This window comes from Oncorhynchus clarkii, chromosome 26 (assembly GCF_045791955.1).
Source record: "Oncorhynchus clarkii lewisi isolate Uvic-CL-2024 chromosome 26, UVic_Ocla_1.0, whole genome shotgun sequence".
Taxonomy (NCBI): Eukaryota; Metazoa; Chordata; class Actinopteri; order Salmoniformes; family Salmonidae; genus Oncorhynchus; species Oncorhynchus clarkii.
This window is the reverse complement of record NC_092172.1, coordinates 12556763-12617710: the sequence shown is the minus strand read 5'-3', so window position 1 is coordinate 12617710 and position 60948 is coordinate 12556763. Positions and strand designations below refer to the sequence as shown.

General features: G+C 41.2%; 3 protein-coding genes and 1 non-coding gene across 5 annotated transcripts; 3 read left to right on the top strand and 1 right to left on the bottom strand.

Moving 5' to 3' along the window:
- The first annotated feature begins 4137 nt into the window (after nt 1–4137).
- On the top strand, nt 4138–7029 carry LOC139384923 (cytosolic iron-sulfur assembly component 2B-like). Its single transcript, XM_071129831.1, has 5 exons — nt 4138–4368; nt 4527–4606; nt 4742–4867; nt 5002–5047; nt 6767–7029. The coding sequence occupies exons 1-5, from the start codon at nt 4242–4244 to the stop codon at nt 6871–6873; spliced, it is 486 nt and encodes a 161-aa protein (XP_070985932.1). The 5' UTR covers nt 4138–4241; the 3' UTR covers nt 6874–7029.
- A 1427-nt stretch (nt 7030–8456) lies between these two features.
- trnaf-gaa (transfer RNA phenylalanine (anticodon GAA)) lies at nt 8457–8529 on the top strand. The gene has a single exon. It is a non-coding gene; the product is annotated as a tRNA-Phe (tRNA).
- A 3746-nt stretch (nt 8530–12275) lies between these two features.
- On the top strand, nt 12276–14813 carry LOC139384801 (LTO1 maturation factor of ABCE1). 2 transcript variants are annotated; one of them, XM_071129684.1, is made up of 5 exons: nt 12276–12446; nt 12559–12664; nt 13512–13582; nt 13702–13819; nt 14047–14813. In XM_071129684.1, the coding sequence occupies exons 1-5, from the start codon at nt 12394–12396 to the stop codon at nt 14122–14124; spliced, it is 426 nt and encodes a 141-aa protein (XP_070985785.1). In that variant the 5' UTR covers nt 12276–12393; the 3' UTR covers nt 14125–14813. The 2 variants fall into 2 exon arrangements, with proteins under 2 accessions (XP_070985785.1, XP_070985786.1); XM_071129685.1 differs by having other exon boundaries at nt 12298–12446; nt 14075–14813.
- Nucleotides 14814–18335: 3522 nt separating this feature from the next.
- LOC139384931 (G1/S-specific cyclin-D1-like) lies at nt 18336–25539 on the bottom strand. Its single transcript, XM_071129841.1, has 5 exons — nt 25046–25539; nt 23448–23663; nt 22908–23067; nt 21727–21875; nt 18336–21584 (listed from the first exon to the last, which is right to left on the bottom strand). The coding sequence occupies exons 1-5, from the start codon at nt 25241–25243 to the stop codon at nt 21429–21431; spliced, it is 879 nt and encodes a 292-aa protein (XP_070985942.1). The 5' UTR covers nt 25244–25539; the 3' UTR covers nt 18336–21428.
- Nucleotides 25540–60948: the final 35409 nt, after the last annotated feature.

Here is a 60948-nt window from a genome sequence, read left to right as displayed (position 1 = left end):
TGCATAACCTCCACAATCTGATTAGGTTATGGAATCATGTTTCTAAATAGCCAGCCATCCTTATCTTTCCCGGATTAACCAGCCCCAAGCTTTACAGCATGTTCAGATTTGTCTAGAGCAACAGCCAGGGCTGGGGATAGACAAGACCTGTCTTGTGTTGTGCCTGGGTTTTTGTTTTCCTGGAATGTCTGGTGATGGGACCTCCCGTCTTCAGGAGAGCTACATTAAGCTTCCCGGCATGAGGGTGTCTGTGACTCTACCCCTCCTCTCCACACTCTTAAGTATTGAGATGAAATGGCACCCCTGCAACACTACACCCAGACAGGACCCATGCTGTCTCAATTGCAGGGCTCCAGGCTCACGGGGGTTTCAGCAAATTGTGTGGGGCCCAAGGCACTCTCAACCAGTTCTAAAAGCTGTTGTGATGTCACTGTGGAGTGTCATGCAGAAACTGTTGAAAGTCTCATTACCTTCTGAAAGGGTGGGGTCATTGGGATGAAAAAAATCCCTCACACATGCTACCTGACTCCACATTCCAGGGCTAAAAGGATTTTATGCTGGTAGTAGGTGCTAAAATATATCCATACCCTGTCTGTCTGTGTTTCCTTCCTTGTGCTTCATCACCTGTAGAGAGTGGCGCACCGATGCTCACTCACCTTTTTGACAGTCTCATGACTCCTCTCTTTCTTTGCGTAAGGTGAAAAGTTACTTGTGCATAGTATTGCCTGGGTAAGCAAAGACTAGGGCAAGGATAGCATGCTGATAAGTGTCCCTGGAGGAATGGCTAGCAGCCCAGCACTTAGCCTGGAGCAAGCTAACCACACCCAAGACTCCTGCCTGTCTTTACCTTAATTGTTATTGTTGACACCGAATGTGGGTCGTTCAGCTAACTGCCCCACTGAACTATCCCTCTGACTGTGCTGATGAATGAGTAACTTAAAAAAAAAAAAAAACGAGGGTGAGGACTAGCTTAAAAATATCAGTTGGCACACTGTATTTTTACTTTACAAGCTTTGATACTGAAATACATGCACAGTCACAGTTCTTGTAGTTCAAGTGAACATTTTTTGTTGGATTAGGATACACTCTGATCATTTATAGGGGTTGAATAAAGTTCAACAAGATACCGCTGCCTCCTTACAGCCAAGCTGGGCGCATGCAAATGGGATAAGGAAGGTGTGCTATCAGGCTCCATCTAAACAGGTATTTCAGGTTGAGACAGGCTTTAGGGTACAATGGAGGCTCATTGTGTACTGGAGTGAGCAAACCAGGTATTTTTTCAACAGCTGTTGACAAGATAGACAGAGAGAAGGATTGTTTGCATAAAGGAAGTCCTTAGTGATATATTACCAAGGTTTTTCAGTAGTGGTTTTCAATGTTATTGTTTGCGTTGGTGACACTCAACAAATGGGTTTGGGGTATTTCAATAGTGTGTTCCCAGTATTTCTAAGAGCTAATGTCTTTCAGCTATTTAGATTATTTGGCACAGTAAAGGGAATCACCCAAGACAGTCATTTATGTCATGTATCACTCCAAATCTGGACATAACAACATTGACTTTGTCAGCTGCTATTGATACTATAAACATACACTACCGTTCAAATAGTGAAGACATCAGAGACATCAGAACTATGAAATAACACATATGTAATCATGTAGTAACCAAAAAAGTGTTAAACAAATCAAAATCGATTTTATATTTGAGATTCTTCAAATAGCCACCCTTTGCCTTGATGACAGCTTTGCACACTCTTTGCATTCTCTCAACCAGCTTCACCTGGAATGCTTTTCCAACAGTCTTAGAGGAGTTCCCACATATGTTGAGCACTTGTTGGCTACTTTTCCTTCACTCTGCGGTCCAACTCATCCCATTTCCTTCACTCTGCTGTCCAACTCATCCCAAACCATCTCAATTTGGTTGAGGTCGGGATTGTGGAGGCCAGGTCATCTGATGCAGCACTCCATCACTCTCCTTCTTGGTCAAATAGCCCTTACACAGCCTGGAGGTGTGTTGGATCATTGTCCTGTTGAAAAACAAATGATAGTCCCACTAAGCCCAAACCAGATGGGATGGCATATCGATGCAGAATGCTGTGGTAGCCATGCTGAAGAATCTTAAATCAAATCTAAAATCTATTTTGATTTGTTTTACACTTTTTTGGTTCTACATGATTCCATATGTGTTATTTCATAGTTTTGATGTCTTAACTATTATTCTACAATGTAGAAAATAGTAAAAAAATAAAGAAAAACCCTTGAATGACTAGGTGTTCTAAAACTTTTGACCGGTAGTGTACATAGTGAAAGTACAGTTTAAACTGGACTTTAAACCGTTCCAACAGACACAAGGTTTGCAAAGCGTCGGAAACTTTCCGATACATTTCCTGGAATTGTTCTGGAAATTTTCCATGGGAAGTTAAACCCTGGAATTTGGGGAATTTTGCTTAAATTCATCAAAAAAGTTAGCTTATAACAAACAGTGAGCCTTTTTTGTGGGATACACAGAAGGCAATTCTAGGTCTTGTGGCATATTTTGGTTAAACTATCCATAATTCAATGGAATTGCAACCCTCTGCATGTACAGTGCACTCTTCCATCACATCTACAGCGGCTTCTCAAGCTCTCGCACACTAATGGAATGCTATTGAGCCCACACTACTACACTGTCTGAGCCAAGGACTACATGCTTTCTGGTAAGTTTTGATTACAATACTGGGTTGGGTGAATATATTTGAAATGACATACATTATCTTTTGTTAACTAGTAAATAGTAGCCTAGGAGTCTTTCCAAGAAATGGCCATGTCACAGTCTGGATTATGTATTTTGGGAGAGAGTGGTAAGCAGCCTGAAACTCCTAAAACCTATAGCAGTAGCCATTGCGCGGATTGAGGGAGACAATGCCATCCTGTCTGATGTTCAGACTCTGCTTGCAGATGTAAGAAGAGAAATCCGTACTGCCCTGCCCACTTCACTGTTGCTCCAAGCAGAGGAAACTGCAGTTCTGAAATATATCAAAAAGCATGAAGACTTCTCCCTGAAGCCCATACATGCCACAGCGTACATGTTGGACCCCAAGTATGCTGGCAAGAGCATCCTGTCTGGTGCAGAGATCAACAAGGGCTATGGAGTCATCACTACCGTGTCTCGCCACCTTGGCCTGGATGAGGGAAAGGTTCTTGGCAGTCTGGCGAAGTACACTTCCAAGCCATGGCTTTGAGATGGAGATGCAATATGGCAGCCGTGCCAACATCAGCCACCTGGTGTAAGGGCCTTTGTGGATCTGAGGCTATTTCCCCCGTTGCCTCCATCATCCTCCAAATCCCACCAACATCAGCTGCCTCAAAGCGCAATTGGTCCTTGTTTGGGAACGCAGACACCAAAGCACGCAACAGGCTGACCAATACAAGGGTTGAAAAATTGGTGACTCTCCCATTTGAAGAGTCAACTCATTTAAATAAAGTTCAATTTGTAACTAAATTGTTTTTTTTTATTTCTATTGGAAGGATTTAATCATTTGCAATTATGTCTACTTATAAGGTAAAAGGTTTATGTTTCTGTCTCCATATGATATTGTATGCAAAAATGCAAAAAACATCTACATTTAAATGGTATTAATATTAATTTCTGTATATTTCCGTTAATTCCCATATATTCCCGTTAATTCCAACGGGAAGTTTCCACCTCTGGATATTCCCCAAAATGTGCAACCCTCACAGACACAGGTGATTAATTGTACAATTATGGATTAGGCTTGACTTTGAAATGGTGCATTGCAGATGTATTCTGAGTCATCAGATCTTACTTATACTGCTACTAAAGATATTAGCTAGAGCTTATCATTTGAGTCTGGTAAAATGCTGTTTTGCCTTGGATTCACAATTCACATGTGTAAGAGGGCTAAATGAATTGCTTTTTTATTTATTAAACATTTTTGCATAAACAATATTTTGTACATGGATCATTATTTTCATGCTTCTGTGTAGCATTGCCATTATATATTAACATTGTAGTTCAATTGTATATTAACATTGTAGTTCAGTCACATTTCAGAATTTAAGATGAGTATGCTGCCACCTGTCGGATATATCTGGAAATCCAACATGACACTAAATCGCTGGGCTGCGCCTGCGTACATTTTGACGTCTACAGTTTCCGGAAGTGGATTGTTCAGCCCGTGGTTCAGAGTAAAAAAACGATAGCACAAACAAATATACGTATTTCTTTAATTTCAACATCACAAATGTCAGCGGGGGCCCGTTTAGAGAACGCGAATCCCTTGATTTTTCAACGAACAGGCGAGAGACTTCAGACCGCAAATGACGAGGACGAAGATGTTGCTGATCCCATCGACGACAGAGAAATATTTGATATCCTTTCTGTGTAGCTAGTTTAAGGATACGTTAGGGATACATCTCTTGAGCTTTCAATGTCATACTAATTAACTTTGCATATTATGCTTAATTATTTAATAAGAAAGCTAATTTCTCAACATTGTGTTATCAGATTTCACCTTAACCCGTGCTACATCTCATCAGATCCATTAATGATCCTGAACACCCACTGTCCCTCGAGGAGTTGAATGTCGTGGAACAAGTGCGAGTACGCGTGAGTTAAACTTCTTTCACAACTTTTTCCCCAGTTAGATGTTCGACACAGACACACTTGTGTAGCTACTAAGGATAGCAGATAGTCCATACTGTGTTAGCCTAATAAAACCATCAACTTTATTTTTCTTTATAGGTAGATGACCAAGAGAACACAGTGGGTGTGGAGTTCACCCCCACTATACCCCACTGCAGCATGGCAACTCTCATAGGCCTGTCCATCAAAGTCAAACTGCTGCGGTCCCTGCCAGAAAGGTTTAAGGTGGGTGAAATAAATGAAGTCTGCTTCCTGGTGAGCTGTGAGAGGAAAACAAGCTTTAATATGATTTAATTGTCTGGACATTTAAGATTAACATGGTGGGTCATGTCCATCTATGCCTAATCATATCTCTGCAGATTGATGTGCACATCACTCCTGGGACGCATGCCTCAGAAGATGCAGGTAAAGTGACATGCCTCTGAAGTAACTCAACATTGAGGCTGAGACCAACAATCACACCTTCAAGATGACTGTTGTAGACTGCCCTTTTTGAGAAGCCCTTAACATCAATTCCACAGTAACAGTGATACTGAGACTATGAATTTTCACTTTAAAATGTATGTTAAACAAAATCCAATGACTACAAAGTTAAGCTAATCATGCAACTCTATGCACAAAGACTACTTTTAACAATTTCCACAAATGTTTAGAAAAACACATTTACTAGAACAACAGTGCAGAAGCAAATTATGTTAACAGAATGACAGTTTGTGCTTTTTTGCTGTCATTCTTTTACGGAAGTAAATGTGTTTTTGTGGAAATTGTTCAAAGTAGTCCTTGTATGTAGAGTTGTATGGGTTGTTTAACTTTTCAATTATTGGGTTTTGTTTTACATACACTACCGTTCAAAAGTTTGGGGTGACTTAGAAATGTCCTGTTTTTTTGTCCTTTTAAATAACATTAAAATAATCAGAAATACAGTAGATATTGTTAATGTTGTAAATTACTATTGTGGCGGCAAAGGACTGATTATTATTATAGATTTTTTTTTTTTGCCCATTTCTCCCCAATTTCGTGGTATCCAATTGGTAGTTAGTCTTGTCTCATCGCTGCAACTCCCGTACGGACTCTGGAGAGGTGAAGGTCTAGAGCTCTGTGTCCTCTGAAACACAACCCCGCCGCACTGCTTCTTGACACAGTGCCCACTTAACCCGGAAACCAGCCCCACCAATGTGTCGGAGGAAACACTGTACTGCTGGCGACCGACGCTGGGCCAATTGTGCGCCGCCCCATGGGTCTCCCGGTCGTGGCCGGCTGCAACAGAGCCTGGACTCAAACCCAGAATCTCTAGTGGCACAGCTAAGCCCTACAATGCAGTGCCTTAGACCAATCGGGAGGGCTAAAAATTGCAGTTTTTTTTTAATGGAATATCTATGTAGGCGTACAGAGGCCCATTATCAGCAACCATCACTCCTGTTTTCCAATGGCACGTTGTGTTAACTAATCCAAGTTTATCATTTTAAAAGGCTAATTGTAAAGTGGGAGATTTGTACAGGGTACATTTTTGCACCGCCATTCCATACCCTGTGAACGGTGCTTAATTGGAGCCAATTTCCTCCTACAACAGGACAATGACCCAAAGCACAGCTCCAAACTGCAATAACTATTTAGTGAAGAAGCAGTCAGCTGGTATTATGTCTATAATGGAGTGGTCAGCACAGTCACAGGATCTCAACCCTATTGAGCTGTTGTGGGAGCAGCTTGACCGTATGGTATGTAAGAAGTGCCCATCAAGCCAATCCAACTTGTGGGACGTGCTTCAGGAAGCATGGGGTGAAATCTCTTCAGATTACCTCAACAAATTAACAACAAGAATGCCAAAGGTCTGCAAGGCTGTAATTGCTGCAAATGGAGGATTCTTTGACGAAAGCAAAGTTTGAAGGACACAATTATTTCAATTAAAAATCATTATTTATAACCATGTCAACGTCTTGACTATATTTCCTATTCATTTTGCAACTCATTTCATGTATGTTTTCATAGAAAACAAGGGCATTGCTAAGTGACCCCAAACTTTTGAACGGTAGTGTATATCTTAAAGTGAAGTATCTGAGTGTCAGCATCATCCAGTTACCGTGGAATTGCCCCTAACTAAACCCTTTGTTTTTGCTCTTGTTCCAGTCAACAAACAGCTGGCAGACAAAGAGAGAGTGGCCGCTGCACTCGAGAACTCCCAGCTTCTGGAGGTGGTCAACCAGTGTCTGATATCCAATGCAAGGACAGGCTGATCCCTCCTGATGGATCAATTGAAAATTCTCCTTAGTCCAGGACTAGGCTTAATGTTTCTCTCCTTACATGCTAACTGGACTGGTTGTTCAGATTATGTTGAGTAAATGGCAAATGTATCACGTATGCTGCCATTAGATTAAAATAATACAACAGAATTCCAATGTATTTCTGCTATAGGCAGAAATAACTATACTGTGTGTTTTGTATGTCTTCACTATATTCCTGACATCTTCAGTTTAACAGTATTATAGAGAAGCATTGTATCCTTTATTATACAAGTAAAGCAATAAAATACAGGGTTATATCTTATGTCATTGAAAATATACCTAAATATTCATGGCATTTGGGAAGAGAACAAAGAAAGTGCATACGTTTCTTATAAATGAAGCAATCTCAACGTACACAATGACATGAAAGACTGGGGACATTGAATAAGAAAGGCCTTGGTTTATAACACACGTCTTGGGGATAAATTATATATAGTATAATACTTGTGCCATTGGATTTCCGTCAGATGCCTTGTTTCATATTTGTCTAAAATAAAATAGTATACAATCTGTGAAATAGCATTTGATTTGTTTTTTTTTTCTCACTTATTTTTAATGTGGTTGTAAATAAATTAAATGACTTGATCAACAAAAACATTTTAGACAGAAAATTAATGATAGTTTAATGATATTAATTTTGTCATTAGATTTGTCTAAATTTATTTTACTATGGCAGTGGAAGAAGTATTATTTTCGAATTCTCTTCAGGGAGCTCCTAAGAGCTTCATTGCGTACATACGTAATAAGCTGGACTCACAGGATCAAATGCTACCTTTCCTCCTGGCCATATAGATAGCAGAGTGGCGCAGCGGAAGCGTGCTGGGCCCATAACCCAGAGGTCGATGGATCGAAACCATCCTCTGCTATGTTTTTTACATGTCGGTATTTCAGCAGGAAAAAAAAAAACACGACTTAAAAATATAATGTAAAACATTATACAGTTATTATACAGTTATGATTAGACAAAATAAAACGAGAGCTTTGTCTACAAAGAATGTATTAAAATGTTTATAAGCAATACTATAAGTTATTACATAAACTGTGACTAATAGATGGTTGTGTTAGACCACATTAATATTGCGTCATGCAGAAGGGTAAGTGCAAATTTGATGTGCTCACTACCACACTCTCATGGACAATGGATAAAATAATAGGTAATTTTACCTGAGCAGTTCTAGAACTTCCATTACACATTGAGAGCCTGTGTCTGTTAGCAAGAAGACTCCAGATCAACTGAGGCTCCTTTTTGTACCCATAGTCAGTAAAAGGTTAGCCTAATTTTAATAAAAATTCTAACTAAAAGTATGGGTGAGTTTGTCAGAGCACCAGCCGGTGGAAGCATTGTCTTTCTGGCAGTTTGAAAAGAACGTGTGAGTGATTATTCCACCCATGTGGGGGCATTTATATCACTCCCTATTAGAGAAAGATAAGTAGAACATATTGATTGTCCTGAAGCCAGATGAATATACCGGACAGCCAACCACAGACCTTAGAAAAGTATGACTAATTCTTATGGGACTAGTTTTCGGAGTGTAGCCGAAATAGCTCAGTTGGGAGAGCGTTAGACTGAAGATCTAAATGTCCCTGGTTCGATCCCGGGTTTCGGCAGGCGATATTTTTGAGACTGTTCTAATTTAGACCAGAAAACGGAGAGTTTACACATTGAGAACCTGTTTAGTATATGTTACGTTTCATATTGTATGTATTATTTGTTGATGTCTATCATCCCTTTCGTATGATATGTTACGAATTTCCTAAATGTAACGAATTAGCAAAATGTACAATATGTTAAGATTTCGCAAAACGTATGATGTTACTAATTCAAATTAGTCTTGTACAAATGACTTAATTTGTTTTTTCTTTCATGATGGTTTTTCCCAAATAGTAAACAAACATGCCCCATTCCGCAGGTTCAGGGTTAAAGGGCGGGATAATCCATGGTTTTCTTCTGAGCTGTCTTGTATTATTCACAACTGTAATCTAGCCTACGAAACAAGTGTTATTTTCTTCTCAGGAAGGCCAAGTCTGAATATTTTATGTCTGTTACTACTGATAACCTGAATGACCCTAGAAAGTTCTGGAAGGCTATTAAGTCTATGTCTGGTAACAGTAATGAATTACCGTCATGTGTTTTGAAGGACTCTGTTGCTATATATGACAAAACTGAAATGCTGAATTGTTTCAATGAGCACTTTGTTTCATCTGGTAGGCTGTTTGATTCAGTGTCCTCTGTCTCTGTACAACCCTGTGTGGATGATCCAGTGAGAGCTGGTCAAACTTTTAGCTTTTTGCCATTCTCAATGCAGGTGGTACATAAAGCCCTGAAATCCTTAGATCAGAGAAAGCCTGCAGGTCCTGATCTTTTGGATCCCTGCATTTTAAATCTGGCAGCTGATTTCATAGCTGAACCACTTACATCTCTGTTCAATCTAACCCTGGAATGTAATGAAATTCCAAAGATCTGGAAATCAGCATTTGTCCTACCACTTTTAAAAGGGGGGGATCCAAATGTTTTAAATAATTATAGGCCAATCTCAAAGCTGTCACCCCTGTTGAAAATACTTGAAACCCTTGTAAGTGAACAGCTAACATAGTTTTTATTTACTCACTCTATTTAATCAATGTACCAATCGGGCTTCAGGAAGAAGCATAGCACAATTACAGCAGCCATGAAGGTTTTAAATGATATCAGCCATTGACAAAAAACAGCACTGTGTCTCACTTTTTATTGATCTCTCTAAGGCTTTTGATACAGTTGATCATGCTATACTAAAGGCAGAGATTGTCGAGTGTAGGTCTTTCGGAGCATGCAGTTGCATGGTTTGCTAAGTATCTGTCTGACAGAACTCAGTGTACTCAATTTGATGGGCTCATGTCTGTTAAATTGTCAGTCTGTAATGGTTTGCCCCAAGGCTCTGTACTTGGTCCTCTCTTATTCACTATTTATATAAATAATTTATACAAATGTCCAAAATGCGCAACTTCATTTTTATGCTGATGATACTGTTATTTACTGTTGTGCCTCGTCTCTTACAAAAGCTTTCCAGAAATGCTTTTTATACTGTTCAACATACCTTGTGTCAATTGAAGCTTATCAGTACGATTATAACCCTTTTCCCATAGCCAATCTTGGGAACAACAAAATCCTAGGTGACTGGTTGGCCATGCCACGACCAAGGATTTATAAGAGAATTAGGCCTTAAGTTATCGAAGTCAAAACATTGATCGTAATGTATTATGTTTTGTTTAAATATGTATATTCCATTTTATTTATAGCCCTGTGTAATTTGAGGTCTTGAAAAATTAAAGTGAATTATAGGCTACTGGATTAAATAATAGCCATTCACTCGTCATTATGACCTTTCTAAGTATTAAAAGTATAAATAATTTCAAATTCCTTATATTAAGCAAGCCAGATGGCACAATTGTTTTTATTTTTTTTATTGGTGGATAGCACACACCAACACTCAGACATAATTTACAAATGAAGAATTTGTGTTTAATGAGTCTGTGAGATCAGAGGCAGTAGGGATGACCAGGGATGTTCTCTTGATAAGTGTGTGAATTGGACCATTTTCCTGTCCTGCTAAGCATTCAAAATGTAACGAGTACTTTTGGGTGTCAGGGAAAGTGAATGGAGTAAAAAGTACATCATTTTCTTTAGGAATGTAGTGAAGTAAAAGTTGACAAAAATATAAATAGTAAAGTACAGATACCCCAAAACACTACTTAAGTAATCCTTTAAAGTATTTTAACTTAGTACTTTACACCACTGCTTGCACTGGGGAGGGTACTGAGTGGTGAAGAAAAAGGGAAGCAAAAGAAGTAAATCTATGTTGGAAAATAGGAAACCACTAGACTCGTTTTTGGTCGGAGTCAGGGTTTCGGATCATTGCTACTTGGGAAATCCATTTAACGTTTCCAGGAAAATCTGGAATGTGTTGGAAGAAAGTGTGGAGTCGGGGAGAGTCACAAGAAGTGGTCTCATTTAGATGTTTTGTGTGTCTGTGGAGCAGAAGAAACGTGTGTTAAGACTCAAAAAGATATCGGAATGGAATGTTTCCTGCATGGATTTTCGTAGCAGGGAGCCTTTCAAGGGGGTTATTTCTGTGGTGGTGCAAACTAAAGGCAGAGGATATAACTGAATACATTGATGGAGTGGTTTGTGCAAGTCGATTGACTTGTATGGTGGACGGAGAAAATAAGTTAACTTCATCCATGCTACTGAGTCTCTCCCTTCTCATACAAAATTAAGTTTCATGAGATACCCTGTAAGAGCTTTTGTGCACAAGACCCTTCTGTGTCATACATGTAAAAATATTTGGTCATGTGTCAAGTGCATGCAGAAGGGAAGAATATTGTATGCTAGATGAAGGAAAATGCTGCACCTGTCGATGTGTACATGCACCTGAATTCTTGGAGTGCCCTGTTGAAGGAGAATTGAGTTTATTTTATTTTTTACAGGGACAGTGCACATTAATCAACGTTTCAGTAGCAGTCCCTGGGCAAGTTATTAAAAACAATTACAATATAGACAATCATTGAGCAGTGAGCACACGCAGAGCAACATAAGACAAGCAAGACAAAGCAACAGGACAAAATTCATAAAAGCAATAAAGTGTTTCCACACCTCACAAGCTACAGACAACATGGAAAGCGGCAATGCACAGCTAGGGATTATGTTCACAAATATGATTGACCTTTAGCCATGTCTTCATGCATTTTGTGAAAGTGTGATATGTGGTGCAGTGTATTCCAGACATGGGAAGCTATCACAGAGAAAAGCAGATTTACTAAAGGTGCTTTTCCTTAAGGGAACTATACAGTCATGGAGTGTCCAGCGTTTCACCTATCTGGAGGCGGTGAGAAAATGGGAAGGAACGAGTGGCGTGGAAGAAGCAATGGTAGTAGAGCCACCAATACCAGTGAAGTTTTTTTCATCAACTGAGAGATCGTGAAATGCTGCATGTTAAAAAGGTGGACTTTGTATTATTTATTGCAATGGCCATGAACTGTACAGCACAAGCGGAGAAGAAAATGGTAATCATTGTGAATGCCGCTGAACGTTCCTGTCGGCGAACGTAGCCCTATCACAGGCCCCTGAGCCTGTGTATGGAGGTATTTTGTAGTGGACTGTGATTGAAGAAGTATGATGGTTTTGTTTTTTAGATATTTTGTGTGATATCGTTTTACCCCTTTTCCGGAATATATTTTGTTCGTTTTTTATTTAATACCCCGTCCAGCTGGTAACGGTAATGCACCATTAACATTGGATGCCAACCGCCGTTATACCTAATCGAAGGAGAACAAACTCCAACACAGTAGATGGCAGTGATGCGCGAACTAACTGTTGGGCTTTCCAAAGCAATGCTGTAGCCACAAACTGATGTTTGCGGAAGCGAGAGCTGTTGGCTAGGCTATATAGCCAAGTAATATTTGTAATAGGCGATACTCTTTTAATAATCTTCGAAAATGGCCCACAAAAGTGAAGATTTATTTGACTGTATTCTCATGGCGGACGACAGGTAGGCTAAATACTGCCTTGCTCTAGCTTATTTAGCATGACGCTTGTTTGTTTATAGTTAGCTAGAGTTGTAGTAATGTTCCGTGATTACCGTATGAGTTATATGATTTCAGGTTCCATGTAGAGGGCTACCGTGAGGGGTTCGGTGAAGGCACGCGACAAGGAATGATTGATGGTCGGAAACATGGGGCATCACATGGTGCCAAGCTTTCAATGGAGGCAAGTTGAGCATCACTTATCCAGGGTCATGTCTAAATTGACGTCAAAAGTTGATATTTTTTGTTGTTGCATTTGAGCAAAACCTAATGATTTTCCTAACCTTAACCGAATTATCCTAACATGCTACGTTAATTATCCTAACCTACTGCGTAAGTTCTAACATACTACAAAAAGTAAATTCTGACAAGCTGTAAACCATCTAGTGAAAACTAGCTATTAAGAGGATAGTTTACGCAAATTTCAAAATAACATATTAGTTTCCTTAACCTGTAGTAAGCAGTCTGTTGGTTTAGTTTCGAGGTTAACGTTACTGTTTCCACGTGCTAACGTTTTAGCATTTGTCACAAATCCCATTCGTCATGTGACTGAGTTATTTTTCGCACATCATGTTCCAATCATCCAAAAGTATCTAAAAATGGATTGTGAAGCTCAACAAAATCATTTAAGATGATTTGAACTTGTTGCGCAAAAATGTGGAAGACATGGAGAAGGTTCGGGACAAGTTTAGACAGATTGCTATCTCACTCAAACCACAAGTCAATTGTGTGAATAAGGTCTTAGAAACAAACAAATGTGCCTTAGACCACTGCACCACTCGGGAAGCTGACTAGGCACTTTTTAATAGCTAGTCAAAACCCCCAGGGCAGGCATGGAAAGCCAGTGTTGTTACAGCAGCTGATTTGTTACTCAGCTAAAGTCATACATGGTTTTGTTACACGCACATTACATGTATAGGCTTACTGGTTTGTGAAAACAGCTTCATTAAATAAGTGTGATTTTGGGTTTTACAACTAATTTCTCCCCAACTACAGATAACTTTCTAAACTCCACTCACCTATTTTTATAGGTTTCCTTCTATTATGGATTTGGAATCACTTGGAAATGCCTTCTTCAAAACAACACAGATGTGAAAGCCAGGTTTGACCTCTCATCTGCAATAATAAAATGCCTATAGCTCATCTACTCATCGGTCACTTGTTCCTGTTGACTTTCATGCAAATAATATGATCTTCAGTTTGTCTATTTTTATGTTTCAGAAAAAGGCTGAAAGTTTTGGAATCTCTACTTGGGTTGATTCAGAAGTTCCCCCATGAAGAACCTCAATATGAACATCTCCAGGAAGACATGGAGAAGGTTCGGGCCAAGTTTAGACAGGTATCTCACTCAAACCACAAGTCAATTGTGTGAATAAGCTCTTGGAAACAAACATGGTTCACTCAAATGTTTTTCATTGTAAAGGTTCATGACCTTTAGATTATCCATGACCTAAACTGGCCACTGATTAGCAGTGTTTTTCATGCTCTTATTTTGACGTCTAAACTAATGTCTACTGAAAAACTAGGTACTGGTCTTTAGCTCCTCTTAATTTCTTTCACCTTTAGGTCTGCTCTCTGTTAAATGTGCCAACAGACTTCAGTGATTATGTGAAGTCTGGAGGTTCTGGAGGAATATCCTTCTGAAGGGAACTGGCAACTCTAAAGCCCACGGCTTGAGGATCTGAAGGGGGTTCCTTGAATGCAACCTTTCCTGTGAAGCATTGTGGCTTTGAAGACAAGATAGGAGAACAGTTGAGGAGGAGGAACCTGCAGGTGGGCCTGCCCTTATGTAAACAGGAGGTCCTGAATTGGTCTGTAGTGTAGTTAACTGACTTTTAATGGTGGAGCATAAAGTATGCTATCAGTTGGTATTATGAAGAATTGGTGTTTTCGAATGACAAAGGTTAGGATATCAATTGGTGGGGCATCAGTCTAGTTTTGAAATATGGAGTGCTACTGAGAACACAAAGTGAACAGGAAGTGCTACATAGGCCTAACTGGTGTTCTATAGTCCTTGATGTTTACTGCTTTGTCTGGGTGGTAAGAGAGAGCTGAGTTGCATCATATTATTTTGTAATTCTAATGATTCTAGATAAATGAGTGATTTTCTTTTTTAAAAATCTACACTTTGAAGAAGAAAAAAAAGGTTCCAAATGGAACCAATAAGGAGTCTATCGCTTGCTTTATATATATGCCCCTAAATGTTCTATACAGAACCCCAATGAACACTTTTTCTAATAGTGTAGGTCAATTTTGAGTGACCTGGTTGAGAATGAGTGATTGCTTAAACTACTGGTTGATGTGAAATAATAATAAAAAGCTATTTATTTCAAGTACTTGTGAAGTATGTATGTATGTTAGCATATTCCAATACATTTGTTTCCTTTTCTATTCACACTTGCTAAAACATAAATGGTCACAAGGAGATGCATCATTTCAGTGGTTGAAATGATCAAGTAGTAGGAGGTCATATGGATAGCCATAAACTTCAACATCCCCACCTTGTGGTCAATGAAAAATATCACACCCATGTTTTAGTGAGCTCCTCAGGCTGAGATAATGTGGAAGAGTAAGGAGATGGATCTCCTCCGTCAGCTATGGTGTATTAGTTTACAGGCATGAATTAAACTCAACATTATATGAAATAAGTGATCAAAACCACAATTCTTTACTATGCAATACAAACTGAGGTGGTATGTGTTTCTAAGTCACTTTTTTGTTTGTAAAAATGACTTTATATACAGTATGACAGGAGGGTGGATTCACCTGCCAGAGGCACAAAGCAATCACTGTCTGTTGGTTTTGTTTAACCAACTCCATCCCCATGAAATTCCACCACTGGGCCTTTCAGCCTCATTTCACTGGTGGTCAGCAGTCAGTTAATGTTCAGCCCCTTCTCCTGAGTCATGTGTGGGATTGGCCTCTATCTGTAACAATGGTATCAAGGGGCACCAGCGATGGCAGGGGCTGCGGAGCGCTTGTTTTTGTTCGTGGTCCCCCCTTTCTATTCGCTGTACGGATAAATTCAGATAGACAAAACCAGATGGGGAGGTGGGGGCCAGTGGCAGCTGGTTGATGCACTGTGCAGCAGCAGGTGAACACTGCCCCGAGGCACCTTCTGAGCGGGACAGATAAATCCCAAATGAGCTGGAGGGAAGAAGGAACTGCCAGTGCACTGCTCATCTTTGTGCGGTCTGACCTGATTCGTAGTTACTTGTGTGTGTTTGAGTCCAATGCAAAAAGAACAGAGGGAGAGAGGGGGTATGCCAGTGAATGAAAGTTGTAGCTGCACTGTTTCTTTGATTCCTTGTGTTGGGCAAGCAGAGTGGATGGGGCCAAGGAAAGGGAGGAGGCAGAGAGGGATATGGGGGCACTGGAGGGTTTAGAGAATGTTCTGGAATTTCTGGAGCAGGTGGCGAGTGGTGACATGAAAAGAAGACGTGACAAATGCAACCGCCAGGCACTTCGAGGGGAAAAAGCCCCAAACTAAATTGTGGCATAGTGTTCCCCTGCCTTGGTGCCTCATATGCACCCCCCCCATTCCAGTCCTGGAGGCAGATGGCTATCTGAGCTCAGTTTTAACAGCTGTCTAGCCCATTATGCAGTATGTCTGAAGAATGCCAGTATATATTTTCATGCTTTTGTTTTTTGAACATTCAGTTACAATTAATCTTGGCACCCAGAATCAGCTACTCAGTTTAATATTTTAATGTTGATAGGTATCACGGTGGAAGTCAGGTGATTTCATAACTTTTTAAAATACCTTGATGCATGATGTCACAAGCTGCTCTGCATCACAGCTACAGACATGGGTAAAAAATGTTGAAAGGATACCACATTGAGGTAGCATGTCCTGACGAGTCCATCCCTGTACCCTTTGATGGCACTTGGGGAGCAATGTTGATCCTTCCTCTGAAACCGCAAGTGCTAAGATGTCAGAGGTTGAGGACACCGTATTAATGCGAACCTCAGATGCCCACAGGTTTATGTGAAATACTCAAGAGTTCCTTCACAAATGCCCAGGGCCTTAGACCAGTAGGTACCATTTTTTTCTTTACTCTGGCCCATCTGAAAGCCTTTGACATTTTATTGTGACCTACAGTACCCAACAATCAGTTGCTTTTACACTTAAGTAAAAATACCCCCAGAAAACTACTTAAGTAGTTTTCTGGGGGTATCTTTACTATTTATATTTTTGTTAACTAACTTTTATTTCACTACATTCCTAATGATAATAATGCACTTTTTACTCCATACATTTTCCCTGACACCCAAAAGTCCTCATTACATTTTGATAGGAAAATGGTCCAATTCACACACTTATCAAGATAACATTCCTAGTCTTCCCTACTGCCTGTGGTCTGGCAGACTCACTGAACACAAATGCGTCGCTTGCAAATGATGTCCGAGTGTTGGAGTGTGGCCCTGGCTATCCGTCAATCACTTGTATTTATATAAGGTGGGGTCATCAATGAGACCAGGGTCTCATTTGCAAGGGAGCCCAGTGAACATGTGAAAAGTGTTATTGAAATGTACTATTTTTAAATTGTATATAACTGCCTTAATGTTGCTGGACCCCAGGAAAAGTAGCAGCTAATGGGGATCCTTAATAAATACAAAACATGAACATACAATTAATAATATCAATACAATAAATATTATAAGATTAATCAAAACAATCACAACTCTCACATATCACCTCCCTTAAACTCAATCTAAGCTGTCCAGTGGAGACAAGCAAGTCTAATTTCAAGGTGGCCTGATGGGTACCTGCGGGACCTCCAGAACAAGCCAGTCCAGAGAGCGGGTCTGAAAATTGCTGGATCTCCAGTTAATACGTGAGCTGAGGTTGTTGCGGAGTGTCTGAAGAACAATTTTATATACAAAAAGTAGCCAGTGCTGGACCCTTCTTGTAGTCAGGGACTCCCAGCCTTATGTAGTGATGTGTACGAACATTTCCCCAGTGATAAAATGCAGCGCTGATAATTGGCAAAAGAGCTGATCTGATTGGTCAGATATGGATGTAAAAAGTTTACAATATAATCAACAACAGGTTAAAACTAGGGCTAGTGTTAAGGCTAGGGTTAATAAATCATTAGTAAAACAGTTATAACCCAGGGTTAGATTAGGCATTTTAGGATAGTTGTTTTGGTGCTTGTTAATTAAATAGTGAGCATTATGGCTGCAGTTGTATTAATCCTTTAGTTTACAAATGCTATAAAATGCATTTTGTGGCATGATGTTCAGAGAGAGAGAGAGATGTCTATGTGCCAGCAGGGATTTGGTGCCGCATTGTCTTATGTGCTGAAACCCTTTATCCACTGTTTGTCCAGCTCACGATTGCAGGGCTGTGGGAAAGGATTAGGATTTCACACCTTTTTCTTTACAGAAAACCCTGATCAAAGGAATTTCTTGCATAATAAATCAATGAGTGCTGTCACACACTCATGCTTTGACCAATAGCATGGGTAATCATTAGTCCCACAAAGCATTTCAACTTTAGATTTTGGAAAATGTCCTTAATATCATTATGTATGTCAATGTTGCTTTTTTGGAAAACGATTCAGTCACTGTAATCTGTAACTTCCTATTCAAAATGGATGATTACTGATCATAACTGATGTGTGGTTATGTATGGAATACAATAACTATGTTTTAGAAAGAAATATGTATCATGTGACATTTTAAAAGACATGAACATTTTTTGTTTTCCCATCGAGACAAAACAAGATGTATTTAATCCACTTAATTCTGGTTTAGTTTGATGTTAATCATGTTTATAGAATGAATCTGCAAGTAAACAGTTGTGCATTTCAGACCAGCGACTGTTTCACAAAACAGACATAAAGCAGACATTTCAGAATCTTTGCTTTATTTTCTTGGACCCCAGATGACCTTTGACCCATTGCAATGAACACAGATCCTGAAACAACAGTTCAGTAAGAGGGGCGACCTACCCGACTATCATTAACAATAGAAGCAATGGTAAAAAGCTGACCATTTTAGCTTTTGGGGGGGGCACTGTAACACATTCTGTTTGGACAAAGATTTTTTATTTTTTATTACTAACAGCTTTTTTAATGACATAAATATGTAATGTCATCTCACAGGGGCATCAACATGTTATTTTTTTTCTCCATTTGAGGTAACGAGTATTTCTTACACTAGACAGAAAAACAATAATTCCATCCTGGGTCCTGTGTTAGCGAGTAGAAATTTGAGCAGCAACATCATTTGTCAAATACTAGGCCTACCTCACATCTACAACCAGAACATATAGCAGCATCATGTCTATGGCTAAGTGAACCACTGTTGGCTCTCACACTCATTAACTCTGAAGGATGTCTGGGTCAAATGGAAGTGTGCCAACAATATCAGTAGCCCATTATTTTGGCTTCAATGTACCAGTAGCGGTTCAGTTAAGAAAAAAAAACTGCTGTGTTACAAGATTTAAATCTATTTACCATTTATTGTGCAGTTGACATAAATATGCTATGCTTCTTGCGAGGACAAGATATCTAGAATAGCATGAACTGAACTGTGTGGAATAACGGCATGATGATTTGAAAGTAATTCTATGGCTTGGTATTTAACAAACTCAAATAAACTCATTACGGACTTGAACTCGAGCAAATGTTTTATAAATATAAAATAGGAGGGCCTTCAGGAGCCTAAAGGGGATAAAGACTCTTTCAATGAGACAGCTTAACACTCAAAAGAGTTATACAATCCAGATTACTTGCTCACATCAGGACCCATTTGGGTAAGGATCAATGCATTACCATTAGCAGTTTAAACAGGACTGTCAGCCACTGAACAAACTAGTATTAAAAAATTTAAAAATAGATTAAAGATAAGTCTTGACTGTAATATGAGGTATTGTTGATAAAAAACATGTCTATTGTCTCATTTTTACTGTTTTTGGAATAGCACTGAAATCAAAGTAAAAACTGATGACAACTACAAAAACAAAGATGTCAATTTTCTCATAGAAAATTAGACCTATTACATTGCAGTATATCGACATTTATATGTATATTAAAAAAAATAGCAGCAAACAATAGGAGAAAAAGCAGTTTTTTTCTTGTTGTTTTTCATTTTGTTGTACACTTTGCTGGGAATTCTTCCATAGCAGCTCAAAAGGAGTGTGCTCTTCCGTTATCCTGTTTTCTCATCTTTTTCTCAATGTACAGTCAAACACCTTAATTCAGCAAGCCAACAAAAACTTGCCGTCACCCTTTTTGCCTCCATTTTTCCCCCACTCCCACTTTTCAACGTTACCCATCCCTCTTATCTTAGGCAAGCAAACAAAAACATAGCCTAAGTCTTCAGGTTTGTGCAAAATCATCTCTAAACCAAAACAATTTTTTTGTATTTTTATCCCCTCAACTACACATATTCTAAACAGCATTTTAACTATGGTGTTTTCTTTCAGTTTTGCATTGAGAAAACACTGTCATACATGATTTGTAGGGCAGGCATGTGTTAAGCACTATGGTAAATAGTTGTGTACAAAATGTTACGTAGAGACAGACTTTGGCATCCTGTTTCTACTCTGTACTGGCTCCAATAGGAAAATCTGCAATAATAAACAACCTAAATCTTTGTTTTAGCTTTCAAGTTTGATACTTTAGTGTTTCAAATGCTCTTGATGCCGTTCAAGCGATGGGATACAGGATGCTGAAACATGCCACACCCAATGCTCGTCTCACTCTAGACCCCTCCTGTAAGAACTGTGGCATAACAATCTCCAAAATAATACCCGTCTACATCAAGGGCACACAGGATCGCTGCTGGGCTGCGTTGACTTGTACCCAAAATTGTAACACACATAACACCATAGTTAAAAAGAGACCTGCTCCACTCCATTCCATTTTTTTTTCAATGTGATTTTTTATGAGTCAGAAAAAAACTGACTAAAAGTGCTTTTAAAAAATGGAATGGTATTAGAAAGATATAACCACAAAAAATTCAACTGTGGATTGCATGGTAAAGGTTTGCAATTAATGCTAGGTTTTAGTTTATCATGTCATAGCTGTTGAAATATGTACATTTGTGGCAATAAGTCAAATCAACAGCCAAACAATGCTGGTTCATTCAATTTACTCCTAATTGAATATAAAGTAAGTGTCCTTATATTGAATGAACTTATTTGCCAAACTTCAGCACCAGCAATCCACAATCATCTAAACAATAAAAACAGAGCAATATATACTAAAAGTATACTGTTGAGTTATACAACCCAGTTAAAAAGAGAAGAGGCCAAAACTAGGGGCTCAGAATTTCTTTAGAAGTCTAGACAATATAATAAAGTGACTAAACGCATAAGCAAGCAGGGATACACAGATGCCTAGATGCAAAAAAAAAAAAGAAAACGGGAACTTTGATGGCAAGCAAAATGCCTATTAGAGAACAAAAATGCCCCTTCTCTTTAATAAATGAATTTATACTTCAAATAAAAACCTAGACAAAGACAGACTAAAAATACCTACTTGTTATTTTGAATGTTTTAAGTAAGCATGTAAAGTCAGTCTATGGTATTTAAAAATCCTAGTTCAACATTGGGTGGTAACAATGTATATTTCTGTGGCTTAATCTTGCACATAAACTATAATGTTTTTGTTTCATCAATATAGTTGTGTATCTTCCTATCATCCTTGTCTAGGTCTTGAGCTGGACAGGATGGGAGAGTGAGAGGGAATATGACTGGTGGTCTCAGAAAAGTGAGGTGTTCAGTCCTTTCTTGACAGCCCTGGCTGAGGGCGGCCACACGTCACTGGGAGGCCATACAGGCCGGGGCACCGTAACAGGTGTGGCACAAAAGCATTTGCCAGAGGGTGTTCAGAGGGTGACGACTCAAGGGTGCGCTGGTGTCCTCTTTTCCCAGATGGCCTCTTAGTAAGGCCAGAGCCTCAAAGATATTTCCCAAAAAATGCTGAGGATGCCACTCAAATGTTAATGTCCCTCACATCTGTAGGGGTGCAGGACAGGTCCACATCCTCATCTACCATTTTTGTTTCTGTGGAGACATTATGTTGCTGTGCCTGTCTCAGACTAGACTCAAGCAGAGACTCAATCTGTTCCTGACACGACCTCAGGCAGTCCTGTGAGGAGAGAGAGATACTGTCAGCATAAGGAAGCAAAATATCCGAAAGACAATAGTAGCGAAAGGGTTTGTGACAAATAGTCAATGCAAGCATGTGTGTGGTGCAATGTAAAGGCCTGGGGGAGCTGTGTTTGACGTACCGGGTCACTCCTGATGACTTGGGACAGAAAGTTGGTTAGGTTCTGGGATGACAGTGCACCGTCTTTGCTCTTTAGGTACAGCCCCTGGACCGCTGCTGCCACACTGCCCGCTGCGATCATAGAGGGAGGGTTGGCGATGAATTTGACATCTACGGTGAAGGCAAAAGAAAGAGACGGTAAGTACCTATGTCATAAAGCAAAACATCTGAAACAGATCATTGACTAAATAGTACACCTGAGCTTTCAATAAGATTAATGTGGAGGTTATGTGAGGGTGGCCATTCTAGGCTGTGGCATAATGATGTAGGGGACAATGGATATCCTGTTGCTCCTTTCCACTCACAATATCCTGAATGTGCCTTATTTCATGACCAGCCACTGACAGGACACCGGTGCGCATGCACACACTTCCAAAAACAATAAATCTAACTCATGAACAAAATAGAACAGGTACAAAAGTACTTCCAGCACACGCATTCAATGGGTACACCACGTACAACTTTTTCCAAGAAGGAAATACCACTCTCCTTCCTACCCATTTCCCTCATATAAATTATAGTTTTAATCCCCACTGAGCTCATCTCCTCTAAAGAGGTTAGCATCCCATTTCCTACTCAAGTGCATGAAAGGTGACCATGAATCTAGAGTGGACAGTGTCCATCCCCCATCCGTCTCCCTATGCATGCAGTAGATATATTTTCACAAATAAATGCATCGACAGCACAGCCGGTTTCATTTCCACAATAGCCCTAAAACATACCCCAGTAACAACAGATTCAAAATCTATTGAGCAAACCCTGACTTTGGGGAGAAACAACAAAGCGATGTGAGAAGCAAACCCATAATCACATAAAACTGATCTGGTGAAAAAGAGATCACCGACTCCATTCCAGTATCTCCTCTACTTATCCACACTACACAGTGACTGAGACACACCCCCCCCCCCCCCCCATAAAACATGTTAGGCCTCGTACACTCAAACATTCCTGCACCAGAGCCCATACCCCCAACCATTTACATTGACCATTGGCCACCTGGGTCCTTCAAGGAGGAAGAGTTATCCTGACAAGTGGGAAAAGAATGCAGACAAAATCTAACACATATATTAGCCATTGGTCCCTGAAAAATTGGTTATGGAACAGTGACAGGAAACAGGTGGTTCGGTTCATATGTGGTCCTACCTGTTGCACAGAGAGCCACGAATGTCTGGGCATGCTTGCGCAGAATCTGCTTTGTGTTCTGATGGACTGGTAGCTTGGAGAGGAAATGGTCTATGAAATCGTGCGGTGTTACTGATGCTAGATCCCATTTCAACTTGTTTAGAGTCAGTAGTTCCATTTGCTACAAAAAAAAGACAGATGTGCGCAATGAGACAATCGAACTTCACAAGTGGCTTCACATAATTTGTTCTATGTTATCCACTAGAGGGAGATATCGCACTCCTCATGTCATTGCGCTACACTGGCCTAACCGCTTTAGGCTACCTTTTGAAATGTATAAGAAACCAAACGTTCTTTGATGCAAACTTTCTTTCAAATTAACAACAAAAATGATGCAATAATGATTTAGATCCAGTCAAAGAGAAACTAAGACAAGTAGTATGCTATCTATAGGCCTATATTATGGAAATGCTCATTACAATTGTCTGGCCGGTATTCAATGGATTATAACTACAGCCATATACAGTGTGTCTATTTAGAAGATTGACATTGCTAATTTACCAATAGATCGCTGGGCCGGATGGAGTTGTCGGTGTAAATGCACAACTTCTCTGCAGTTAAAGGGACCGTTTCCTTCATCTTTGAGGCCAAAAACATGCAAGTAGCTCCCAGGAGTTGTAATCTGGTTTTATTTGTGAGCTCCACAGACAAAAATCTATCCAAGTAGTTCATAGCCAGGGGAAAAACCTCCTCCTCGCATTTCTGTTCCTCGCAGACCTAGAAGTGAAAACAGCAATTTAGCCTATAGCCTCAAATTACAATAGCCTATAATATAGGCCTATAAGTGCATTCAGGTCGATTGTATATACCAATAAATAGGCCTGTCCATAAGTGAAAACGAAATACTGTAATGACAACAACACATTTATTGAATTATCCTTCTATTCCTTAAGGCTGTCCTTAAAACAATAGCTATGGCTTAATTATAGGCTTCAGGTGGCGCAAAGTAGGCTATAGTCTGCCAATGCAATGAACATAAAATCATGTATTTCGAAAAGCTGAAAGTTGCTTAGGCCTAATTAAAACGGAAATTTAAATAGTTGAGAATTTCGTCTGTTTTCAGTCGCTTCTTGGAAAGACACAAAGGTGGCGTCAATGCAACTTTCCCCTCAAATTTCTAGTTCGTCATCTTTTCAAAAAAGAATAAAAAATATGTAAAAATTGTCCCTGTTTGTCAAATTAGCATGTAAATGATCCTTATGGTATACCTTATCGGATAGTTTCATGAAATGTCGAATTTTCATAGTAAACCTATGAAAACAATTGAATTTACAAGTCAACGCTCTTTCTCGTGGAGCGTGCGACATTTAGATCTTGTGCTGACTCTCAATTTCTGAAATTAATAATAAATGTATGTCGACATAAGACTCAATCTCTAACTACATGTAAATGTTGATTCATCGATATAGTATCATAGCCGACCATCTAAAATGCATTCTTATTGACATTTTTTGTGAAAACGATCATGTCTCCAGAGCGACCTTCATAAACTGCAGCAACAGCAGCCTGATCAGTAACCGAAACAAAACTTTACGGTTTTATATAATCATTTTTCGCTATCCATGCGACAGGATTACACATGCATACCCAAGATATACTTTTCGACTTGCTGATTCAGTTACTGTCATAGCTGACATTATTAAATATTTGTAATTATATTAAAAACCTACGCATACGACAACAAAGATGGCGCATAATACTGGCAAGAGTAAGACTGCATACGTGTACATTGCTATTAATTTGGGGGGGGAAATTACATCTAAATACAAAATTACATTAAATAAGTCTCCGACAAAAGAAAATAATCGAGCAGCTACATTGCGAGTGTTGTAATTACTGAACACACACGATACCTGTGAAATAGCCTAATAGGCTACAACCGTGTTCCAAATCTATTTTAGCCTACTTGGACAACCGTACACAAATGAAACATTAGCCTACTATATGTCAGTAAGTTCACATAATATGAATGATCATGCTTGGAAAGAATAAACGTACGATGCATAAAACGATCAATTCAATACATTGCGTCCAAAGGGCATGGTTAGTGTCTGGACAAACTTTTCAGCAATACATTTAGACATCATAAATATACACACCTCTAACATCCATGTAGCCACAATTTTCCTCATTTTAGGTATTATTTCTTTCTGGACACACTTGAAGTAATTCGGAGACGGAAGGTAATTTTCCTCTGCTTTGAGCATTGTCTGTAGAACTCGGTCATTTAGTAAGTTGGCGTCTTGGTAAGCTCTTCTGATGGTTTCCACTTCACAGCACAGCAGCTGGTGTTCCATATCTTTTGCGGTAGTAGCTTGCGTTTTCTGAGCTGAATAAATAATCAAAAGAGGTGCTTCTTGTTAGGAGTGAGTGAGGCTCCGTGGATGCTGCTTGCTGTTCCTACAATGTAGCCCTCTGAGAGCTCCAACTCTTCACGCTTCTAGACAAAACTCTCCTTCAGAGGGCTATGCGATGACGTTAACTGTTGTTAAGGGCTGGATCAAAGCAATAGCGAGTCTGAGAGAGCCGACCTAAGGAGTCTATAGCGAGAGGAGGATGACTCTAAAGAACTACCCCTCTAAAGTTCCAAGTCCTTCCAATCGCTGCTGAACCACTCCTATAGGTATGGAAATGGGAGGTCCCAGTATTCTGGGTGGCGTAGCCTATACAGCCGAAGGGAGTCAGGAGGGGGTGAAGAGAACGGACGCTGAGTGGTGGGGGTTTGAGGGCGGAGGGATGTAAAGGCTAGTGTCGGTATAGGGAAGTTGGTTATGCAGAGATGAATGTGAAATGGTTCCATTTTGATAGGGGGCGGTATAGACACATTCATGAAACTTTCCTGTTAGAAAAAGCCATCTCAGAGAATCCGGCTTCTCTTCTCGTCACCAAGTCGAACATGAGGTGAGCACATGGGCAAGCTTCTACCACACAAAGACATTTAACAGTGGGACATGTATTTTTTAAAAGTCACTTTAACATAATCATTATACAGCAATTCATATACTTGTTCAGATTGCAGGCATATTCAATAGACCTATGCATCACAAAACCTGTAAAAAGCTACTATCAGAGCCATTGAGTAAGGGAGGCTATTTAATATTTCAAGAGTAAAATACGACGTGCAACGACGTTTACGTTAAAACCTAACCTAAAAATAATAGCATTATAAACATCTCTAATTTAGACAAAGTAGCTTGTTAACAACATTGATTTTAGGTTTGAGTTTAATTTTATGTCATTAAACATGGTACAACAAAAGTGCACTAGCTCACTTTACAATACATTCAAGGGGCTTTATAGGCATGGGAAACATATGTTTACATTGCCAAAGCAAGTGAAGTAGATAAACAAAAGTGAAATAAACAATAAAAATGTACAGTAAACATTACACTCTCACACAAGTTCTCTCTCTCTCTCTCTGACTAGGGAGGAGACCGAAATGAGTCTTAACCAATAGGAATTGCTGTTACCAGGCAGAAGACGATCAAGCACTTATGGGAGTGTTGAAATGTTGTATTCAAATTAAAGTTATCGATAATCATGTGATTGGTTAAAATATCATTGGCTGTAGGCCAAATAAAAAAATGTTGAAGTTCTGTTATATAACATTAGAACAATAACAAAACAAGTTTGAACAGAATGCTATGTTCTTTTACCTTTAGAACAGTTGCAAGTCATGGGAGTGGAATATCAATATTATTGTTGTGTGAAAGAGGATCTAAATAAGGGATCAATTCTGTGAATAGTCGAAATCAGATTTATCACACTTTTTCTAAGAGTCGCAATAACGTTTAATCTCAGACGTTTCAATAGGAATATGAGTTTTTTGCATTCTTAACATTCCTCTCAACAGGTTATTGAATAGCTACTGTAAAACTACCAAAATAAGTTTTCTTTTTGTCAAGACTTGCTATTGTTGACGAATGTGGGTGACTCTTTCATCTACACTCTTTCACATTTACAAGTTTATTAACAAAACTTATTTTCAATTTTTTTTTTTTTTTTTTCGATTTTTATCATTAACCCATATGGCCTATAAGGAAGGCCTACTGTCCTTATCACCCAAGTTGCACATTATTGCACTATTTTCAACTTTTTTCATACTCTGAACATTATGCAAACCATGTGCCAAAAATCCCTACATATTTTGACCAGGGGCTTCAGCTAAATGTAGGGTATGGCAAAGTTACAGTGGGGGATTTCCTACCACAGCCATCTTCCACCTCTGCACTGTTTTGAGAGAAAGGTCATGCTGTTTGGCTGACAAAGTCACAAAATAATGAGCAGGCATGGATAGGGCCAGAAGCCCTGCTTTGTTATGATTTCTGAATGGTCAGCTAGCTAGCAACAATGACAAGAAGCTGCCATGTGGGGAATGGTAGATGGCTCATTTCAGCTAGTTGTATCTTGTTCTTGATACCTCTACCCAATTGTCATACTTGAGTAAATGTAAAGATACTGTAATAGAAAAGTAAAAGTCACCCAGTAAAATTCTACTTGAGTAAAAATATAAAGTATTTGGTTTTAAATATACCAAAAGTAAAAGTATAAATAATTTAGAATTCCTTATATTAAGCAAACCAGATGGCATCATTTGCTTGTTTTTTAAATGTACTGATAGCCAGGGGCACACTCCAACACTCAGCCATTGCATGGGGTGGCAGCTAGCCTAGTGGTTAGAGCATTGGGCCAGTAACCGAAAGGTTACATTCCTGCTCAGGCTTCTTCAGTACTATGATGGTGGATATTGCTCATCCACCTGCCACTAACTCTAGCAGGCTTGTAACTGCACATGCATGTCGCAAATGGCTAGTCAAACGTCAAACTCTTAATTGAGACAATGCTGAAACTAAATCCACGGACGACTCAGTGCCACAGTTTCATTTGTGCCAAAATTTGTTTGCAAATTCAACATGAGATGATATAAAATAGGCTTTTAGAATGGCCTTTCATTTTATTGTTAATGCCAACTTCGGTGTGCTTTGTTGTGCTTATCAATGCACAACCACCAGCACATTGAGTCATACTGTGTGTGACATTACAAGTTTTTAACACCAGAAAAACATTTTAATTAATAAAATATTGAATGAGTTAGCCGTGAGTTAGCCTGCTCCGGAGCAAGTTAGTTCTGAAGGATTCATAGCCATAGAAATGTACCTTGGCTAAAAGGTGAGCCACTCGTATGACCGGTTATCCCGAGTTGAACTCAGAGTTGACCAAAGTTAGCTCGCTTACTCCTTAACTGCTTCGTAGGATACCCCTCTGGTATAGTTTTGCAGTGTTTTGAATCATTTCATGTCAATGCTAATATGGCAAAAAATTGCGAGCTAGCTAACCAACAACTGTAAAGATGCATTTGAGGGACAGAAAGTGCTCATTGTGCAAATGTATTGATGATTTCAATAAACATTTGGAGACTAAATATAGACTGAACAAAAATATAAATGCAGCATGCAACAATTTCAAAGATTTTACTGAGTTACAGTTTATATGAGGAAATCAGTCAATTTAAATAAATTCATAAAATCTATGGATTTCACATGACTGGGAATACAGATATGCATCTGTTGGTCACAGATAACTTTAAAAAAGGTAGGGACGTGGATCAGAAAATCAGTCAGTATCTGGTGTGACTATCATTTGCCTCAAGCCATGCGACACATCTCCTTCGAATAGAGTTGATCAGGCTGTTGATTGTGGAATGTTGTCCCACTCTTCTTCAATGTCTGTGCAAAGTGGCTGAATATTGGCGGGAACTGGAACACGCTGTCGTACACATTGACCCAGAGCATCTCAAACATGCTCAATGGGTGACAAGTCTGGTCAGTATGCAGACCATGGAAGAACTGGGAGATTTTCAGCTTCCAGGAACTGTTTACAGATCCTTGCGACATGGGGCAGTGCATTATCTTGCTGAAACATGAGGTGATGAATGGCACGACAATGGGCCTCAGGATCTCATCATGGTATCATTGTGCATTGAAATTGCCATCGATAAAATGCTATTGTGTTTGTTGTCCTTAGCTTATGCCTGCCCATACTATAACCCCACCACGACCATGGGGCACTCTGTTCACAACGTTGACAGCAAACCCCTCGCCCACACAACGCCATACACGTTGTCTGCCATCTGCCTGGTACAGTTGAAACTGGGATTATTCCATGAAGAGCACACTTCTCCAGCGTGCCAGTCGCCATCGAAAGTGAGCATTTGCCCACGGAAGTCGGTTAGGTCAAGGCCCTGACCAGAACTGCAGTCAGGTCAAGGCCCTGGTGAGAACGACAAGCATGCAGATGAGCTTCCCTGAAACGGTTTCTGACAGTTTGTGCAGAAATTATTTGTTTGTGCAAACTCACAGTTTCATCCGCTGGGTGGTTGGTTTCAGACGATCCCGCAGGTGAAGACATCGGCTGTGGAGATCCTGGGCTAGTGTGCTTACACGTGGTCTGCGGTTGAGAGGCCGGTTGGACGTACTGCCAAATTCTCTAAAATGACATTGGAATACCTATTGACTCAATACATTTCAGCTTTTTGTTTGTTATTTAAAAAAAATTCTACAAACAAAATTCCACGTTTGACATTGTGTGTAGATCAGTAACACGACATATCAATTTAATCCATTATAAATTCAGGCTGTGACACAATAAAATGTGGAAAAAGTAAAGGGGTGTGAATACATTTTACTACCACATAAATACACAGGTATTTGAGACACTTATTGTACAATGGGACCCATCGCTGGCAAGTTTTGGATTCATGAATGATGACGACATCCATAGGCAACTCTAGTTAATTCCTTCTGCAGCTGCAGCACACACTACCACTCCTTCCGTTCTCTGTTAGCGTGATCTCACACTGGTTGACATGCATACTTCATTTTCACATGTCAGAGCTTTGTGGTAGATTATGGCATGGCCCTTCTGTTGGTTTAATGCTTCACGAGCACTAGGAATTCACTCCTTTCTCATTCTATGTGATAGCAAAGCTACAATTATGTGCCTCTCCCCTTCTGAAAGAAAGCAATGCCATTTTTATAGCCGTAGAAGTGAGATGATCTGTAGTCTGTTGAAGGAGTTCTGCTTTATTAGTAACATGGGTGGTATTATCTACTGTATATAGCAGGTACTGTATGTTGTATTGTGTTTATGTTAATATATGAAGGATATGTGTGTTTTAAAGAATACATGCTCACTGTCTGAGTGGACCTCAGTTATTTATCAGAGAGGGAGAGAGAGAGAGAACACAGAGCGATTCTCTAGGAATTAGAATGCTGCTCTATAGTTGAGGGTGGCCTGGCTGTGTGTCCCGAGGCCCTGCTGCTGTTGCAACTCCCTCCCACAGGTGTGCAGTAAATCAGCTGTAGGCTGGGTGACGAGTGCTGGTGTCTTGCCTCCAACCTGCGTTGCTGCATATCCCAAAACAAATAGCTACCTAATGAGAGGATTACAGGTTGTCAATCACTTAACACAACGTCCACCTGACCACCTCCCACCATCTCCCAGCCACTGCCTCCTCCCACTTCTCTTTGTCTTTGAGGATTTCTCCATGTTGATACTCGTCAACCCCCCACACTGTCTCCACTCCGCCATGGACTCAGATGCATTGAGTTCACTTTCTTTCCTAAGCGGGTGTCGCCCTATGCTAATACAGGGTCATCCCTTCAAACGTCCTTGACCTATAGAGGTTAACCACCCAAGGGCGGGGCAACATTTTCAGTATAGCCTATGGATTGTGAAATGCGCTTCGGTAAACTTCTGCAAAAGTTTGCTGGTCATAAAGTTTCAGTTTTAGTAATGTGGGTTAAAGTGTAGCTGTGTGTGTCTATTGTACATTACCGAGCGAGATTCCTGGCCAGTTGATAATTGCACACATATTGAGCTGTGAAAATGGAAGACTTTACACTAATAGGCAACTGTTAGTTAAAGGCTCTGTTGTGTGAATTAGTGTAGAGGGTTTATTTCCATTGATGGATCAACTCTCTGTGCCTTACTATTTAGTGAGTAATAGTTTAGTATGGGGACCTGGTACTACAGAGTTCAGAACCAGCTGGTCCATGGAAGTCCAGGCCTCTCCTTCATTAGAGGGGCTGGTCCTATGTTGCGACGTCTCTGAAAGTATAAATCGTGGCCCTTGGAAACAGACCACCTCAGGGACACTCTGATGCCACAATAAATCACAGACCTATAATGGAAAACCAACTACACAAGGAGTGCTAAAGTACTGTGTAACAGGTATCAAAGATTAATGGGCAGCATTCTCAGTCTTTGGGCTATGGTAGTGCCCGACCCCCACGACCCCTGCTGTAAATCAAAAGAACAGCTCTGAAGTCTGCACTTCACAAAAACAAAACCTGAATGGGGAATCTGAATATCTTCCACATTGGAGCTAGGAACACAAGCATTTCGCTACACCCGCAATAACATCTGCCAAATATGTGTAATATGCGACCAATAACATTTGATTTGATTTGTACATTCATCTCTCTTTCTTTCTCACTCTCCACTCTCCACTCTCAACTCTCCACTGTTTTTCACTAACACACAATGTATTAACATACATGGCCCCTCAATTATTGAAATAACATTTATTCAACACAAATTACATCATCACTTTTGCATGCAATTAGACAATGAGACTCACAAGATTGATCTTCATCTTGAGGGGCCCAACACTCCCCCACACCACTGTCTCTGTGATCCATCTCCACCACTCCCAAAGACACTCTCTCCTCAAAGCCACCTTTTATTTGGCTTATGGTGATCAAGATGAATTTGGTGCCAAATGAAGTCAAAAGAATTCCCAACTCACTGCCAGTGGAGGCCAAACCCTAAGCAGGCCCCAGAGATTAATGGAGATGTGGCAGATTGCTCTCTCTCTCTCTCTCTCTCTCTCTCTCTCTCTCTCTCTCTCTCTCTGTCTGTCTGTCTGTCTGTCTGTCTGTCTGTCTGTCTCTCTCTGTCTGTCTGTCTCTCTCTGTCTGTCTGTCTGTCTGTCTGTCTCTCTCTGTCTGTCTGTCTCTCTCTGTCTGTCTGTCTCTCTCTGTCTCTCTGTCTCTCTCTGTCTGTCTGTCTCTCTCTCGCTGTCTCTCTGTCTCTCTCTCTGTCTCTCTGTCTCTCTCTCTCTCTCTCTCTCTCTCTCTGTCTCTCTCTGTCTCTCCCTCTCTCTCTCTCTCTCTGTCTCTCTCTGTCTCTCTGTGCTTGTTTGTGTCCATGTCTGTAAGGAGGCCTATAGCCCTTGTCAGGTCAGATGTTTCCCATCCATATCTCTACAACTCAAAGACAAAAAAATAGTAAAACTCAAATGTTTGGTTTGACATCAAACCAATAATAGTAAATAGATTACTGATGGGACTACCATACGAAGAATTACAGTTCTGCAAAGTGCTGTTTCTCAGAAGTTTGGTTGCTTGAATGGTTCAATGAGTTTTGAGATGCTCTGACTCCGTACATCAGACTGAGAAAGACAAGAATCTCTGTTCTCGACCAGGGGCTCTGGCAAAAAGGCCACAGGGAACACATTTGATAGTCAGTCGGTCCATTCATACAGAGCATGGTTGACACCAGAAGTATCTCCGGGTTCAAGGGTCAGAGGAAGCCTGCGTGCCTGACATTTATGTTGGCCATCTCATGTGGTCAACTCGTGCTGATTTAAAACTATAATGTACACTGTAAAGGGGTTGTATTGAATTTGACAGTAACTTACAGGCAGCTCATTGGCAAGTAAGTTACTGTATTTCATATTTCAGTATGCCTACTGTAATCTAAATACAGTATCAATGCATGTACTGTGTAATGACACACAGTACACTAGTGGAGAATTGACTCGATTATACTGAAAAAAAATGCTACTGTAATCGTGATGAATGTGTGAATAAATGGATGAATGACATTCATTGTGGGGAGGTAGGGTTTGTATTTCACAGGATTTTACTGTAATTACATGGGATTGGTGAAGCAGGTTGGCTGCTAGGTAATGTGTTTACACATACAGCACATCAATGAATATTTGGTGTTTTATATCACTTGCACTTCTAGAATAGCCTGACGACTCACACTAAATTCTTCCGCTCCTCTGTCGTTCGCTATATACTTTAGTCTGAGACTGCAATCATTTAAGTAATTTGTGGTGAGAAGGGGCACGAGGGGCATTGTACAAAACAAAGTCATCAGCGATTGAATAGTCTCTAACCAGAGTATCAAAGTAAATGACTGATTTCCAAACTGCTGCTTTACCCACGTGAGTTCTGGCTCTGGCCCAACCCATCGGTTTCTGGGTCAATCAGATGGCCCCAATGTGTTCACATTTTGTGAAGGGTCCAGGAGATACTCAGCTCCAGACTCATTTCGGAGAGAAGAAAGCAACGTCTTTGGTCATGGCGTGGCGTTTGGCCAGAACAAGGAGTCTGGGTAGCCAGGCAACTTCTAGAGGCCTTAACAAAGACTTCTAAATTGGCAGCGACTCCAGGGCAAAACAGACCAAAAGCACATGGCAAAATGCTAAACCATTAAAGGAGCACGACACTACCTGATTTGTTGTCATTTTAGATTTGGTTCATTAAGAAATGCTAACGGCCATGACATGATTGAATTCAAAGGTGAGTTGGTTTCTGGGTGTGGTTAAATCTGGGTGTGTCTTGTGTGTGTGTGTGTGTGTGTGTTTGCAGGTGGGAGGAGTTACCCAAATTATTTAGCCATATAGCTTCAGCCAGCTGGTGTTTTACCATGGCAAAATTGATTTGCCTTTGGATATCCTATCTCTGGGGATAGTTAGGGACCGTCAATAAATTACACCATGTAAATTGGGCAATGTTTTCATGTTGCACATTTTTTAGTTGTCTCATTAAATGCTTTCAATATTTGTAGATTCATTTCTACAATGTGTAGTTGGTTTGAGGTTTTTTAAATATTGTCCCATGTACATTGTGTAATTTACTGATGGTCCCTAACTAACCCCATAGGGATATCGAATGTGAAACCAAATTGACCATCGGCATTATGCAGCAACGCTCCAAATTGAAGATTACTTGAGTGCTCCCAGCTGTGGGGATGTGGGCAGGATTAAAATAAACCCAACCCATGGAAAACGTTTATGGTATCCTTCATTCCTAGACATACTATTTTTTACCTATCATCTCACAAATCTCCGCTTTGGACGAGACTGACTTTATGACAAAAATTATTCTATTGGCACTTTGTAGTCAATTTTGATTGACTCATATCAATATCGCATAGGCTAATTTGATTTTTTTTTTTTTAATTTAGGGGCAGTTGCGCTTTAATGGTTTAAGACTTGCTGCCACTCAAATCTGTCCCCTATACATTTTAAATTGATGGGGCACTACTACCCCATACCAACTAACTCCTATAGCTCTCTCACTAACGGATGTAGCAAATTTAGCCTCTTACAAGGCACACCTCAAAATATGTTAATGAGCCAGAAACAACAATACCATGTAACCACTAATGGTCAAAAGGTTTTTACCACTCCAAAAATATGGTACGGTCCTGTTTTCTGTGGGATAGAATTATAGTACCATTCGAAATACAGCAACTCTTTCCCTGCCAACAAAATATGTTTCACAGTATTTTACTGTTGATAATACCCAGCATTACCATCTTTAAATGACAGTTTTCCGTTACAGTGTGTTGCGTAAGTGGTGAAATGGATAGTGTGTTGTGATAGAAGTGTGTGTGTGATTTTGAACTGCAAAACTAGAAATATGCCTTTAAATATCTACCTTGATCATCTCACTCAGGATTTAGCAGATTGCATTTTTTATGATCTTGTCTCATATTGTTGGAACTTGCCTTTAAATTAAGGGTCTGGAGTGGGTATGTCGCTCATTCAAGTTCTTGTTAAGTGAGTCATGAAATTGGCCTCAAACTCAAAAAAACAGTTAGTGACATTTTGATGAAAAATGCCACTACTGTCAGTACAGCTTTGTGTCATATCTGTCAATTTAACAAACAATAGTGTCCTCCCACATTATGGGTGTAACGGTGCAAAAACACTATCATTAGATGATTTACTCACACTTTTCAGTGAATCTTCAGTTACTGAAAGCACATTTGGCATTCTTAAATTGTAATGACTGCATACACCAATGAATGAAATTTGAGTGATTGTGTCAGCTGATTTAAATTGAATAACTTTATATTTATGTTTATCTGTCACAACAACCGTCTGTTGCTTTACAAATCACGGAATATAATTTGTCTCTGACAACTCTACCTAAATTGTTTTGACTTGTTTTATGTAAGATGACTATCATTATTGAAATGTAATAGGAAAATGTCATAAAATTTGACAAGTTTCTGTTGATAACTGACTACTGATTAATGTCCTGAAATAACTTTAAAGGGGCAACCAGCAATTCGTACAGACATTTTTTTAGACTTTAAAATGTTTGATTCTCTAGGAATATAACTTAGAAATGCCTCATGAGATGAATTCAACTGTCGTACTCCATAACCCAAAATATCAACTTTTACTCCATTGTTTGAAAAACGTATAGCCTCAAAACATGGTTAAAACTATAATGGTGATATCAGGGATGGTCAGTCCTTGCATCCATAGCCCTGTCTATGAATTTAAGAATGGTTACATTTCTCCAGCCCCATCCCTCAGCTGTTTACCAAAACAGTGACCAGTTGTTACATAAAACATCTTCCATTCAGGCTGCAAAGACGTCTGTTTCCTCCTTAACTCAATTTAATGGCCCGCCGGACTAAAAAAAACAGGGAAACTATGCATACTGTCTTAATAAAACACAGTCACCACCGTGCTAGAGTGACAAATGCTACTTCCTGATGTTGCGCACCACGTTCAGCCAGAGGTAGAAAACAGACTGGTGTAACCTGATTGGCTCAACATGGTGTGCAACATCAAAATGGTGGTGTACAAACATCAAGACAGTACAACATTTTCTCTGTTTTTTTTCTTCTTCAGGCCAGCTGATCATTAAATCAAAATTATGGAGGAAACTGACACCTTTGCAGCCTAAATAGAAGATGTTTTATATAAGAACCGGTTGCTGGGGGACACCAGTGTATTACCAGCTGTGCCACTTAAAGATGCAACATTTCCTGGTTGCTAAAATTGTAATAGTTCGCCTAATTTCAGTTTATGTGCCAAATCAACAAGCAGTCACTGTGTAGAGAATCATTGTACCATCTAAATATATTTATAAAAATACTGTATTTTCAGATGTTTGAAGCAGCTGTACGAAAGTAAAAGATGCTAAATCGAAACTCAAGAACAAGAAGCATAGAAATAGATTTTGATAGAACTAGCTTCTTAGACTTGCCTTCAATGAGAATGACAGGTGTGTAATACACGGCAAAAAAGTTAGATATTGTAGCTTTAATGCAGGGCGTCAATAGCAATGACAAATCTGGTGGAAGCAGGGCTACGATTTCCCTAATAATCCTGTTTACATGGACACGTCTGAAATCAAGCTACCTGATGGGACTTTGATAAATGAAGAAAATCGCAGATCAAAATAAACATTCTACCATCGACCACATGAAGTTAGTTTGAGTTCGGACATATAAAGTTTGTTTGAGTTCGGACATATAAAGTTTGTATGTGAAAACTATTTCTAAGATGCATACTTTAAAAAAAATTCCGAACTCACTTCACTCGCACAAAAGAGGGAGTCTTGGTCTGCTGGTGCTAGCATGTGCACAGCTTAAATACACCGCTGCAACTCCCATTAAGCTATTTACAAGTTCCAATAAATCAAAATATTGCTCAGAAAAACAGCTGTTTTAACCAGCGTATGCTTACTTCTTAATGACCTTACGCCGATTAAGATAAGTACAGTAAGGTGTTTACATGACTAATGCCATACTCAGCCTACTGCCATAGTCAGTTTAATATTGTTACTATGCATGCAAATGCACTACTTGATAGGTATATTGACAGTTGGTTTGAATATTGAGGATGGGGGAGGCATTCTCTCCAGCTTTGATGTCCTGATTCCTCTTCATATCCTGGATATGTGCTCCAAAAAGGGAGAAGGCCTTGCAATAAGAGACACATAGTCTGTGAGACTTAACCCATCCGCAACCCCAAAAAAGCGTAACGAAAAAAGAGAGAAAAGATTTCCCACTGAAAGAAGCCCCTTTCTCAACTCTAGGCAGCTCCACAATGCCCCCTGAAAAGATGGATTGAGTGATTGTCCTGTTTAGTGATCCGCAAACTGGGAGAGGTGGGGGTCCAGTCTGGAGGGCACGCCTGCACCGTGCCTGACCTGACACCACTGGCTTGGGTGGGTGGTTGGGGGCCATGTCCGGCCAAGGGCAGCAATGAGAGGAAAGTTCCCCTGAACAATGGAGGCCCTTGGGAGAGAGAAGGACCTTGTCCCTGCTATGTGGGGGCCTACAGAGCCTTGGAACATTGGGGACTCCAGACAAGGAATGGGATGAGCATAATGAAGGAAAAACTTCTACTTATATGGCCCATATCTGCTATGGAAGAAAGTTGGAGCCTGTGCTATGATTTTGGGGCACAAAGGATTGCAAAAGTTAATGGGCCCCCAAAGTCATTCACGTGCGTGCATGTACGTGCACACATATACATACTGTGCACATCACACAGTCATAGTTTTTGGTTTGGACAGAGATAAACACATCCAACAATCTGTAGTCAGTTGGTTGCTCTTTTGACAATTATGTGTCAATAAGCCCCCATCCTGACAGCCATTCGTAAAGTCCATGGTGCTGATGGCAGGATTGTCTTCTGAAGCTTCTGGTGGCTTAAGGAGGATCCCAGATCCTTTCTGTCTGATGGTCTCAGAGCTGTAAGACTGATGCTCATTTGCTTCTGAATAACTCTCCTTTCTTCCCCATTCTCCTATCTTGTTATAGACAAAGCAATGCATACTGGGGGTGGGGTGGGTAGGGTGTGTGTGTTTGTGTTTGTGTGTGTAGATGGGAGGATGGGGGGGGGTGAATCTTGCTTGACTCATGAAACACATAATCATGAACACCTTTAAATATATGTGTGCCATTTATCCTTAAACAAATACTTACAATATCTCTATCTAAGAACACCATTTACGTCCCTCAAAAGTAATTTGCATAGACCTTGAACATTGAGAATGGAAAAGTAGTGGAGTAATTATAGAAAGAGTAAAATGATGATCCAGAATTGGTCATTTGCCTCAGGGAAAGTTTTTATATTGACCAGGATCCCTTGTGATCCCAGATCACTTGAAATACAACACCTCCCTCAGGGGTCCAGGCTTAGTCCCCTCCTCTATTCCCTATATTCACCCACAACTCCAATACCATCATCAAGTTTGTTGACGACACGACGGCGGTAGGCCTGATCACCGACTGCAATGAGACAGCCTACAGGAAGGAGGTCAGAGACTTGGCAGTGCGGCGCCAGGACAACAACCTCTCGTTCAATGTCAGTAAGACTAAGGAGCTGATCGTGGACTACAGGAGAAAGAGGGGAGAGCACACCTCCATTCACATCAACGATGCATTTGTGGAACGGGTCGAGAGCTTCAAGTACCTTGGCGTCCACATCACTAAGGACTTAACATGGTCCACAAATACCCACACAGTCATTACGAGGGCACAACAGCTCCTCTTCCCCCTCCTGAGGCTGAAAAGATTTGGCATGGGCCCTCAGATCCTCAAAATGTTCTACAGGTGCACCATCAAGAGCATCTTGACTGGCTGCATCCCCGCTTGGTATGGCAAATGCACCGCCCTAGACCGCAAAGAGCTATAAAGGTTGGCTTCGAGACAGCTTCTACCCCCAAGCCATAAGACTGCTAAATAGCCATAAGACTGCTAAATAAAGTTAATTAAATGGTTACCCACACTATCTGCATTGACCCTATCTTGCACTGACTCTATGAACACTCACAAGACTGTATATACACACGATATACAGTTGAAGTCGGAAGTTTACATACACCTTAGCCAAATGTAAACACATTTAAACTCAGTTTTTCACAATTCCTGACATTTCATCTGAATAAAAAGTTAGGATCACCACTTTATTTTAAGAATGTCAGAATAATAGTAGAGAGAATGATTTATTTCAGCTTTTCTTTCTTTCATCACATTCCCAGTGGGTCAGAAGTTCACATACACTCAATTAGTATTTGGTAGCATTGCCTTTAAATTGCTTAGCTTGGGTCAAACATTTCAGGTAGCCTTCCATAAGCTTCCCACAAAAGTTGGGTGAATTTTGGCCCATTCCTCCTGACAGAATTGGTGTAACTGAGTCAGGTTTGTAGGCCTCCTTGCTCACACACACTTTTTCAGTTCTGCCCACAAATTCTCTATAGGATTGAGGTCGGAGCTTTGTGATGGCCACTCCAATACCTTGACTTTGTTGTCCTTAAGCCACTTTGGAAGTATGCTTGGGGTCATTGTCCATTTGGAAGACCCATTTGCGACCAAGCTTTAATTTCCTGACTGATTTCTTGATATGTTGCTTCAATATATCCACATAATGTTCCATCCCCATGAAGCCATCTATTTTGTGAAGTGCACCAGTCCCTCCTTCTTAATTTTTTTCTTATTATTATCTATTCTGATGCCTTTTACTCTGCCTTTATGTACATATCTACCTCAAATACCTCATACCCCTGCACATTTATCTGGTACCCCCTGCATATAGCTTCATTCTTGTGTATTTTATTCCATTGTGATTCAAGTGAAAGCTAAATCGGATTTCACCTTTTGGACCAGGAAACTCCATGAGCAAAACCAGGAAGAAAATAGGGAAGCAGTTCAGGGATTCTTTGGAGCTTTCATGAAAATGTTGGTCTCGATGTGACACGCTCCACATTGTTAATTTGCATAACTTTGAATTACTTTTGCATTGGCTGTCTAAAGCATAGCAAAGTTCCTTTTCGTCTCGATATGTGACTCAGGTCAAGGAGAATTGTTTGAATTGTTCAAATGTACAGAAAAGTACTTGGAATCCCTCTATTACACCATCATTTCATGAAAAAAAGATTCAGCATATTGTGTTTTTCGATGCATAAGTACTGCATAATCATGTGTAGGCAATGTGGTCTGACATTGAAGAGTGAATGGGGTTTAAAAGTAGTCTGTGTATAAATAATTTAACTGGGGAATTGTATACGGTAATCTCAAGCATGTACAGTACTTTTAACCCGAGGGATTGGATAACTTTAGATAAAAAGCTAAAACATGTTTTAGTGTACACGAGTAATCAACAATGCTTTTAGTATGCTATTGATATCATTGTCAACACTGTTATGAAACATGATGATGAATAGGAAAAACAGGTTTCTAATACCACCCTGAAAAAGACAATTTACATAAGTATTCAGACCCTTTTCTCAGTCATCTGTTGAAGCGCCTTTGGCAGTGATTACAGCATTGAGTTTTCTTGGGCATATTGCTACAAGCTTGGGACACCTGTATTTGGGGAGTTTCTCCCATTCTTTTCTGCAGATCCTCTCAAGCTCTATCAGGTTGGATACAGAGCATTGCTGCACAGCTATTTTCAGGTCTCTCCAGAGATGTTTGATCGGGTTCAAGTCTGGGCTCTGGCTGGGCCACTCAGGGACATCCAATGGTGCAGACATTTTTTGGTACCCTTCACCAGATCTGTGCCTTGACACAATCCTGTCTCGGAGCTCTACGGACAATTCCTTCGACCCCATGGCTTGGTTTTTGCTCTGGTATGGACTGTCAACCTACAGAGAAATGTGTGCCTTTCCAAATCATGTCCAATCAATTGAATGTACCACAGGTGGACTCCAATCAAGTTGTAGAAGCATATCAAGGATGATCAATGGAAACAGGCTGCACCTGAGCTCAATTTTGAGTCTCATAGAAAAGGGTCTGAATACTTATGGAAATAAGGTCTTTCTGTTTTTCACATTTACTAAATTAGCAAACATTTCTAAAAACCAGTTTTCTCTTTGTCATTATGGGTATCGTGTGTAGATTGAGGAGGAATGTTTTTATTTAATCCATTTTAGAATAAGGCTATAACGTAACAAAATGTGGAAAAAGTCAAGGGGTCTGAATACTTTTCGAAAGCACTGTAATTGTTATTATGGTTTAAGTGGTAGGCGAATTAGTGTGTTAAACATTAAAAGTTGGTCATAACAAAATACCTAAAACTCAAAGAATGGGGGTTCTGTCCTGGCGCTAACACATTTTTTTAAATTGTCTACAACACAGGACTGGAGCTTTCAACTGTTTTGTTTGCTTTTAAGCTTCAAAGGGATAGTTTAAGAAAAAATCCTACTTAGTTATTAAGAGTGAGCAACAGTTATTATGCATTGTGACTCTTACTTCCATTTTATTCTCTCTGTACATAGATCCAAGTATTTAAAACCTGATATCACATTCCTAACAATACTTAAGGTCAGATGTCACTGTCAGAAGGACATGTTACAGCAGCACCAAATAGCTTATATGATGTGTGGGAGGAAGGGAGAGGATTCCCACCAATGTTACCCCACCAGTTAAATCACACAAAATATTGCCTGCATGCCTGCCTCCCTCTCTGTTTCTTTCTGTCTGTCTCTGTACACAATATGACATTCTTGTGCTGGGAGCCCACGCTCTTGTCCTTTTGAATGCCTTTAGGGTACCAGAACCACATCGGACAGGCTTATTATAAAGAGCCGACTTGGACCCTCTCTCATCCTTTCTCTTATCTTCCCAGTCTCTCTTCTTCTCCTTTGGGTTAGCCGCCCTGCCATTTAGGATGCTCCGTCTTCTCCTCTGTTCCCCTTGCAAAAGAGGACGTAATCCCATTGTAACTGCTGCCCGGGTCAGGGACAAAACTGAGCATAAACAAAGAAAGAGAGGAGCGATGGGAGCCTCCAATCAGGTTAGCCCTGTTAGTCCTGCTCCATCCGCTGGCAGCAGAAACCATCAGGACGGCCATCCAGAACGTCATTCCCTGCTCCATCCCTCTTTATGTTCTAAAATCATACTCAATGTGTACACCATAGACAGTGCTGACTAGGGTTTAGCCGCCAGTGAACTCAATTTTGTTCATCATTTCAGAATGACAACAAGAAATGTCAGAATGACAACAGTGTTTACGGAATGTTTCTTACCAACGGCATGTTGTGATGTGTGTGTGTGAGTGCTGGTATGCGTTTCTGTGTGTGTGCTGGTAGGAGGATGTCTCTGGCATTAAATCCTTATAAATATTAATTGTGCCAGCCAAGGGCCAGGGAATGTGACCTTTTGCTGGGGCTTAAACAGATCTTCCTCAAGCAGCTTACAATGCGTCCCAGTTCAAAGTGATCCGACTAGCATTTTGGAGGCCCGCCGTCTCCCTCTGAAAACCCAAAGTTATCTGTACTGTAGAAGAAACCATAGAAGAAAACTTCCAGGCCTACAACGTTTTTATTCTCATGGGATTGTTCAACTGAAGCAGCCATACGGCTAAGCAATAGCTAAAGTGGATTCATTTGTTATACAGAACAATTGGTACTCCAGGCACTATAGTTAGCAGTTAAGGATGGTGGTTTGTATTACAGAGGTTCTTGAAAATGAAAAGCTTGTTTATGTATTTTTCTTTCCCACTAGTAATAGGGCCTGGTCTCACTACCTTTTACATAGAGATTCTGGAATGTTGACAATAGAGACTTGATTGTTGAGCATTTAAATATAGAGGCATGGGGGAAACAGGTCCTTCTAATGCAGTCATTGGGATTTTAGCAATCAAGACCATTTGGCTCATCATTGAGTCTGCATACATTGGGCTGACATGCATAATGTAACACTTGCAACCAGTGGATAGTCACTTAGTGGCTGAGGCAATTAGTGTAGCTAAAAGTTAGAACAATGCAAACTAGTTGAAAGAGATATCTTTTTATTTTATCAACCTTTATTTAACTAGGCAAGTCAGCTAAGAACAAATTCTTATTTTCAATGACGGCCTAGGAACAGTGGGTGTTCAGGGGCAGAACGACAGATTTGTACCGTGTTACTAGTCCAACGCTCTAACCACTAGGCTTCCCTGCCGCCCGAAGTATAATGATGCAGTGTATGGTATCAAACTCAAATTCAACACTTGAGTTTCAACATTTTTTTTTATTGCAGACTTTCTTTCTTTATTCTCCTTAAGACCTGTCCTGAGTCAACCAGTTAAACCCCCGTTGACCATCTTCTCCCCAACCTCCTGCCAACTTCCCCCATCCTGATCCTTAATAATGGGCCAGGGGACAATGAGCTCTGGCCGTCTGTTGGTTGGAACACCCATTAATTTGTGTTTCAGTAAGTGCCCCTATTGTGTTTTTTGAGGCGGTGCTGGTGGTGAAGGTGCTTGTTTCGGTGGGGGGTAAAAGTTCCTGAGGAGAGAGGACTTGCCCCCTTGGCTGACGTCACCCAAGCTCACGTCAAAAGGCACCACCGCAGGCACTTGAAACCAGTGGTTGGGACAACTTTAACAGGCCGTCCTGACGGACGTTGACGACCTCCATAGCTCCAGCGGAGCAGCAGCTAAAGCCATCATGGGCCAACCGGGGCATCCCCCTCACCCCGACCCTCTAAACGCAAACAAGGTTTCAGGGAGTTGAAGTGAAAAACATGGGGAGCATGTAGCGAAAATACCTGAAACGCCTCCATGTCATTCCAGCTCCATTTGATCTTTCGGCAGCCTGAGGATGTGCCGTTCCCATGATCCAGGCTTCAATGTTCTATACAGGGATCATGATGCCAAACGACAAGAGCAAGAAGGCTTAGAGACAGTCTGTTCTTGCCCAAGCCTGCAGCATGTCTCACACACGGAAACTTCAGTTTCATAAGGCTGGTAAGCACTGCATTTCTGAACAACCACAACTGACATTGTAGTGGTGCAGGGGCCCATTTATGAAATCAAAGCAAACACATTAGTGAAAAAATAAAATGTATGTTTGTTTACGGGGTGCTTGTTGAGATGTGCAGAATGCCTGTGGTGTGTGAAGGTGCTCTAGGACATTTCACTCAGTCCCGATGAAGAATCTGCAGGAGAACATTAACAATGGCAGCCGCAGAACAACAGCCAAAACAGAAGGCCCATGAGCTGCCATTGAGGTAAGTATTGCCATTGACTTAACAATTCCACTGAAGCTGTTCACTTCTATCCACGTCTGCTGCCAGTGTTCCATCAACATCTAATAATATGTATAGAATTTTAAATTTAGTTGGAGTTAAGGTTTTTCCACTGTTGGCGTTGCCACACATCATTGGAATGCCACTTAGTATGGATCGGCACATTCCTGAAGGTATTCTGAATGATAACAATGATAGGAAACAATATGATCAAAAAACGTTCAATAGGGTTGGCTATAACTGCTTTTCTCATTGGTGAGCTCTATACTGCATACACTACATGACCAAAAGTATGTGGACACCTGCGCCTCGACCTTCTCATTCCAAAATCATGGGCATTAATATATATGGAGTTGGTCCCCCTTTGCTGCAATAACAGCCTCCACTACTCTGGGAAGGTTTTCCACTAGATGTTGGAACATTGCTGCGGGGACTTTCTTCCATTCAGCCACAAGAGCATTAGTGAGGTTGGGCACTGATGTTGGGCGATTAGGCCTGGCTCACAGTCGGCGTTCCAATTCATCCCGAAGGTGTTTGATGGCATTGAGGCCAGGGCTCTATGCAGGCCAGTCAAGTTCTTCCACGCCGATCTTGACAAACCATTTCTGTATAGATCTTGCTTTGTGCACAGGGGCATTGTCAGGAAAGGGCCTTCCCCAACTGTTACCACAAATTTGGAAGCACAGAATCATCTAGAATGTCATTGTATGCTGTAGTGTTAGTTCCAGTGAAGGGAAATCTTAAGGGGCCTATCCCGAACCATGAAAAATATTCCCAGACCATTATTCCACCTCCACCAAACTTTACAGATGGCACTATGCATTGAGGCAGGGAGTGTTCTCCTGGCATCCGCCAAACCCAGATTCGTACGTCGGACTGCCAGATGTTAAAGCGTGATTCATCACTCCAGAGAACGTGTTTACACTATTCCAAAGTTTAATGGTGGCGAGCTTTACACCACTCCAGCCGACACTTGGCATTGCACATGGTGATCTTGCAGCTGTTCGGCAATGGAAACCCATTTCATGATCCTCCCAACGAACAGATCTTGTGCTGATGTTGCTTCCTGAGGCAGTTTGGAAGTCGGTGACTGTTGCAACCGAAGACAGGAAATGTTTACACGCTTCAGCACTCTGCAGTCCCGTTCTGTGAGCTGGTGTGGACTACCACTTCGCAGCTGAGTCGTTGTTGCTCCTAGACGTTTCCACTTCACAGCAGGGCAGAAATTTGACGAACTGACTTGTTGGAAAGGGGGCATCCTATGACGGTGCCACGTTGAAAGTCACTGAGCTGTTCAGTAAGGCCATTCTACTGCCAATGTTTGTCTATGGAGATTGCATGGCTGTGTGCTCAGTATTATTTTAGCTTGTTGTTGCAATGTTTTATAAATCAAGCACATACATGTTTACCTCCATACACCCCGTAGCTAACATATGACCATTGATAAAATAAAAAAGTTACATTGTGTGTTGAATTATGAATGTCAGTCTTTGTGAAGGTAGACAGCAGAGTTCGGATTTATGCCAATGACAGTACAGTATTTACCTACAGTAGCCTACTTACCTAGCCCATTGCATTACATTCTCAAAGGCCATTTTTCAATGAAACCAAGAAAGTCCACAAACCCACCTCCTACTTCCTGAACTTTATCAAAACACTCATCTCGATGAATGGGGGTCCCCATACACTCATGCTTTCAATTATGAAATTAGGGGCGCTTTGGTGACTGTTTTTTGCTGTACTGAAATGTCACTGCCCTGGGCCTAGGTCTGCCTCAGCTTTCCCCTGATCTCCCAAACACATACAAGGAGGTAAATGCAAAAACCGTTTGAAAACCTCTTATTGTACTCCTCAGGCGAATGTACTCAACTGGCTCAATGTTCCCTCACCCATAGCCTATACCTAACCTTATGTTAAGCATTCCTCCACTGGAACTTTGCAAAAAATGGCCACCGGGCACTCTATATTACTGTAGCAGTATGGTGCATGGTGGTTGCATGGGCCCCCTGATCTGATTCCCCTGAGGTCTCTGAATATGGCTACCGCAAACTACTGCCGTACCGACTGACTGGACATGCACATTCCCTGGGGTTCTGAACTAGATGGACACATTTTTATCAGCACAACAATCACACACATACACGCACGCCCTACACACATGTATGAAGCTATAAACAAAAGCAATCTAACATCATAAGATGTATATTCGGATATATATTTTTTTTGTTCTCTCTCGCCGGTGCCTCTCCTCTCCACATGTGTGTTCCGAAAGAGACGAATGACATCAACATGAATAATTTTCAAGAATGAGAGAAAAAGAAAACCATGACTTCCAAAGTCTGTGCACCTAGGCCCCCCGTCTCCATAGGAACAGGTCTGTTGTTATGTTTGGCCATCACGATCAATCTTACTATATCCTGGAGGACTTGGATAAGGGGGGGGGGGTCTGTGGCGGTATAGCCAGACATGTTCTACCCCCCCCCAAAAGAGTTCAGCGCTCCAGCAGAGTTTGATGGGTATTTAATGGGGGAGGGTGCTTTTCATCTGGCCCTGAGTTTAAGGGGAACCCTACTCGTTTTCTCATATTCCCACCCTCAGTCGCTCGCTCACAAAGCGTCTTTAAGTGGTTTCAGATTCTATACCATGTCCTGGGCACCATCTCAACATGTGCTAAGTTGGGTTGGAGGCGCAGGGGGTTGGTCTGCCCTGAGAATAGCAGGTAAATGCATAGAAAATCACAGCTTTAATGTCTGTGTGCACAGTCTGGTACCCATTATGTTGTACCCATTATCCGTTGTGATGGCTGTCCACTGAAAAGCCTCCCTTTTTTTTTAACCCCATGGCTGCATACAGCGCCTGAAATGCAGGTTCTAACACATTATTTGCATTGCTTTAGTATGCCGTTTTTAACAGATTTCAACATACTAAGTAGACACACACGCATGCGCACACACACACACACAAGTAGGAAAATGGCCTTAGTTTAGTTGATTTTACAGCTTCCTCAGACCTCTATCACAAACAGCAGGCAACCTTCATAATGGCAGCAAAATATGCCAAAGATCTTTATGAATGGAGTTTTACTCATGAATCATTAGGTCAGTGCCCATGAAAGCACTTCACGTGTTGACCTAAAGTCCCACTTTGAACTCATGCCAACATCAGCGGTCTCACTTTACCTAGACAGAAAGTCACACTCCAATTAAACTAATTGGCATACCACTGACCTCCAACCCCTGATGAACTAATTAGAGCGTTATCAACTCCTCTCAATCAAGCAACAATGAAGGACATTTCACTCACTGATTTCTCTTTGTAAACTGCAGCGTATGTAAGATGACTAGTATGTTGTCTCTGGTGAACTGATCTGTGATGGCAAATGAGGAAGTCCGTATTAAAAAGTCACACTTGTACTACAGAGACATATAAAATGATGATTTCCAATCTTAATTTTGTAAAATGGGGTAGATGGAAGACACAACCCCCGACCTTTACAAATAGGCTTCAACACAATTATAGCATGCATGTTTGACACTCATAGATCGGGTAGTACCTTGGGGCTCTGTCTAACATGACACAGTGCTATAATTACAGTTCAGGTTATTTTTCACCACCCTGACGGAGGCATGTCAGGCACTTCCTCTCCCCTCAGAGCAGAGGCAGGGGGTTCCTGTCCATCAGGTCCCCAGGAAGCAGGGGCCACCACACCACGGCCCCTGGCCAAGGTCACCTGTCATACCACCACTTCCGGCTCAACCACACGGCCCTGGAGCTGTCTGCTGCATGGGGACATATTGTACTATAGAAGAGTTGCCCCAACTTGGCCTATCTACAGTTGATGTCGGAAGTTTACATACACTTAGGTTGGAATCATTAAAACTAATTTTTCAACCACTCCACAAATTTCCTGTTACCAAACTATAGTTTTGGAAAGTCGGTTAGGACATCTACTTTGTGCATGACACAAGTAATTTTTCCAACAAATGACAGATTATTTCACTTATAATTCACTGTAACACAATTCCAGTGGGTCAGAAGTTGACTGTGCCTCTAAACAGCTTGGAAAATTCCAGATAACGATGTCATGGCTTTAGAAGCTTCTGATAGACTAATTGACATAATTTGAGTCAATTGGAGGTGTACCTGTGGATGTATTTCAAGGCCTACCTTCAAACTCAGTGCCTCTTTGCTTGACAACATGGGAAAATCAAAAGAAATCAGCCAAGACCTCAGAAAAAAATTGTAGACCTCCTCAAGTCTGGTTCATCCTTGGGAGCAATTTCCAAACGCCTGAAGGTACCACGTTCATCTGTAAAAACAATAGTACGCAAGTATAACCCCATGGGACCACGCAGCTGTCATACTGCTCAGGAAGGAGACGTGTTCTGTCTCCTAGAGATTAACGTACTTTGGTGCGAAAAGTGCAAATCAATCCCAGAACAACAGCAAAGAACCTTGTGAAGATGCTGGAGGAAACCGGTACAAAAGTATCTATATCCACAGTAAAACGAGTCCTATGTCGACATAATCTGAAAGGCTGCTCAGCAAGGAAGAAGCCACTGCTCCAAAACCGTCATAAAAAAAGCCAGACTACGGTATGTAACTGCACATGAGGACAAAGATTGTACTTTTTGTAGAAATGTCCTCTGGTCTGATGAAACAAAAATAGAACTGTTTGGCCATAATGACAATCCTTATGTTTGGAGGAAAAAGGGTGAGGCTTGCAAGCCAAAGAACACCATCCCAACCGTGAAGCTCGGAGGTGGCAGCATCATGTTGTGGGGGTGCTTTGCTGCAATAGGAACTGTTGCACTTCACAAAATAGATGGCATCTTGAGGATGGAAAATGATGTGGATATATTGAAGCAAAAACTCAAGACATCAGTTAAAACTTGGTCGCAAATGGGTCTTCCAAATGGACAATGACCCCAAGCGTACTTCCAAAGTTGTGGCAAAATGGCTTAAGGACAACAAAGTCAAAGTATTGGAATGGCCATCACAAAGCCCTGACCTCAATCCTATAGAAAATGTATAGGCAGAACTGAAAAAGTGTGTGTCAGCAAGGAGGCCTACAAACCTGACTCAGTTACACCAGCTCTGTCAGGAGGAAAGGGGCAAATCCAACTTGTTGTGGGAAGCTTGTGGAAGGCTACCAGAAACGTTTGACCCAAGTTAAACAATTTAAAGGCAATGCTACCAAATACTAATTGAGTGTATGTAAACTTCTGACCCACTGGGAATGTGATGAAAGAAATAAAAGCTGAAATAAATAATTCTCTCTACTATTATTCTGACATTTCACACTCTTAAAATAAAATGGTGATCCTAACTGACCTAAGACAGTGAATTTTTACTAGGATTAAATGTCAGGAATTGTGAAAAACTGAGTTTAAATGTATTTGGCTAAGGTGTATGTAGACTTCCGACTTCAACTGTTTGTCCATCTGCCAAAGGGCTCTGTCATTAACTACCATGCCTTCCATGTTTTAATACATGGGGTTGTTAGTCGAACTTTATCTGCCTGATGCTAGTTAGCGAGCCATGTGCCCTGATTTTCCTGTTTACAAAAGATACCGGTCTGTGTGGAATTTGTAATATTTGCAGGATGCTACATTGATGCATAACAAATCATTTCCTGATGAATAGTTCTGCCTACCATATTCAATTTATCCAATAGTATTTTAGAATGGCCAATAATGAATCCCAGTTTCATGGCAGCCACTGTCACTATTTTGTATCTACCCTGAGAGGATGAGATACCTAGCGGAAACCAGAACAGCCTCTTTTGCTGCTTATCAAAAATTGCTAAGGCATGCTTTGTAATCATAACAACTAGATTGCAAACAGATAGAAGGATGTTAGATGTTAAGAAGCCCTATGTAATCCATACCTTGCAAATACAGGTCATTGGAGGGAAAATGCATGACTTTTCAGCTTCTATCCAGGGTAGGGGAATATGGACTTGGCTGTCAGATAGCATTTGCATGTTTAGAGTTCTACTCTTTATTGATCTATGGCATCAGTCGCCTCATCGACTTGGCCTCTGAAAATCTGCACATGGTCTGTCTCTACGTTTCTCTGCTTATGTCATAATCAGGATAATTGGGTGTATGCTTTGTTCTTATTGATTAATCATCCACTAATATTTGTCTTGGACTTTGCTGGTTTTGAGAAGGGCATTTGCTGTCAAGAAAAGGCGGGCTTGGTCATTGACCTCTGTTCCCAAGCAGAGGTGATTGCATAGTAAGGAGCTTTGGGCTAAATCCAGTTACTTATGTTGGAAACAGATCAATACATATTGTATTCACAGTTCATTATATTTCACAACAACAGATATATCTATTTGAAAAGCCCCCCCAAAAAAGCTTGGAACTCCATGTCCTTGATTTCCCCCCCCCCTTAAAATTTCAGAACCTCAGTACAGTAACAGTACTCGATGAATGTTATGCTTCTCATGTGTTTTTGTCTGTGAAGGCCAATATATATCTTTCTTTTCAAGACCAAAAGGCAAACACAGTGAAATTAAAAACCCATTTCCAATAGAAATTGAAAACTCATGACAGAGTTGTGCTCCCAGCCTCCTGCTAACCGCAGCATTTATATAGGCCCCTTATCATTTGTCTGGCTTTGCTTCCCCCCTCAAGGACAAATAAACACTCTGTGTCTCTAGGGAAGATGAAAGGGAAATGTGCAAGGTGGGGGCATGCTCCACTCAGGTGGTGTTTGCAATAGCTTTCTATGGATGCTTTGAGTGCGGCTGGGATGGGATCATTCAGTAGGATGAAGTTTGAAATCCCCCGGCCCATATTTTTACTTTTAGATTATAATGATTGTCTGATGAGATATTACTCTGAGGGGAGAGAGAGAGCATGAACGGACCACCAACCACCCCACCAAGAGTCAGTATGAAATGGTGATGTTAAAGGAGGAGGAGGAGGAAGAGGAAGAGGAGGGGTTGGAACAGACAGCATAGACCAGTGGAAAACTAAATAGCCAGACCGTGTCTACTCTATCGAAGAGCGCGGGTGCCTCGTGAGCCTCGTCCGCAACTATTTTGTGGCACACGCTCAAAGCGTGTTCTCCCCCTCCATTGTCCTGTGAGTCAGTATTTCGGCCTGTCTCTCCGTGCCCCTCACCACATCAAGAGCACAGGAAATGCACAAAGCATGTTACATCCCGGTAAGCCATAACGCTCAATCCTTCTGATGTGTGGAAAGAAACAAATTCAAACAAACTATAAAGGTGCCAAACAGGTTGCCCCTCAAGGAGTAAACAACTTCAGAGTTTTCAATACTTGGAGCTAAGTGAGAGTCAAACATTGTTGGGAATCATCAAAAAAGGGAGGTCTCTACCATGCATCTGGTAGACTGATCTTCAGGAACCAATTAAATAAGTTATCTTTCCTTATATACTTTCTCTTTATCGTTCAAGTGTCCTGTTTGTGTCTCTGTGATGAGGTCGATCTGATAGCCACGCTACACAGACCTTGTGTCCCATGCTCATTCTGTCACTGTCCGGCCAATGATTCTACAAAGGAGACTCATACACTGCAGCTGACGACATTAAGGCCAACTTCAGGATTTATATTGGTCTTTCAAAAGCATCTTAGCAAGGACTTCAACGTTTTGGAAGATAATTGCTGTTTGTTACATTGTCTTCAAGATCCTGATGGGCCTACTGAGGTATTGCCAGTTTCAAAATAACTGTCGGATGTCGCCATGAATTATGGGAAAATGGACATGACTCAAGATACACCGTTCCTGGAAAAGCTGCTCGATTGAATAATGATAAATAACAATTCAATAAAAATGCAATTGTATTTAATTAATTTCATGATTGAAGAGTGTCACAACCAGTTAGTGTTCACAAGACCTTTGCTACCAAGCCATACCATGAGGTAACTCCATAATTTCTCCCCCACAGGCCAGGGGAAGGCAAACAAACATAGTTTCTACTGGAACATTGGTCCTCTGAAAGACAACTTGTTCTCATTCAGCGTTTTTGAGACGCTGTCGTCTAAGAAAGTCAAGTTGATTATAACACAGTTTTCCACAGTCCTCCTCCTCCTGCCACCGCCACCATCCATTTTTATGATTTGTTTCTGTTTCTGGGAACTGTTTCAATAGTAACAGCTAGACGGCCCAGAATGCCTGTGGCGGGCTCACTTCCTCCCTCGGCGCCCCTAACTCATCACTGATTGGCCCTGCCGCCTTTCATCTGAGCACAGGCCCTAATCAGAGGGGCTGGTGTGTGTGTGTGTTTTTTGGAGGTTTGTGTTCTGGCTTTAGCAGTCTTGCCAGCCTGGGGGGGCCAGCCAGCCATTGCTCTCTTCCTATATGTACACACACTTACACACTCACACACATTTGGCAGCTAGACTAACAGTGACATCACATGCAGTCAGTCACATAATCAGACTCCTACTCTCTCTCACACAGACACACAAGCACATACACGTACACACCATGCACGCACACTTTTTACAGACAGTAAAATATTTTTTTTGCAGTCATTCCATTGAAGGTGAATACATCAAGAGGTCCATCATTGCTAATACATTGTATACTATAATTAGGTTATCCAATCAAAAACGCATCTTTTGACCAATGGCTAAACAGATAATAATAATCATCCTCTAAGAAAACTAATGGTCCAAACCTCATGTCTCTATCCTAATCCATTCAAAAGTTATTGGAGTTTTTACCCTTGTAGGATGTCCAGAGTTAGAGTGACTAAATCAATGGAGGCCAAATAAGAAAAGAAGTGGTCAGATAATCAAGAACATTGCAGCGTGTCAGCTATGCTGGATTCTGTGCAAGAATTAAGGCTACTTTAGACTTTCCCGTCGAACTCGTCCGATGCATATCGATTTTGAAACATGATATGTAGTATCTTAGTATACGCTTTTCGTATTAATTTGAAGATTCAAAGATTTCTCACACAAACAAGTGCTTCTCTGTGAAATGTCAATGGAACACTGAGTGCATATCAAGCTTTTTTCCCCAAAGCCTTTTACATCTAATTCAGCTCGTGTCACGCTAATTTTGATACCCGCAGAAACAACCTTGAAGACGACAACCACAAAATGTAAAATCCTCAAAAGTTGTTACAAGACACCTGCACCACAATGTCAACAGAGCTCGGTGCTTATTATCGGATGTATTAGGTTACGAAATCCCACTTTTTGGATATAATGCTAATGATATGTTAGAGAAAGACCCCATTGAACTATTCAAAACATTAATAATCATATTTGTCTTGTATTTTATATAAGAGTGGGCAGAGTGGGTGGACACCTTACTATAATACTGTTGAAATTAGTTCAGGTATACAAACAAGGGTGAAGATGTCCCTCACACAGTCCTTTCTTCTCAGACCTCTTTTATGATCACTGCTTCTGCTCAGACATGAAAAAAGAGGCCTCGGACCACGAGCCAGAATATGTTCATCACTGCAACTTCCTGTCATGGGGGAATATTGTGCCTGTTCTGGCACTCATCAGTAAGGTCTAATGTTGCATAAAGGTCCTCCATTAATCTAGAGAAGATACTGTGTTCACTTCCACAAATTCATTGGTAGGAATGAGAGTTGGGTTTTGCCACAAACATCACCCCTTATAAGCGTGTTGGCTACTGGACTACATAGTGGACTGTAAGCTAGTTAATTCTATTTTTGTCCTTATCCCACAAAGCAGGGGGCCTTACACTACCATATTATTAAGCTTTAAATCTATATAGTGAGTAATCGTCTATTCATCTATGAATGTACTTTTTATATGCATCATGAACTTATCCAAAGTCTTTGCAATATGCCAGGTTTGAGATGGCGTATGTGTGCTTAATGAGTACATGAGTCAGGGGCCACAGTCTTCCAGAGCTCCAGTCCACTGGCTGGGACTGGGGCACCTGTCACTCCAATGTCCACCTCCCCGTTCAGCTGCTAATAGGATCAAACCAAAAAGGTCATGGCCCGAAATCTTCCTGGGCATTAATGCTGAACGCGCGCCACCCTGGCCCATCTGCCCCAGAAGGGGGTCCGAATGGTCGCCTCGAGGATTAGGTGTGTGTTGGGCCTGGTGTTTTTGTTGCTGGGCGGGGGGTGTCCATCTAAGTGCGGATGGGTATGGATGATATGTAATTACACAGCAGATGATCCCTAGTTAAGTTTCCATTGTTTGTTTTTGACTTTCGAGGTGACACATCCAGGTGGATTATCCCCCCTCATAGCCACAAATCCAGCATCCGGAGATGGGGACAGTCCTTGTGTCTGCTCCATCTGGGCCCAGGGAGCACACTACCCAGCTAACTACTTAGGCCCTGGACTGTGGCCCTACTTGATTAGCAGGATAGACCTTTATGGCGCTCAAATGGCAGACAACTAATTACCAGAAATACTGCCCTGCTGGCAAGTTATTCAAGGACCATCTACCGGTCAGATTTGAATAGAAATGAGTCAACACAAGTGGAAATTGTGCACAGAGGTGTTTGTGTGACTTTGAGAATTACAGATGAACTAGATTGTATTGTATTCAGATGGTTTTTGTATTCTACATTGTTCAACAAGTTTCCCAATCAGAGACCCAAAATATTCTCATGTTAATGAACAACACACTTTTTTAATAGTTAGAAAGACAGAAGGAGAAAGAATGAGTGGGCTGGAGGACAGGAAAAGTGGACATTTGTCAACTTGAGTTGGTCTTACTTCTCCTCTCCAAGACCCCTCGTCGCTGGCCTGTCCCTGACAATTGTCTGGAGTTCTTTAGTGCTTTTTTCCCTGCAGTGCTATGTGACCCCTGACCCTCCTCTTTGTGCCTGTGTTCAGTGTTTTTAGTTCGGGTGCCTCTGAAATGCTCTCTCTCTTTATCGCATACTTGCCCACTAGAAAATGATAAAAGAGAGGGGAAGGACAATTATGGTTCTCCTTTTCTTTCCCATCCCATCTGATTCCGCGAGTTTCTACATCTCTAGTAGCCCTTGTAACAAAATCCAACAATTTGGGAAAAGAAACATGACACAGAAGATGACAAAGACAAGGAAACAAATCAAGCATTTTAATGAGATGGGAAGTGACCAAGAGTAGTGTAGTAGGTAGGTGGTAATAAGACCTATTAGTTGGAAGCAGGGAAATAAATAAAAAATTTTAGCAAATGTTTTGTCCTTCACCGGACATTTTTTTGTGGAGAGTGAGACTTCTCTGGAGTAATATGAAATCACTCAAATACATAACGAAGGTGATCCTGGCTCCTTCTGTCTTTATTAATGAGGAGATGTAATGGGTGCTTCTGACTTGGGTGTAGGCTTTTAGCGGGAGTTCTGACTTGGGAGTAGGCTTTTAGCGGGAGTTCTGACTTGGGAGCAGGCTTTTAGCGGGAGTTCTGACTTGGGAGCAGGCTTTTAGCGGGAGTTCTGACTTGGGAGCAGGCTTTTAGCGGGAGTTCTGACTTGGGAGCAGGCTTTTAGCGGGAGTTCTGACTTGGGAGCAGGCTTTTAGCGGGAGTTCTGACTTGGGAGCAGGCTTTTAGCGGGAGTTCTGACTTGGGAGCAGGCTATTAGCGGGAGTTCTGACTTGGGAGCAGGCTTTTAGCGGGAGTTCTGACTTGGGAGTAGGCTTTTAGCGGGAGTTCTGACTTGGGAGCAGGCTTTTAGCGGGAGTTCTGACTTGGGTGTAGGCTTTTAGCGGGAGTTCTGACTTGGGAGCAGGCTTTTAGCGGGAGTTCTGACTTGGGAGTAGGCTTTTAGCGGGAGTTCTGACTTGGGAGTAGGCTTTTAGCGGGAGTTCTGACTTGGGAGCAGGCTTTTAGCGGGAGTTCTGACTTGGGAGCAAGCTTTTAGCGGAAGTTCTGACTTGGGAGTGGCTGCGGGGAACAATGACACGTCTCTCTGCTTCCGGAGCCATTCACTGCTCCCGCTCAGCTTGCATTCCTGTCTGCTACATGACGAAGGCAACTGGCTGCTTGTACATCACGCTTAACACAGTAAGTGCTTGACCATATGAAACGAAGAGCGAATAAGGCACCACATGTTGCCCCATATTACTATCTCAAAGAACATCCTGCAGACATGAACTGCTAGTGTTTGGTTCACATTCTTCTAGCCCACGCTCCAACCAGGCCATGGGGAACAATGCAGAGCCTTCTTCATGGGCCCCTGGGCCTCAGCTGTCCATGGACAGACAGACAGAACCTCATGACCATCAAGAAATCTTACATATCGACAGAACCACAATCGTCAGGGCTGCCAAATCATGGTCGTGGTCATACGAGAACCTTTCAGTTAGTAGGAGTAGTTATGACTCTGGTTACTGACATCATATGACCCCAAGAACCCAGGTATGACAATGAAAGGAAGGTGAAACATCTTGTCTAGTGGCTTCCTCACTAGATATGTGGTTTATACAGGTAGCTGAATGGAGGATGGACCTTTGCAAATAAAGCCAAGAGAGTACAAAGATCCCAAGAAACCTTGGGAGAGACAAGGATCCAGTGTATTATCAAGGGGAATTAACTGAACTGAACTGAACTTAATCTACTAACATGATATAAATAAAAACGTACAACTTTACAACTCTAAAACTGTTCAAATTAACAAATCAACATTTTGTGATATTGTGATATTGTGAGGTGAGGTCATACAGTTAACCCAGACATCAATGTGGAGCGTAGAGAAAATGTTTTTTTGTAGGGTACTATGATGTAATGCTTATTGTTTTTGGTTGTTTTTATCTTTTTTACCTCATGGCTGCCAAGTATTTTTGTGCACATATTTAAGATCCCAAATCATTATCGACCAAAGAAACAATAGTCAAAGGAAAACAATCATTTTACTATAAAATCTCATTATAAAATCTAAATAATCAAGTGATTATGTCATTGGCTGTTATTCTATTGAAACTACATGGACACAATGTATAATGTTTGTGGCCATGGCAGGACACATCATGATATATTTGAGTTTCATGTTTTATCAAAGCACACGTTGTTACACAACTATTTTCATAGTTTCCTCATTCCTCTCCTGCCAAACCCAAGAGGCCACACACATTTGATGAACAGTGATTTTCCATTGTAATCAAACCACCAAACTGTAGTTACGACAATACTGTTATTATCTTACAACGTGACACATCACTTTACCTTGGTGAAATATCTTTATTTCAATTGGTCCTGAGCTAAAGTATGTGACACTCTGTTGTACATATTTGTCCAAGGAATGAACAACTAGCATGAGGATTACTGCTAGCAGCTATATGCCATACGTACAGAAGAGTCACCCAACAACAACAACAACAACAACAACAGACTGTTCTGATGAAGGCTTTTGGAAGTTCTGCTGATACACAGAACAATACCTCTTACAGCATTAGACTTCATTAAACCCTGTTGTTGGAGATGTATAAGCTTTACACACACCATCTGTGCTGCTCAAGCAATGGCTTAATCATTGTACTGGAGGGAATCAATCAAATCACATTAATGTCCAGATTATAGTATTTCGCCGCAGGCTCCAATACTTAGTGGGTGAAACAAGGGTCATGTAAGGCAATAGTTTTTTAATTAGAAATATCAGCGCCGTTACGATCACGTTGAGTGGTAGAACTGGGCTTGATGTACAGTAATCCATATTGTTAGATTAAATCTATGAGCTCCGTCTCGAACCACAGATGCTGGACACATTGATTATCACACGTCTATCAATTAGCCTGCCAGTGGCTTTCCCCCACCAGACCCCTTCCTTTACCAATAACCATTTAGATAACATAATGAGAAAATCCACAAGCATCACGGCAGAGCGTTTTATATTTATATGACCGTGTCAAACAAGAAAGCTAACAGTTTATGTATTTTTTGCCTTAGGGGGGGGATGGGAATTAAATCATAAATACGTAATTTAATACTTACACTATTATGTTAAATACTTAATACACTATTAAAAACGTAACCTAATGTGTGAGATCCATGTCTCACTCTTCAACGGGTTTATTAGTGAACAACCCAGTAAGTCCCGCCAAGTATCAATCTCAGAGTCCCATATGTCAACGGGGTAGGAACATGAGCATAAGGGATTAACCAAACTCCTGAAATAATGCATGGCCAATGAGCCCAATAGGCTGCTGTGATTACTGGGCTTAGCCCTCAGAAACAATGCAGTGAGAGAGCTAATTCAGGTTGTGCCTGAAGGACGCAGCAGGGCCATTCAGGATTTCTACAAGCACATGCAGCTTGTTTTGGCTGGCAAGAGATGTAATCGGTTTGGTTATTAGGACCTTATGTAGGTGCCAAAATCACCCAGTGTTGTGTAAAGCTCTTGCAAATGAATCTGGGTCTATATACACTACATGACCAAAAGTATGTGGACACCTGCTCGTCAAACTTCTCATTCCAAAATGATGGGTATTAATATGGAGTTGGTCCCCCCTTTGCTGCTATAACAGCCTCCAGTCTTCTGGGAAGGCTTTCCACTAGATGTTGGAACATTGCTGCGGGGACGCTTCCATTCAACCACAAGAGCATTAGTGAGGTCGGGCACTAATGTAGGGTGATTAGGCCTGGCTCGTAGTCGGTTTTCAAATTCATCCCAAAGGTGTTCGATGGGGTTGAGGTTAGGGCTCTGTGCAGGCCAGTCAAGTTCTTCCACACCAATCTCGACAAACCATTTCTGTATGGACCTCGCTTTGTGCACAGGGCATTGTCATGCTGAAACAGGAAAGGGCTTTCCCCAAACTGTTGCCACAAAGTTGGAAGCGTAGAATCATCTAGAATGTCATTGTATGCTGTAGTGCTAAGATTTCCCTTCACTGGAACTAAGGGGCCTAGCCCAAACCATAAAAACCAGCCCCAGACCATTATTCCTCCTCCACCAAACTTTACAGTTGGCACTATGCATTGGGGCAGGTAGCATTCTCCTGTCATCCGCCAAACCCAGAATCGTCCGTCCTACTGCCAGATGGTGAAGTGTGATTCATCACTCCAGAGAACGTGTTTCCACTGCTCCAGAGTCCGATGGGGGTGAGCTTTACACCACTCCAGCCGACGCTTGGCATTGCGCATGGTGATCTTAAGCTTGGAAAAGGAAATCCATTTCATGAAGCTCCCGAAAAAAAAGTTATTGTACTGATGTTGCTTCCAGAAGCAGTCTGGAACTCGATAGTGAGTGTTGCAACCAAGGACAGACGATTTTTATGTGTTACGTGCTTCAGCACTGGGCGGTCTCGTTCTGTGAGCTTGTGTGGCCTACCACTTCGCGGCTGAGCTGTTGTTGCTCCTAGACGTTTCCACTTCACAATAACAGCACTTTCAGTTGCCCGGTCCAGCTCTAGCAGGGCAGAAATGTGACGAAATGACTTGTTGGAAAGGTAGCATCCTATGACGGTGCCAGGTTGAAAGTCACTGAGCTCTTCATTAAGGCCATTCTAATGCCATTGTTTGTCCATGGAGATTTCATGGCGGTGTGCTCGATTTTAATACATCTGTCAGCAACGGGTGTGGCTGAAATAGCAGAATCCACTAATTTGAAGAGGTGTCCACATACTCTTGTATACATGGTGTAGCTAGACAAGGTTTTCTTCTTGAATGGTATATACTCTGACAAATTAAATGGCACTACGACTTCCCATCAGGTGTTTGAACATTTGAGCTAGTTGCTTTGTAGACATTAGAGCTGGGAATTGCCAGGGACCTCACGATACAATATTATCACAATACTTTGGTGCCGATATGATATGTATTGCGATTCTCAGGATTCCATATGTATTGCGATTCGACACTGTGATTTTATTGCGATTTGATGTTCCAAACATTTTGCTCATGTCTGCTGCAGAGGGACAAGAGGGAGCCATGAGAAAACAAGTTTGGATCAGTCATGGAAATAAGTGCTGAAAACAAATTGGCTCCCTATTTAAAAAGGAGATGAAGAACAAGCTTTGAAGGAAAAATTCTGGAGTTTTGGTGCAGGTACAGCAAACTAGCGCAAAAATAATATTGCGATATTGTCAAAACGATCGATACGATATATCGTCAAAATGAATATCCCAATATGTAACTATCAATGTTTCCCCCCCATCACTAGTAGTTACAGTACTAATATAACAATGACTTGTTATATTTCTAATATTCTGATTCAATTGTAATTCTATAATTCTAATACACTAAGTGAATTGTCCAACTTTGAGACAGATCTATACAGTGACTAAGTGGATGGTAGTGTAGTTACATAATAATTGTCTCCACATGCCCCGCTCCACTAACTTCATCTACTGGCTCAGAGCCTGAGAGGAGGTGGCCCAGATTAATACTGCTGATTTTATGTCTATATCAACAGGTGTGATCAGCCACCTTCCCCCTACCTTGCCCTGACCTGCCCCGTTATCCAATCATTCCACAGGCCAAATAGATTTTGATAGCTCAGCACCTTGGCCTAGTTCCATGAACAATAGACAAGGACCCAAACCTGCAGACTTCCGTGCACCCCGACAGTTTGGCTGAGGCCAGTTTGCATGGGAGGCCAGTCTGTGGTCCATCCTCAATGGCACCACCCTTTAAGAGGAACCCCCCTAGCCCTGATCCCCGCAGCCCAGACCCCCAGACCACCAGCCATGTGTTGCCGAGAGGTCCCAGCTGAGACGTGCCCTCACTGTCCCCTATCCCTCCATCTCCTGTCCCCGTTCCAGTTACACAGTCTGACAGGTGGATGCCATGCACCCCCACTAATGAGTACTGAGGGGTGGAGGGAGAGGGAGCTGTGTTCCCCTGAAGACAACTGGGAGCTTGTTTCAGTAAGGCCATGGGTGGGGCGTATGAGAATGGGTGGTGCAGGCGGATTTTGGGCGGTTTTTGGATGTAAGATGTCAGATGTATGCAGCAGGGAGTTAGGGAGGCGGGGGGACTGGGGGGTGGGTTCCCTCCATTCTTGGAAGATGCAGTAAGACCGTCTATTAAGAC

Excerpts from the sequence above, each read along its gene's own strand:
- LOC139384923 (XM_071129831.1), top strand. The coding sequence starts at position 4,242 with ATGTCAGCGGGGGCCCGTTTAGAGAACGCGAATCCCTTGATTTTTCAA. Across the intron at positions 4,607-4,741 it reads TGGAACAAGTGCGAGTACGC|GTAGATGACCAAGAGAACAC; the intron begins GTGAGTTAAACT and ends TTTTCTTTATAG. Across the intron at positions 4,868-5,001 it reads CCCTGCCAGAAAGGTTTAAG|ATTGATGTGCACATCACTCC; the intron begins GTGGGTGAAATA and ends ATATCTCTGCAG.
- LOC139384801 (XM_071129684.1), top strand. The coding sequence starts at position 12,394 with ATGGCCCACAAAAGTGAAGATTTATTTGACTGTATTCTCATGGCGGAC. Across the intron at positions 12,447-12,558 it reads ATTCTCATGGCGGACGACAG|GTTCCATGTAGAGGGCTACC; the intron begins GTAGGCTAAATA and ends ATATGATTTCAG. Across the intron at positions 13,820-14,046 it reads TTCGGGCCAAGTTTAGACAG|GTCTGCTCTCTGTTAAATGT; the intron begins GTATCTCACTCA and ends TTTCACCTTTAG.
- LOC139384931 (XM_071129841.1), bottom strand. The coding sequence starts at position 25,243 with ATGGAACACCAGCTGCTGTGCTGTGAAGTGGAAACCATCAGAAGAGCT. Across the intron at positions 23,068-23,447 it reads TCCGGCCCAGCGATCTATTG|CAAATGGAACTACTGACTCT; the intron begins GTAAATTAGCAA and ends TTTTTTTTGTAG. Across the intron at positions 21,876-22,907 it reads CGTGGCTCTCTGTGCAACAG|ATGTCAAATTCATCGCCAAC; the intron begins GTAGGACCACAT and ends CCTTCACCGTAG.